This window comes from Nicotiana attenuata, unplaced genomic scaffold (assembly GCF_001879085.1).
Source record: "Nicotiana attenuata strain UT unplaced genomic scaffold, NIATTr2, whole genome shotgun sequence".
Taxonomy (NCBI): Eukaryota; Viridiplantae; Streptophyta; class Magnoliopsida; order Solanales; family Solanaceae; genus Nicotiana; species Nicotiana attenuata.
This window is the reverse complement of record NW_017671517.1, coordinates 194691-266779: the sequence shown is the minus strand read 5'-3', so window position 1 is coordinate 266779 and position 72089 is coordinate 194691. Positions and strand designations below refer to the sequence as shown.

At 39.1% G+C, this 72089-nt stretch overlaps 2 protein-coding genes across 3 annotated transcripts; one reads left to right on the top strand and one right to left on the bottom strand.

The window, feature by feature from the left end:
• The first annotated feature begins 55114 nt into the window (after nt 1-55114).
• LOC109208740 lies at nt 55115-60122 on the top strand. 2 transcript variants are annotated; one of them, XM_019371895.1, is made up of 11 exons: nt 55115-55589; nt 56248-56317; nt 56620-56706; nt 56795-56908; nt 57202-57627; nt 57798-58201; nt 58274-58373; nt 58478-58537; nt 58613-58699; nt 59010-59138; nt 59476-60122. In XM_019371895.1, exons 3-11 carry the CDS (start codon nt 56623-56625, stop codon nt 59776-59778), a joined length of 1707 nt encoding a protein of 568 aa, XP_019227440.1. In that variant the 5' UTR covers nt 55115-55589; nt 56248-56317; nt 56620-56622; the 3' UTR covers nt 59779-60122. The 2 variants fall into 2 exon arrangements, with proteins under 2 accessions (XP_019227440.1, XP_019227439.1); XM_019371894.1 differs by lacking the exon at nt 55115-55589 and having other exon boundaries at nt 55600-56317.
• A 548-nt stretch (nt 60123-60670) lies between these two features.
• On the bottom strand, nt 60671-61558 carry LOC109208742 (STS14 protein-like). Its single transcript, XM_019371897.1, has one exon. It carries the CDS (start codon nt 61310-61312, stop codon nt 60770-60772), a length of 543 nt encoding a protein of 180 aa, XP_019227442.1. The 5' UTR covers nt 61313-61558; the 3' UTR covers nt 60671-60769.
• Nucleotides 61559-72089: the final 10531 nt, after the last annotated feature.

The window sequence follows — 72089 nt, the reverse complement described above, 5'->3', positions numbered from 1 at the left end:
CTAAGACTAGGTGCATCTAGAAGAGATGGAATGCTTCCCTAATAGTAGAATAAGGGCGTAATTGTGATACATAAGAGGATGACGCTTAGGCCTTTGATTGAGTAATGATTTAAAGGAAAGGTATTTCATGAATTGCACGGGAATAGAATACCCCCATAAGATGAATCACATTTGGATGCTATGAATTACAGTTATTGATGTATAGTCCCTAGGTGGATCAGGCAAATAACTTCAGATATTCCCTGATGAGACGTGAGCCCTAGTGACAGTATATTATGTAAGAGGTTTTAAGTTATCAGTGATAGATTGTAGATCAACATTAAGGCGAATCAACAATGGATGGATAAAATTTACAAAGTATGAGATGATATTAGGCCATCATTCTTAAGATGAACAGTAATGAAGAAGAACTAAAGGACTTAGATTAATACATATAGGATAAGCATCGAGAGCGTAACCTGGAGTTGGGTAGCAGACCTCGGTAATAATAAACCGAAGTGTTATGGTATAGTATAACCTACCTAGATGTATTAAAGCCATAAGCATAGGTAACCGAGACTATGAAACAAGCTATAGCAATGGCCGTAAGTTTGACAAAGTACCAAGAGAAGAACTTCAGTACACCTATAGATGCCCCGAGGGGTAGCTTGTCATATTTATGTATATGATCACAAAGCGAGGCCTAGAGATTGGCTAACATCTGGAGAAAAAAGGAAATAAGAGTCGCATAGGCGCACATACAAGGAAAAAGTCGTGCAGACTGCATGATAGAAGGTAGCAATAGTTACGAGATTGAAATAATTCCGACCACAAGTCGTGGTGTGAGAAAGAGGCCTAAAGGGGGGAATGTCCCGGCCTATGGATTTATTCACAGAACACTTGCCTAGATGGAAAAGACAATATTAACGTATTTTCAAGAACTATAGGTTATGAGACTAATAAGCGCATCAGTCAACATTCGAGGACGACTGTTCCAAAGGGGGGAATGATGTTACAACCCAAGTTTTCGTACTTAAGAGTACGTCGTAAGACAATTGATGTAAGCTCTTAAATGAGACCATTTTTGAAAGTACATAAAGTAAGTTAATCATGTTACCTTGGAGGTTACAAATCACTAAGATCACAAATAAAATCTACCAAGAGGGTTGGAAAGCTTAGAAGCTAAACTAAAAATAAGTTTCGTCGAAAGTCGATAAGTTTGGAATGTTATAACATGTACTTTGGGGTGAGACTAGGGTTCTTAACACGATAAGGAGTTTATGTTATGAGTTATTTTAGTAGTATGATAGTCGTATGATAGTCGTGTGTTACATTTTGAAGTTAAGCGAGTTGTGAGACAAAAGTTGGCAAAGGTCATCACAAGTTACATTCATAATGTGCTGAAAATTAGGTCAAATTTAGTAGAGCTTTTATCCTAATATACTTGGAATTATAGGATGATCCACATAAAAAATTGAATGTATGAGTCTAGTTTCTGACACATTAAATCGTTCGTTGATATGACATCTGAATAGAGAGATATTCGCATTTTCGCGAGACTTGGGAAGCAGCTCCCAATGGGATCCCCTTAGGCGGTGGTCGACCTACTTCACTTTAAAAACAATTAAGATGGCCTTTATTTCTCATTTTTCGAACCAAACTGGTACCTACACTCCTCCTAACCCTCCTAAGCAGATACAATAAGGGTTTGAAGTGAGTCCAAAGTGATTACACCATACGGCAACATCAAAAGTTAGTTCAAGTGGAGAGCAACACCTCACAGAGGTTGTGTTGTCATTGAGGATAATTCTGGGCTATGTTTAGATGAAGTTTCAAGTTGTTTCTATTGGCTAAGGTGAGTATAACACCTACTAATTGTGCTTAAGCTTTCTTGTATGTTGGTTAAGTTGTTAGGACGATAAACTATAAGGTAATACTTGGATTAGCTTGAGATGTTGTTGTTCTTGATGGATGGATTTGAAAGTTGCTCTTATGGACTTTAAGTGGCAGGAAGTTATGGAAAATAAGTAGGCTATGATTAAGTTGATTTATATGTCAATCTTGTTGAGGAAATTGGTAACTAGAAAAGGAACGGCTATAAAACACTTGGAAGTTGTCCACAATGATATTATCTTATGTTAGGCTTTTTCGGGTAACTTTGAAATTGAGTACAAGGTTGGAAATCCTTTAAAAGGTATTGGTTATTATATTGGATATATTACTAAGTTTAAGAATTAATGATAATTGGGTTGAAGGGTGCTAAATGATCCAATCCGAGCGTTCCGCTCGTCGTGATAAGTTGATGACTTGTTAATGAGATATTTTGTACCCTATTATTGATGTTGTTCTTATTGTATTGCTCTGGTTGTTGTTGTTTGTATATGGTATTGGAGGAGGCCCTTGTTATAGGAGAGGTGCTGCCCAAATTTACATAAACGAGCTACTAGTTTAAGTTGCGGATGTAGCTTTTACTCATCACTGATTTTGAATCTCCTTATACTATGGTAGGTTGACTTGAGTTGTTTAAAGAATTGCTTGGAAGGTATTAAGGACTCAACGGAGTTAAGGTATGTTAAGGCTATCCCTTCTTTCCTTTTGGCATGATCCATATGATACAAACGAAACGAGCAGACACGGAACTTTCAACCAAAAGACTATATTCTTATAAGTACTAGGGGTGCCTATGTTCTTAATTCCCCATATGTCCTATTATTATATCGTTTGTTCATGGGTCTCAGAAAATACGTATGTTGATAAAGTTTATTCCATGATATTAACCGAAGGCATATTGATCTTATGACATCCCGAGAGATCTTATTAACTTACTTTTTATGCAATTTATTCATTTATACATTTACATTGACCCACGGCCACATGGCATTATATACGCGTATATTATATGCATATGGGGGTATGGGGAGAGGTTCTGGCGTTATATACGCACCACCACATGATCAGCTGGTATACGTTGATGACTACGCCCATAGAGGCCGAGATGATATGATGGGATACCCTTAGAGGCTTGATGATGTTATCATATACCTATGCATGATATGACATTTATACGCATATGCATGATGATATAAATAATTCATGTTCATAGAGTTATTCAGACTTACAGGTTGAGTTCTTTACTCCATGTTTCTTTCATGTCTTTTATATACTGCTTTCATGCCTTACATATTCGATATTTGATTTGTAATGACGTCCCTTTTTCCTAGGGACAATGCATTTTATACCCGCCGGTCCTAATAGACAGGTTGACAGTCCTCCTAGTAGGCTATTGATGAGTTGTGATTTTACCATTTATTTTAGTCTCTTTTCTTTAGTTTTTGTATCCATTAATTATAATATGAAGTTTTTTATGGTGTATATTGCTAGATTTTTAGGTAAATGATGTCATGAAGAGAGTTGAAGTTAATTGAAGTGGAATTGAGCAAAAGCGAGTTAAAGAAATACAAAATCCTTTAGTGATTTCACATTTGCGAAACACTGTTCGCTTCTGCGAGCTCGCCTCTACAAGTAGAGGGCCGCATCTGTGGAAAATAGCAATCGTCCACTCGGATCGCATTTGCAGTCGATAATCCGCATTCGCATCTATGAACGAAAGTCCACTTTTGCGGAGTCGCACCTGCGATGATTTATTCTGCAGGTGCAGCCTACGGGCATCAGACCTGGGCAACTTGGGCATTTCGCATTTTCTCCATTCCAAACCCACAAATACACGACCTAGCTCATTTGTAAAAAAAATTGGAAAATCTCTGGACATTTTTGACATATCTTGAGAAGAGAACACAAGTTTTGGAGCTAGGGTTCTTGCACGCACACTTGGGTCTTGAAGATTTGAAGCTTTTGGTTGAGAATTTCTTACCCATTTATGTTCATTTTTTCATTTCCTCGCTTTGGATTGAATATCTAAGTGAGTAGTATTTTTTCCATCACTTGAATCTTGTTTATGGAAATATTAATATTTAACGTGTGGATTAAATATCTTGTTGTGCTTATGTGTGGAACGATTTTTATTTATATTGAAGTGAGTTATTGTTTCTTTGATTATTCTTGTTCTTTAATATTTCCAAAGGGATTAGATAACCCTAGGACTCGCCCATTTACTTCAAATTAATTTTGGGAAAGATAATTTGGGGTTGGAAAAGATTAATTAACAAGAACTTGAGATGTTAACCCTCACTTTATAGATTCTACCTAGGGATAGGATTGAACTACTTGAAGACAAATTTGGGTGTGCTTAATCTATTAATGTTCCAGGGATAATTCAATTATGAAGTCTTGTTAGTCTTCGGAAGAAGCTAACATAGAATTATTATCCGAGGCTAATTAACATAAACTCGCTCATATTTGTAAAATCGTGAAATACATTGGATCGTTACTTGAGTGTAATTCCCATGGCATCTATGCTTGTACCCATTGATCATTTTACTTTCATACTAGGTTAGTTGATATTTCGCATTTAGACATAAATATTATCAAAAACCCTTTCTAAGTATTTGGTTTAACATAACAAATGATAATTCTTTTACACGCCTAATCGCCTACATATTGTTCTTTGTGGGAATAGGCCGCGACTCATAGTTGGGTATATTATGTTGCATGCGATCATGTCCATTTACTTTTTAGTACTGGATTTGGAAGTCATCGGCTATAATCTTAGCTGAAGGTATTGGGAAACTCTACTTGCTCCGAGTTGCCTATTTGGTCAGTATACTTTGGACATGTATTGATTGGTATGGCAGGGCCCTGTCCCGGCCTTTATAACATTTATGTACTCGTAGGGGCTTGTAGACATATGTTTTGAGAAATAAAACAATACAAAATTTTTGGCTATCAGCTTAGCGGAAGGTATTGTGGCACTCCACTTGCTCCGGAGTTGCCTAATTGGTCAGTATACTTTGGACATGTATTGATTGGTATGGCGGGGCCCTGTCCCGGCCTTTATGACGTTTATGTACTCGTAGGGGATTGTAGACATATGTCATATATATGGATGACTCTATGGCCTTGTCGGCCTATGTTTTAAGTGCACAAATTATCATTTCAATCCTATAGGCACGTATGTCACATGTATAAGTTTGTATATCATGTTGGGTCGTTCTATGTCGAGTATTCCCATATATTTTATTGTGGTTATCTCATGACAGTCCTTTCTGGCCCACTTACCCATGATGGTATGATAAAAAAGATATGCTAAGTTGGTACTCAGTTGAGTAAGGCACCGGGTTCCCGTCGCGGCCATGCGGTTTGGGTCGTGACAACGAAGGAATCTGTGGAAATCACTCGGGCGCGGATTCCTTAGTATTAAAGCTAATTAGGGCAGGATACTATTGGACCCAGATGGAACAAGATACTAAGACTTATGTTCATAAATGCAATAAGTGTCAATGCCACGCAATGTTGTGCATCAACCAGTAAAGTTATTGCACTCGGTTTTGTCGCCTTGGACATTTATGAAATGGGGGATGAACATAGTCGGTCCGCTGTCGTCGGCTCCCGGTAAGGTAAGATTTCTTTTAATTTTAATTGACTACTTTTCTATGTGGGTTGAAGCAGGTCCTTACCAGAAAGTCGACGAGTGCAAAGTAGTCAATTTATTATGGGAGAGCATAACTTGCATGTTCGGGATACCAAAAGAGATAGCCTGCAACAACGGGCCTCAATTTACAGGTGCAAAGGTTACAAAATTCCTTGAAGACTTGAAAATCAAAAGAATTACATCATCGCCTTAGCAACCGAGCGAAAACGGTCAAGAGGAATCAACCAATAAGGTGATTATCAAAATCTCAAAAAGAGATTGGAAGCAACCAAAGGTACATGGCCCGAAGAGTTACCAAGAGTGCTATGGGAATATCGGACGACGACCAAGTCAAGAACGGGAGAGACACATTTCTCTCTCGTGTACGGAGCATAAGCCTTGATCCTAGTGGGAGTGGGAGAACCTACCATGAGATACCTTCGAGCGGATGAAAAAACAAACAATGAAGCATTGTTGGTCAGATTGAACCTACTTGACTAACACACGGACTTGGCACATATAAGGATGGTGGCCCAATCTTTGTTATTTCAAAGTAGGAGACTTGGTTTTAAGGAAGGTAACTCAAAACACCCGGGAGCTCAACGCAGGAAAGAGGGGTCCAACATGGGAAGGCCCTTGCCGGGTTTGAGCTGTCACTGGGAAAGGATCATACGAACTGGAAAATGAAGATGGGGTAATCCCAGCAACTGGAACGTGGCTCACCTCAAAAATCTCTATTGCTGATGAGCACCGCCTATATTGAAAGTATGTGTTGTACTCTTTTTCCCTTTGTCCAGTTTTTGTCCCAATTGGGTTTTTATAGCAAGGTTTTTAACGAGGAAGCAACGAAAGGCATACTACAAAGGTAGTATCGTCAGTAGAAATAAGACCTTTACAAGGCATGGAAACAATGATCCGCTACGGGACGACTAGATAATCTTTTGCTCGGTAGCAAAGTTCCTACTGAGAAATAAAGTTTGATATCGGGCCAAAGGTTACCCAACCATTCACGAGTTCAAGCCACTGGGGTGGTTAGATAATCTTTGGCTCTATAGCAAAGTTCCTAATAGGAAGTGAAGCTTGCTATCGAACTAAAGATTACCCAGCCATTCACTTGTGGAATCTTTAAAGGATCAAGACTTCCAGTGTTCAAACTCGCATTCGAACACTTGGGGGGGGGGGGGGAATTATATGAGGATACAACAACATTACTGCCACATAAACCGGGACTACGAAATCCAGGAAAAAAGTTGCATCATCAGGATAGGAGACTATGCGGCCAGCCCCGCAAAAACAGGTTGTGCAAATTAGCCACAAGTAATGGCAATTTCTTTTTAGAACAACGAATGCTTATGTACTTTTGAAAATGGAAGGAATATAGTGAAGTTTTTTTTTTATTTTTATCTTGCTTCTTGTCCGAAGAAATAAGTACTTCAAATGCTAGTTCCAAAAAGGACAGGAGACGTCCTCTTCTAGAGCACCGTAAACATAAGAGGACCCTCTCTTATGAAACCCTCACAATAAAGGGTGGGTTCTAGAAGAACTCATGAATGGGATCCAAATAATATCGGGGAAGAAACACACCCGAAGCTTGCATAACTCTAGGCGAAGAGAAAACTTTGTGCAATACTTAAACGAAAAAATCACTTTTATATATCAAACGTGCCAAGCATCACAAGTAAAAAAGTATGAAGTGAAAAACAAAAAGGAAAGAAAGCAAAAGGCTAAACTTCTGGATCCCCAGAACCCGGGGGAAGAGAAGCATCTAAACCCCAAAGAAAAGTAGGTGGATCTGTTGCTGGCTCGAGATCTTGACCTTCCTCATCATCCCCTTCGAGTTCTTCCTCAGTTCCCGAGAACTTGGAACCGGAACCAGAAGAGTCAGTCGCATCAGGTTGGACCGGGAGACCCCTTCGGGCAGTTGACTCCATCTCACGGGCCTTGGTCATCTCAGCATCAATGTCAGTGACGCCACTTTGGCCTCTTCCAAGGTTTTTCTTCTCATGTTATTCATCGAATATGCTTTTTCAACAATGAAGGAAGTCGCTTGGAGCTGAAGCTCCTCTTTTAGCTGGTTAACCTCGGATGAAAGGTTATTCCACTAGGATCTAGCAGCCTGGAGGCTGACGTCAAGGTCATGGATAGTGGAGTTATAAACTTTATTGTGCTCCATGACCTTCTTATACTTCTCTTCCATCCGGGCATGCTTCTCTTTAGCAGCAGCAGCCTCTTCATCTTTGGAGTTCAACACTGCCCCCAAATTACTTAGTCTTTCAGTAGAGGCAGCCTCGCGCTCGGTAGTAGCAAGAACAACATTTTGGACCTCGAACAATTAGACTTGGCCTCTTGAAATTGTACCCTTAACAGCGCGGCTTCTTGGCTAAGAGTCACCACCTCTTATTCGCTCTGCTTCATTCGAGCCTCCAACTCAACAACTTTAGCAACCTGTGTTTCTAATGCCGAGAGGCGACCAGCAATTTGCTCCCGCTCGGCCAATAGTTGATCCCGTTCAGATGTGAGTTTCTCTTTATCCAGGATCAACCTCTGAAGGCTCTTGGAAGCAAGGAAGTTAGCCTGCAAAGCAAAAGTTCAAATACAAAATCCTGTCATAGCGAAGCTAGAAAAAACAATAAAGGGAATAAAGATCGTACTGCTGCTGCATTGTGCATGGCATTGTTTACCATACACTCCCCTGAGAGAGAATGCATTGTATTCCTATATTTCTCTAAAGTCAGAGGCTTTAGGTAATTGCCATGTTCCACCAGCCGGCACAATAGATGGTACTTTGAGGGGGGGCGGGGGCGAATAGTTATACCCAAAATTCCCATAGACTGGGGACTGGGGAGGAGGGACATCATCCTCTCGGGTGTCTGCGGCTGGTGGAGATGATGTATAGATATAGGAGTTGCTGGTAGCAAAGGCATGGTTGGCGAAGAAGGAGATGAAGCTGATGTCATTGTGGGTTGAGAAGCAGACACGGCAAAAACAATGCTAGTTATTGGTTGCTCATCAACCGAAGATAGAAAAGGCCCGATACTCACCCTCACAGTATCAGGATCAGTGAATAGAACTAGGAAGCGAGAGGTTGTATCTTCCACTATATCATACACCCCCTAGAGCGCTCGGACATCGTCTACGGTTAATTTAACTAGCTCAATTGATTGAGCATTTTGTTGAGCTGACGAAGGTCATCGTCTTCTATGTAAAGAAGCCCCTTCATCACTGGCTCCCCCATCATTATCGATCACCACAGTGTCTGCGGCTGGCTTGGGCGTGGTGCTCTTCACCTTTTGATTCTTACACTCGACCGTAGAGGAACGTCGCCTTTTTGTTGCTTGTTCTTCTGCCGGGGAGTCCAAGAAGAAGCACTTGCACCGGAAGAATGTTCAATGACACCCGTTCGGGTGGAGGCCTCCTGTCGCAACCTCACTATGTCTGTGGGATCAGCCAAAACGTCCTCCTCGAGGATGGTAACAGAACCCTGCGGAAGACATGAATTGAACAAAAAGAGAAGTTATCTAGTTTTCTTATATGCAAAGTAAAAAACAAGATTTTTTGAGAATCAAATTACCATAATTTTTGGCCTTCCATCTGTACTTAAGGGTCAGTTCTTTCGACCAGTAGGTCTCAAGCGTAGTAACATCCAAAATCTTCTGGACCTACTGGTCTAAGCCTTCAACCCTTGGTGGTGTCCATCAAGTTGCTAAAGTAGTGAAAAGAGGAGAATCAGTAACAACATGAAGCGATCCTTAATCAGAGAGAAGACAGACGTTGAACTTACGTGTACGATTCCATGATTCAGGAAAGGATGGAGTTGTAGCCGGGATGATATCCCTAGTGGCAACTACAATGAACCGCTCCATCCATCCATGGTCGTTGTCGTCATCCATGCTGGTGAGCAAAGCATGGTGACCACTTTTTCTAAAGTTTATCATTCCCCCATGGAAAATCTTGGAGGAATAAAGGTTCATCAGTCAAGCCAGGGAGAGCTCTTCCCCCATCTCCTGGCATAGCCGCCGAAGACAGGCTACCGTCCACCATACAGAAGAGCTCACATGTGCCAAGAAGACTTGATAACGGAAGAAAAACTCCAATATTACGGAGTAAAGTGCCTTGCTCAATAAGAATGGGTCCAAATTTGAAGGGATACGTGTAAACATATGTAAAACTTTTCTTGGGGAAAGTTACTCGCTCTGCCAGATCGGGAGCGATGATGTTCAAATCATGGCAGCCACAGTCTTCCTCCATAGCAGAAATGCTAGAAGGACGATTGGAAGAAGGGTACACACCAACAGCCTATGTGCAGGAGTTAGCAGAAAGAAGTTTCTCCTCAAAATCCTAGGTTGTACTGAGCTTTCTGGGGATAATGGTGCTCATCGTAGGAGGTGTGTCATCATCAGTGCTTTCTTTGTTCTTGAAGAGCTGTTGTTTTGGAAGAGGAGGCCATAGTTAGCAGAAGGAAGTAAGGGTTTTACTAAAGAAGAATGTTAAAGAAAGTTGAAAACAAGATAGAGTTGAGAAAGAAAAGTTGAGAGAGATCAAAAAATTAAAAGAAGAAGATTGAAGCGTATAAGTAAAGGAATATGCAGCTAAAATCGTGACCATAATTACCTCGAGCATCGGTGAAAGTACTGTTAAATCATGGAGTGATGCGTGTTCGAGGCATTAAATATGGAGGCACGGGCGTCTAATCAAGCGTCAGAAACTTTTCAGAGGAGATCAGAAAATTTCCCGCCAAGAAAGGTATCTTCACCAAATTCCCGATGACACAAGGATGTGCCACCAGAAAGCAGGGGGACTATCTGTATAGGGCAAAATTGATTCACATTAAAAACTCGCATAATAGAGCGACACGTGGAACCAGAGATAGACGGAAAGTGAGACAGGTGGGAACCAAGACCAGGGGCAGCAGCTTCGGTTGGCACCGGAGACCCCCAATGGAATATTGCTAATGAAGGAAAACGATTATTGCCACTCGGTAGCATTCAATGAAGAATATTTTACCATATTAAATACGCAGTCCGTTATAGAGAAGTATAGCATTCATATCCTGTCGTTACATATTCTTTAACGGCCCCCATTATTGTCATTTAAGAGAGGCTTGATCCTAGGACCTTGTTCCCTAGGTGCAACTATAAATAGTGATTTTAACAACCATTGTAGGGATACGAACTTTCTGACAAACTTATGCTATATACTATTCAAAAGCTGAATAACATTTTATTTCATGCTTATTAATATTGCCATACTGCCTTCGGAAGCTCTGGTCCCAGAACCAAGCTATCTGCTGTCTTATCTCGACTTTGATGCTAAGTCTTGAATTTTATTTAATTTATTTATCATTTTGGGATCAAATCGATTTATTCGTCTATAAACCACGTATTGATTCAACTGTACCGTTTTATAAGTAAACTCTAACATGTTAGGAAAGTACATTTTTTGTTACTTTTTTGCTTCTCGAGATTGAAACTATGTGAATTTTAGTCAATATTTTAAATATTATAAGTCATCATATTTATATAAGAAAAAGAGCAATTGATAATACTTTTCATATAGTTTTTTAATATATGGATTTTAATTTTAAAAATTAAGTTGATCTAACCCAATTTAGCTTCCTAAATTAGTCAAATTAAATCTTAAAATGCAAAAAGGGATACTTATTTTGGGATAAAAGAAGTGTCGCCTATTTTTGTGATTCCGCGCCTCATACACTTCCACCCAAAATGTCACGATCCAAAACCAACTATAGGTCGTGATGGCACCCAACGACGCTGTTAGGCAAGCCAATGATGAACCATTTACATAACTATTCATTTTATTACTTTTGAAATCATAAATACTGTTACATATAGAATCTAATGTATTTAAAATCACGGATATATGCAATTTTTGTAAGATATAAAATAAAAAGGTGACAACATTAATTCAAAACCATTATCATCTAGTAGAATATCTCAAAATCCGGCGTTACAAGTACATGAGCATCTACTAGGAAGTACAGTAATAATACAACATCTGTTTGGAATACAAAATGGACAGGATAACATAAATGAACATGATGGAGTCTTCGTGTGCTGCAGATCATATCATGAAATGCAGCTCACCTTAACGTCCCCTCAATGTATGCTCTCTTGCGCATAAATGAACATCAGAGATATACCTGCACAATAAGTCCAGAAGTGTAGCATGAATATGTAACTCAATGCGTACTAGTAAGTATCTAGCCTAACCCCGAAGAAGTAGTAACGAGGGCTTGACATTGACACTTACTAGTGGTCCAATAAATTAAATATAGTAAAGTAGGCAAGTATGCTGCATGGTAAGTAAATAGGCAAATAATACGGTCTATGACTGAATAAGGAACATAAAGTCCTCAAATACCGGATACCTCCTCAAATGGAATACGTAATGGTCATCACCAAATCAACGGTCACATCTCAAGTCAGGAAAATTCATGAGTACACGGACTCCTTATCAAGTATTTTGCACGATTCTGCCGAGGCGAGCGGCCCGATCCATAAGAGTAAAGGCATGAATTCTTGCCATGGTTTATGGCCCGATCACATAATTTTAGCACTGAGTCATTCAGCTCGATCCCATAATCGTGTACATTGCCAAGGGTCGACCGGAACGAACCATAGATGCATCTCATAATACTGCCGAGGTGAACACCCCTATCCCATAATGATAGTACTGAGGCGATCATCCCAATCCCATAGAAATAGTTAAGGCTTGACGGGTCACTGTCCTCACTCACGAACATACGTGTGAGTTGTGAAATTCAAGAAAATCTCCGGACTAATACATACAACACGGGAGAAATCCGTAATAGGAAGTGAAATCTCTACTGCTAATCAATTAGATCTCCATACATCACGAATCGTAAGACTGATACTTTATGCAAGTCTAGTCTCAAGCAAAATGTATATTAAAACAATTAAACATGCAAGAATAACTCAAAAATTATAATTAAAGCATGGCATTAGTCAAAGTCTACCTGAACCAAATCATGAATTCTAGCATACACATGGACGGACGTCACCTCGTACGTGCGTAGCCCCCAAAACATGTAGCACACAACAAATATAATAACTACGGGGTAAATTCCCCCTCATATGGTTAGATAGGAGACTTACCTCATTTCGAAGTCCCATAACTGCCTCAACGCCTCGCTAACATCTCAAGTCGATGCACATCGATTAGAAACTAGTCAAACAACGTGCAAACCAATAAAAATATACTCCAATACTCATAATTAATCAATTTATAACAATTCCCAACTCCGCTCTAAAAGTCAACAAAGTCAACCCCGGGTTCACGTGCCCCTATTTCAAAAAGTTTTGATGATAACATTACCTAAAGCACCACGAACTGAAATATATAATTTATTTCTAATTCCACATCCAATTTCGTGGTCAAAATCCAAAAATATCATTTCGAGGTTTTCTTCCAATAATTCCACAATTTCTATCAAATTCCATGTTAAAACCTATATATTATCCATGTATTTGACTCAAAGCAAGTAGAAATAACTTACCTTATGATATATTGCAAAAATGGTCTTCAAGAATCACCCAAGTCGCCTCTCATGTGCTCCAAGAACTTAAAAGTGATGAAATGAGCTCAATATCCAAAAATTAGATATTTAATACACTTTTCAGGCCTACTTCTTCGTGATCGCGGTCATTAGCCATGCGATCGCGATTAATAAATTCTCTAGCATCGTTATCTTCATTGCGATTGCAGCCAAAATCCTGCGATCGCGATTTACAAATTGTGTTTTCTTCTCCACAGACATCCTTCGGTATAATAGTCAAAATATTTCGTACAAAACTCCGAATGACAAATGGTTTGTTTTTATGAACTAGATACAATGCGATATAACTTTCATTTTTGGATCATCTCCAAATTTCTTTATAGATTGCATGATATAAGCTCATGAAGTCAGACAACTGACATCAAAAATTCCTTCGTGATCGCGACATTCCTTCAGCTATCACAATTCATAAGTCCTGGAATAAACTTTGCTCTTTGGGATCGCGGCCCAGACCTTTGTGATTGCAATTCACACCCCTGGCATCAGATATCAGCAGTTCAAAAGGGCCTAAAAATGGTCCAAAACCACCCAAAAACTCACCCGAGGTTCGAGAAACCCCGTCCAATCATTCTACCAAGTTTATATACAACGTGTTCAAAGGATCGGAGCACGAATTACAACATCAAAACCAAGAATTAAAGATAAAACTCAATTTCTTAAACTCTCTTAACTTTCAAGCCTTCATGCTTCGCTGAACGCATCTGAATCCCACTTAGACATTCCAGAATGATGCCAAATTTTACGTACAAGTCACAAATCACAATACGAACCTATTAGAAGGCTCGGAATCCCAAACGGACATCGATAACACCAAAGTCCACTTCAAATCAAACTTAGGAAATTGTAAAACCTTCAAAATGCCGACTTTCGTCATTAGGCGCCGAAACGCTCCCAGACCATCCAATATTCAACCCGAATATACGCCCAAGTCCAGAATCATCATATGAACCTATTGGAACCTTCAAATCATGATTCCAAAGTCATTTGCTCAAATGTCAAACCTTGGTCAACTCTTCCAACTAAAAGCTTTGGAATTAAGAATTATCCTTCGAAATCAACTCCGAACTTCCCAAAAATCAAAACCAACCACACGTACAAGTCATAATACATGAAGTGAAGCTACTCATGGCCTCAAACCGCTGAACGCCATACCAGAGCTCAAAATGAGCGATCGGGTCGTTACATTCTCCCCCACTTAAACATATGTTCGTCCACGAACGTGCGAACAACCATTTTGGAGTTGCCCCATAATCACTGTTTGACACTACGCGTACCTGCTCATGCCACCACAACCCATATGAGCACATCGGCTCAAGCCAGACTGAAGATCCTTCCTACTACCTTAGCCCTTAAGCCTTAGAACAAAATTCCAACATTCGAAACTCTTTACCAGGTCTGATTCTAACATACGTACACCGTATCAACCTCAACTTGTTTTACCAAAACATGTTCATGCACCCATGCCGAAATCACACAATGCACCACACAATTCATAGGTTCATAAAAACATCCTCCAACTACAATAGCTGCAAATTCATGAACTAGATACCCGTAGTATACCTCATAACATATATAAACCCAATATTAACCCTCACAATACTGCAATGCTGAAAGAGATTTGCAGGAACTCATAACCACCCGTCAAATCAATAGATCATGGAGTCTCTCCACATTACAAGAACCATTGCCTCACTTTGGGTTGATTAGTGACATTTTCTCTCTAAAACACATTATAATAATCCGACCGCACTGATTGTAGGTCCAACAATCTCGTCTCACCCAGCACAAGCTTCTTGGGCAATAAACCATCTCAAAGACCGTAAAAAATCTCATACAAGGCCATCAACGTGCCAACAAGCCACAACTCAAATATGACCAATAAGGAAAAACAAACTCAGGTAAACAACTACCCAGCCTCCATAACATTCAAATCAACCAGACATACTTATAAACCTATCTAAAGGGTAAGAAATAAAACACACGAAATAAGTATGAGGAACCGTATGCAACATCTCATTGTTGCGGCATGCAACCCAATCTACACATCATACCCATAGCGGCATGCCACCCGATCCACACATAATAATCAATAAGGAAATACCCATAGAGCCAAAATTCTCATGTCCACAAAATGCCCAAATATCGACCACAAACTCCCAAGTGCATAAACCCAACCCTGGGAAGACAGATAGCGCCATGTGCTACAAAATGCTAAGCATGACTAAGGTGCAATAAATGACCTACATCTTGAGAACCATCTCACTCATATAACACCACAAGCTTCATAGGACTACAACACATGTGTGAATAATCAAGTCGTCTCACAAGCCACGTGGCATAAAAGAGTAGCACCTAAAATAAACTAAGGCAGGAATATAATACACAATGCCCAAAGACTCATCTATAAGCAATGCTATGCTGAATAAGCATATATGATCTGGTATAAAATATATATTCACATAAGGCCTACCCACAGACCTCAAAGTCGATTCCAATGATCCCCAAAATAGGTCAATAACCTACCAAATATCCACAATGACCTTATCCATGACACATACGATCAATTGTCAAATCAGGAACAACTCCCACAGTCCCCAACCAAAGGAACAGAGTGTCTCTCTAACATAAATCCTCCAATCAGTGACAGCACCACAATCTTCATACCTGATTTTAATCTCTACCATTTAAATGACTAATACGTCACACTTACGCAGTCGTCCCGTGGGAGATACTCCCACAAATCTTCCGCACCAGGAAGCAAAATCTACACATCCGTGGATACCAACCATACTATTATTGTGATGCAAATCAAGAATCTGTAAATCAATAAACAATGCCTCTTCCATAGAACACCATTCTCAAGTGACACAAAAATAGCGCCAGCATACTATAAAAATCTGAAATCTCTCCCCAGCTCTTCCGAGCTCGTGACATTCCTGTCAAAACTGAATCGTAACCTTGGTCCTCAAATTCTAATCCCATATTTCTCACAACACTTATCATGCTGCTATGCGAGAGTACAAGAGTATCATCATAACTTCGAACCACTAGTAGAATAAACACTTCATCGGCTAGAACATTTCACTTAACTCATCTCAGAAGAAGAATTGCAACATGCAAAAAACTCCTCATAACCGCAAAAGACACATAACTCAAGCCATGGTCTAGACCGCCATAGCTCTTTCGGGTCCCATTTACACATAAAAAACCATCTGAATCAAATACCTCCAAATCAATGAAATCATGGAGGTTATCAAGCCCGTATGTATAACTACGAATCACCTATATAGCCTTACCATACGAAGGAACCGACCTTTTCCTTAACCATGCTGATTCAAACCACAACTAACTAACTTAACTTCTTCCAATTTACTCTTGACTTGCCTTCGAAACAACACTTCTACTAAAACATACAACGGACCTCAAACAACACTCATCTCGAGTGACCCAAATCACGGGACCTCATTGTCTCTATACCCATAAACCATTTTAATTATACTTCCCTCATGCACACAATAACATCTCCAACTGATACACCCGCTCTAAAAGATCTTTTGCGAATCCGAAGAGTTTTCCTCCATCTCTCTAACATCGCACCGCAGACCCGGTGACAATCATAGAAATACTCCAAGTCTCTTTCACACTTCACTGCAAACCTAATACCTTAGCCATACGACGAACTTGAAAATCCTTAGGCATCACACTTTACTTCTTGAACCCACCAGAACTATTGTTGAGAGTCACCCACTCTGACATGGTCCCAAATATATAGCTAGAAACCAGTTCTCTGGTAGCACACGAATACCCTAGAAGAAGCAATCAAATGACTCTCTTTCCTTGCACATTACATTCATGAAGAAGTATCGAATCCGGGTCATTTCACAAACCTCCCGCACCAAATATGGTGAAATTGTAGCACACAACCATCAAATCCCTTGCTCGACTTACCCTTGCTATTTTCTTTCTTCTGTTATAGTTAATCCACCAACGTACCTAACCCGATACTTCTATGGAATATAACCACACGACCCAATCACAGACAGTAGGCTCCCCCACTTAGCTTTATGCAACAATCACATAAATCCATAAATCATAATGACTCCTCCTCGGTTTGCACCGTCACTCCACAAAATTCCTTGCAACCTCTTGTTAAACTTTGCATAACATAACTTGAATTATCATCTATAACGCACACTCAACCTCCTGACTGCTACACCATCTTCTTCAAGCGATCCAACTCACATTGTGGTACATACTTCACGTTGGATAGAAAATAAAGTTCTTCATAGGACTTTTACTAGAAATCACGCAACTCCTAATACCTCATATGAGATAGCCCACCTGTGTAACCCAATATTGAAATCTTCTAATGATATTTCCTTGATTACGGCCACCACAAAATTAGTTAATCCTATTGAGCCCACACTCGCCCACCAGTCGAAGTGCCCGCTCGTTCCCATCAACATCAATGAAGGTCCAGCGATGCTTCCAAAACTCGAAGTCATATTACATCCCAAGCAAACTCTTTTTGTCATATTCAAACTTCCGAAGCACCACCATCTCAAATGAAACACACAAACTTAGTCCCTTGTTCACCGTGACCATAATCGCACCAAGCTTTCTGGAAGCATATGGCTATCCTACCACTAAATCGATATGATATACTAACATTCTCACACTGAGTTAACCATCTTCTGAAGCGAACTACTCGACCTCTAGAAATTCAACCTCCGCGAGACACCTCCCACCATGTTCTTCCTCATTATTCACTGCACAAATACTGTCTCAAATCATAATCCATCTTTGTAGCACCCAAACTAATAAATTGCTACCAATTCAAAGCCTCATTGAAGATCATCTTTCTCGAGCCATCAATATTAGAAACACTGATTTGACTCTGAAATCGCTACACACCGCCATCTCTGATAACCACTTCTTAGGCACCATTTCACATTATCCTGCCCCGAAGGGAAATCAAAGAATACCATAACAACGACGAGCCTTAATACGTTCAAACTAGGACGAAGAAACCATATCACAAATGAGAATTTCCACCAAATTTGAAAATATCCGATCTCGCTACTCCGTCGACCAAAGACTGAACATCTATAGTCCAATTGCCTCTCCTCGTGTCGAATCTCTAAACCGTGAACTAAATACTCTTCTTCTCAAGCCATTCATTTTCGAGACACATAATTAAGCATCCTACCATTTACACCAGCACTGCATGGTAACAACGCATGAACATCACACTACCTTGTGCATAGCCTCAAAACCTTAGGCAACGATGACACTAGGTTGAAATGATAGAACACCCACAGCAAGGAGACAATAATAGTCCGCCAAAATGTACAGGGAAAATCATCCTACACCACATCCACAGCACCACTACAACTCCTTGATGCCCAATTGATGACAAGCCCATAGGAATAGTGAAGACTTGACGGGTCACTGGCCCCACTCACGAATATACGTGTGAGTTGTGAAATTCAAGAAAACCTCTGGACAAAACATACAACATGGGAGAAATCCATAATAGGAAGTGAAATATCTACTACTAATCAATTAGCTCTCCATACATCACGAATCGTAAGTATGATACATTACACAATTCTAATCTCAACCAAATTTTATATTAAAGCATTTAAACAGACAAAAATAACTCAAATAAGAATGGATTAAGTCTAAGTCTACTCGAACCTAGTCATGAATTCTAGCATACGCATGGAAACTTGTCACCTCGTACGTGCGTAGCCCCCACAAGGTTAGACTGGAGACTTATCTCGCTCCAAAGTCCCATAAACGGCTCCAACGCCTCTCTAACATATCAAGTCGATGCCCATCGATCCGAAACTAGTCAAACAATGTGTAAAGCAATAAAAATATACTCCAATACTCATAATTAATCAATTTATAGCGATTCCCAATTCCGCTCGTAAAGTAAACAAAGTCAACCCCGAGGTTACGTACCCCGATTTCAAAATTTTTTGAAGATAAATATTACCATAGCACCACGAACCGAAATATACAATTTATTCCTAATTACATATCCAATTTTATGGTCAAAATCCAAAAATACTATTTTAATGTTTACTTCCAAAAATTCCATAATTTCTATCCAATTCCATGTTAAAATCTATATATAATTAATGTATTTAACTCAAAACAAGTAGAAGTAACTTACCTTATGATATATGGAGAAAATGGTCTTCAAGAATCACCCCAAATTGCCCCACATGTGCTCCAAGAACATAAAGGTGAAGAATGAGCTCAAAATTCCGAAATTAGATATTTAATACATCTGACAGGCCTCGTTCTCCACGATTGCGGTCATTAGCCATGTGATCGCGGTTAAAAAATGTTCCAGCATCATTATCTTCATTGTGATCACTGCCAAAATCCTGCGATCGCGATGTACGAATTGTGTTTTCTTCTTCACAGACACCATTCGGTATAATGGGGTAGAATGAGTTACCTACTCCAAGCAGGGTTTATGTTATTTATACATTCCCCTTAACTTTGGGCCCTTTCACCTTGGGAGCGGGTGAAGGAATTGACCCACTAATCTTAGAGTTTTTCCACCGGTATCAAGTCTGCTTATACGGCGTGCGGTTGCATGCCTCAGCCAATTGTGCTCTGTAACCGAGGAAACCCTAAATCTCGCATATATCATGAATCATTGCTCCCCAAAGATTTTTGGTGGGGTGTGCTAAACCTTAGCAATTGTGGTCATCATGCCCTCCTTAACAGCGTTGACGAAGACAACGACCGTGGATGGATGAAACGGTTCGTTGTCATTGCTACCAGGGACATCATCCCGACCACATCACCAGCTTTTCCCGAATCATGGAATCTTTTCTATAAGTCTTCGGGTATCTATTTCATTTCTATGTAAAATGAAAACTCATTTCTTTGCTGACTTTTTATTTCCTTCATTCCAACTACTCACTGGGAACCACCACGGATTCAAGGTCTGCCCAATGGGAGATTCTGGATATTACTACTCCGGAATCCCGTTAGTGGAAAGAGATGACTCTCAACTATGGATAGAAAGCCAAGAACCACGGTAAGAAATAATTCTTCTTTCTTTCAACCTTAACCATACTAAACAACTTAGGAACAATCTGTTAATAGCCTTCTGCTCCACACAGGACTTTCGAAGGGTTCCGTTATATGCCCCAACATCGAGACCCTCGATGACCTAGAGGAAGCCGAACGGGTGCTACAAGATGCACTCAACCGAAGGCAAGCTTGCGCACCTGCTTTCTCTTCTGGTGAGGGAGCCTCCTCCAGGAGTCCCCAGCCCAAAAACAAGAAAATAAATAGGAAACATACGTCTTTGGCTGGGCTCAAGAGAAAAAGTCAAAAAGAAAATCAACCGGACCGGCCATAGTGGTCCTCGATGACGAAGAAATGTTTTCCCATTAGAGGAAAAATAGATCTTCATCAGCTCAACCGGGTGATTAGTCGAGAGAGCTTCAAACTCCACCCCAAAAAAAGTACAGGGACTCTTGGAGGAAATGGATTTGGTTAAATATGTTGATTCTCGCTTTTCAATCCCATCGACACCTCCGCTTAAAGGACTTCGGTCCTTGACCTTCCTCTACCACCAACTGTTAAGTAACAACTACCACTCCTTCTAAACCAGATGTTTCTTCTCCATCTGCACCAGCTACTCTTTCTCCACCGGCACCAGCCGAACAAGTAGGAAATGACCCTTCTCTACGGTCTCCCGACCACAAAAACTTGGAAAATACATATTCGACACCTTCTCAATACCCTCATAGAAAGCGAAGTGACATTGTTTCGATTTCGATGGAGTGCCATATACTTTTGAAGCTGGTAGAGCTTGCTAATTATCTGAAGCCGCTGGCCTCAGAGAAAGATTGGAGTATGATGGATTCTCTTTCTGCAGAGTGTCTGATCAACAATAGCATGCAGTGCTCGGTAAAGGTAACAATATAGCTTCCTTCTATCACCCTTAATTTTGTGTTTCATAATAGTAACATTACCATTTACCTTTCTTAGATCAACCTTCTTGCTTTCAAAGGCCTGCAAAGGTTTATTCTAGACAAGCAAGAGCTTACTTCAGAACGAAATCAACTTTTGGCTGAAAGGAATCATCTTGCCGAACACCTCCCAATTTTGGAGTCAATAATTGCTCAAATAGATGACCTCGAGGCCCGGTTGCAGCAGTCCAAACAAGATAGGAAGGCCCATAGCAAAAAAGTTTCCCAGCTACATGAAAGCCTTAAGGAAGCAAAGGCAAAGTGGGCTGAACTGCATGACACCGTGATTGCTGCTGGCAAGCGTTTTTTGATGGAGCAAGTTAATAATTTGGAAGCTAACTTACGCTCCAAAACTGAGGAGGCTAATGCTGCCGGGTCAAAGAGAAAGGATGAAGGAAATGCTCAAAATAGTCATGGAGCAGAATCAGATTCATGCCGGTCAAAGAGAAAGGATGAAGGAAATGCTTAAAATAGTCATGGAGCAGAATCAGATTCATGCCGCGACAAATATTGAGCTTGATTCTTGAATCAACATTGTCAAAGTTGAAAATGAAAAGCTTTAAGTGAAGAATAAGAAACTCCATGCCAAACTCCAAGATCAGGAAGATTCCATCGTCTTTGAGAAAACTTATGCCATATATCATACGAAGAGGATGACTTTGGAAGAGGCCAAAGAGGGAATTGCAAACATCGACGAATGCATTACCAGAGCCCAGGAGTTAGAGACAAACGCTCATTAGAACCTTCTTGCCCGACCCGTTACTTCTAACTCTTCAAATACTAACTCTGAGTATTTGGGAACCAAAGGAGAAACTGAAGAAGATGAAGGCCTTGGACTGAAGCGGAACAACTTTCCCCACTAGAGAAAAGAAAGACTTTTCTCTCCTTTCGGGTTCTAGCAGCAAGAATAGATATATATATTTTTTCTTTACCTTTTGTAATTATGCCAAAATGTTTTACTAATTTTGCCATTTTAATTAATAAAAGAACCTTTTTGCTTAAGTATTGTGCAAAATATATTCTTTTCATTTAACTGACAAAGCTTCAGGAATATTTTTGCATCCGATAGCTTTTGATTCCATGCATAAACACTTCCGGAATCTACCCTTTACTATGATGGTTTCATAAGAGATGGCCCTTATATTTGCGATGCTCCTGAAGAGGACGTCTGTTGTTCATTCTGGCACAAGCATTAGAGGTTTTTGTTAACTTTCAAACGATAAAATAAATTAACTTATCATCGGACAAAAAATAAGATAAAAATAAAAGGACTTTGATTTATCCACCTTATGTTTATAAATAAATTTACATAAACATTCATTTGCTTAAGTAAATAAAGCTGCCAATACATGTGGCTAACTTGTATAAATTATTTCTACAAGGCTGATCATGCAATCTCAGTTCCTGATAAGACATTGATCCCGGTTCTAACAGTCCCCGGTCTTCATAACTTTTAGTGTCGTATCATATATTATCCTCCCCCCCCCCAAGTGTTCGAATTCAAAGTATGAGAATACGAACACTGGAGTCTTGTATATACCGATGGCCTTTCATTCGTGGTATACTTTACATTACTGCCTCATCAGTGGAAATAACTTGTGAATGATTAAATAATCTATTTTCAGAAATTAATGGAAACAATGAGAGTTTTGGGAGACGAGATTAGCTATCAATCCAAAGCTTATTTAATCATCCACAAGTTGTTTGCCACACGAGTTTATGGTCGTGATCCATTAGTGAAGGACTTTAGTGCCTTGACATTGGAAGTCTTGTATCTGCCAATGATCTTCCCTTCGTAGTATGATTTATATTGCTACCTCACTAAAATCCTTGCAAGAAAAACCTAATTGGGACAAAAACTGGTCGAATGGAAAAAGAGTGCAGCACATACTTTCAGTATAATCAAGGATCTTCAACAATAATACCTTTTAGGTGGTTCAAGTTCTAGTTATTTGGCAATTTAGCTCCATCTTGAATTCTCAATTCGTATGATCCTTTACCAGTTATAGATGAAACCCAATAAGGTCCTTCCGATGTTGGTCCCAGCTTCCCGGCGTTAACTTCCCAAGTGCTTTGAGTAACCTTCCTCAGGACCAAATCTCAAACTTTGAAATATCGGAGGTTTGCCCTGTGATTGTAATATCTTTCCCTCCGTTCCTTTTCTGCCACCATCCTTACATATGCCAAATCCTCGTGCTCTTCAATCAAATATAGCTTGACCAGCAATGCTTCATTGTTTGTTTCTTCATTTGCTCGGGAAAACCTTAAGTTTGGTTCCCCCATCTCCACCGGTAACAAAGCCTCCAAACCGTATACAAGTGATAAGGGGTGTTTCAACCATGCTAGACTACGTCATGGTTCGATATTGCCATAGCACACCCAGTAGATCTTCTGGCCTTAGCGTCCTCTAACTTCTTTTAAAGGTTTTGAATAATTACCTTGTTGGTAGACTCCGCTTGTCCAATAGCGCTCGGGTGGTATGGTAAAGATGTAATTTGTTTGATCTTCAATCCTTCCAAAAACTTTATGACTTTGGATCCTATGAATTGTGGTCCTTTGTCGCAAGAAATTTCTTTAGGTATTGCAAATTGGAAAATGATGTGGTCCCAAATAAAATCGATCACCTGTCATTCTCCAATCTTTTGGTAAGCACCTACTTCAACCCATTTAGTAAAATAATCAGTTAAAAACCTAAAGAAATTTTACCTTCTTGGGCTCTTGTGGTAAGGGACCGACTATGTCCATCCCCCATTCATGAATAGCCATGGCGACACCACTGAATACAAAAGTACCGTCGATTTATGCACTAACTGTACATGGCACTAACATTTATCACACATTTTTACAAATGCCTTCGCGTCTTGCTCCATCTGGGGCCAATAATAGCCAGCCCTACCTAACATGAGAACCAATGAGTCTACACCGGAATGATTCCCGCATACTCCTTCATTAACTTCCCTCATCACGTAGTCACTCTCCGAGGCCCCAGACACCGATCCAATGGTCCTTGGAACGACCTCTTGTATAAATGACCATCAACAAAACAGTAACAAGTCTCCTTGGTCTGTAGTGCCCGGGATGATTTAGGGTCCTCAGGGAATTTGCCATGTCTTAGATATTCAATGAACTCGTTCCTTCAGTCCTAGATTATGTTGGTTGAATTAACTTCACAGTATCCATCCACATCTAAAATCGAATGCAGCAATTGATCGACCGCACCGGAATCAGATCCTTTCATCTTTGTGGATGAACCCAAATTAGCCAATGCGCCTGTCTCCACAATTTCCTCCCGCAGAATATGGATGATTTACCACTCTCTGAACCGTCCAAGTAATGCTTGAACCTTGTTCAGGTACTGCTACATGTGCTCTTCCTTGGTATCGAAAATTCCATACACTTAGTTTACCACCACCTAAGAGCATATTTTATCTCGATGACCTCGGAACCTAGTCCCCGAGCTAGTTCAAGTCCTGGAACCAAAGCCTCGTACTCGGCTTCATTGTTAGATAATGGTAAAGTTCTAATGGCCTGCCTTAGGTTTTCTCTCGAAGGAGTGATTAAAACTACCCCGAGACCGGACCTTTTTATGTTAGAGGCTCTATCCGTAAACAAGGTCCAGACTTGTGATAGCGTTCCCGATACCAGCATTGATTCTTTAGCAACTAAAGGCATTAATCCCGGACTGAAATCGGCAAAAACTTGTGACTTAATTGTGGTCCTAGGCTTGTATTCAATGTCGAATTCGTTAACTTCGACTACCCATATAGCCAAACAACCTGACAACTTAGGCTTATGAAGAACATTCCTTAAAGGAAAGGTTGTCACAACGGCTATTGAGTGACACTGAAAATAAGGACTAAGCTTTCGAGAGGCAACTACGAGAGCCAAGGGTAGCTTTTCAAGGTGCGGATAGCGTGTCTCCGCGCATAATAAATAGAAAGTTATGTAGGTTCCTCTTTTCGAACCAAAACGCCACTTATCGCTACTTCCGAGACCACCAGATAAATCAACAACCGCTCACCATCTCCCGATTTCGACAACACTGCTAGGCTTGACAAGTATCTTTTTACTTCTTGCAGTGGCTGTTGGAATTCCGGAGTCCTTACAAAATCGTTCTTCTTTTTCAAAAGCGAAAAGAAGTGATGGAACTTCTTGAAGGTGATATCATCTTCTGAGACTTTCGGGATCCTCTTTCCATTAGTCACCGATGTCTTCGTTTGTAAAAAGAAAAAATTCTACCCAATTGACTTCATCTCCTCTGTTGATCATGTAGATTGTCATTCAAGGTGAACCTACTGCTGGTTTTGACGGTTATGCATTATCCCGATTTCTCCCATATTGTTCTTGGCGCGGTCACTTAAAAACTCTCTAAGGTGACCATTCTTCAACAGTGTTGCCACCACTTCACGAAGATGCCGATAGTCCCAAGTCCTATGGCTGTGAGTTCCATGGAATTCACACCATAGATTAGGTTCCCTTTGGATAGGATTCGACCAGATTAGATTCAGGAACCTAGCTTCTTTAATATTCCTCATTGTCGACACTAATTCTACCAGGCGAATATTAAAATTATAATCGGATAACCTGGGATATATGAGATCTTGAGACCTTGACGCCTTTTTTTATTGCAATGATCTGCTACTCTGACCATGGTCTTCCCTTCTATCGAAAGTGAACCTACACGATGATTGAAAACCTTTATTACTATGCCCATCAGCCCTCTTGTAAGGCTAAAAACAACTTCTCGAGGTCCTTCTGTAACGACCCGACTGGTCGTTTTAAGCTCTAGCACGTCGTTCAATGGTTTGAAGCCTTGAGTAACTTTACTTAAGGTATTATGATTTGTACGCGTGGTCGGAATTGAATTCCGGGAAGTTCGGAGTTGATTTGGAGAGAGAATTCTCATTTCGAAAGCTTTAAGTTGAAAGAATCGACTAAGATTGGATTTTTGAACGACCTGGGAATCGGGATTCGAAGGTTCCAGCAGGTTCCTATGATGATTTTGGACTTGGGCGTATGTCCAGATCGGGTTTTGGAAGACCCGGGAACGTTTTGGCACCTATTGTGGAAGTTAGCATTTTTGGAAGAATTTCATACGTTTGGGTTGAAGTTCATCTCAGTGTTACCAATGTTCGTTTGGGATTCCGAGTCTGGGAATAGCTCTGTACGGTGATTCTGGTGTTGGGAGCACGATCAAAAGTGAATTCGGAGGTCCGTGGGTCATTTTGGAGGCATTTGGCTAAAGTTAGAAATTTGAAGGTTTTTGAGAAGTTTGACCGGAAGTGGACTTTTTGATATCGGGGTCGGATTCCGATTCCGGAAGTTATGGTAGGTCCGTAATGTTGAATGTGACTTGTGTGCAAAATTTGAGGTCAATCGGACGTGATTTGATAGGTGTCGGCATCGAATGTAGAGGTTTGGAATTTCTAAGTTCATTAAGCTTGAATCGAGTTGCGATTCGTGATTTTGACATTATTTGATGTGATTTCAAGGCTCGACTAAGTTTGAATGAGGTATTAGGACTAGTTGGTAGGTTTGGTTGAGGTCCCGGGGGCCTCGGGTGTGTTTCGGATGTCCAACGGGCATTTTTAGCCATGTGGGTGATTGCTGGTTTTCTGGTGTTAGTGCAGCGGATTTTTACTCTATGCGATCTAATGGGTTGGTTTTCAGTATTTTATGTTTTGATGATCGAACAAACTTGTCATGAAGAACCAGATAGAGCACCTGGCGCACAGGACATACAGTTCATGTAAACTATTCAAAGGCTACCTCAGGCAGGACCACATTAAGGAACACAACAGGGACCTGTTGACATGGTCCCTTAGGGTTCTCCAACAAAAGCACAAGTCAGTGACTGTACACATTCAAGATAAAGAGAAACACAACAGGGACCTGCTCCCTTGGGGTTCTCTGACAAAAGTACAGGTCAAAGTGCACAGCTGGAACGTAGCAGAAGAAAGTCCATCAAGCAACTGTTACAGAAGAGGAACACAACTAGGACCTGGTCCATTGACATGTCCTAAACCTAGTTCATTTGTATGTCCTGGCAGAAGCACAAAATCCAGTTGGAACGCACCTGCCCAGAAGTGGCTGTGCAGACAGTGCAGCAGTCACTTCCCACTAACAAGAAGTACACCAAGAGTTGACACCACTATCTAATTGTGATATCTTTTGTGATAAAACAACCCGGTGCAAGACACACCAGTTCTCATGCATTCAGTGATATTCTCTCAAGCAAAAAGAAGTATTGATCTGGTAGTGAAGTCACTGGTGCGTTAAGAACAAGAAGACAACTCCATTTAGGATCAGTTTCTAGCAAAGTTGATTGTTTGTCCATATTTAGTTGTAATCTTGTTATTTGCTTTACATTGTAATTCCTATTTTGCTTTCTTAGAAGCACTATTTTAGGAGCAAACCAAATCCGTAAACTTTTGAGTTTGTGTTGTGACTAGGAATAGTCCTAAGTTGAATCCTCTGTAACTAGGAGAGTTAGAGAGTGGCTTGTGGTGGTGCATCACAAGTTAGTTTGAAGTCTTTGCAAGGGAGTTTGCAAAGTGGCTTGTAATAGGTAGATTACAAGTTACTTGAGTTTAAAGCCTACTGGTGTAGGTCGTGGTTTTTTTATTCCCTTGTGTGGGATTTTTCCACATAGAAAAACCTCTGGCCTCCTTTACATTCAGTCTTTACTGCTTTCAACGTATCGATCTCATAGAGGACCAGGTAATCTATAGGTTGGCGGACTCATACAGGCCTAACAATTGGTATCAGAGCAGGTTTCTCCTATCAGGCTAACACCTAGGAAAAATCCTCAGTGGCCGCCCCACCAAGCTTTGAAGAAGGACAATCAACCTATTGGCCTCCTAGATTTAATGGTCAATACTATGGCTGGTGGAAAACCAGGATGCATGATTTCACTATGGCAGAAGATTCAGAGTTATAGGACATCATATGTTATGGTCCACATGTTCCCATGAAAAAGATTGAAGAGACAGAGAAACTGGTGCCAAAAGGAAGAAGAGAGTACAATGACATTGACAGAAAAGCTGTAGAAAAGAACTACTGTGCCAAGAAGATCTTGATGTGTGGCATAGGACCTGATGAGTACAACAGAGTCTCAGCTTGTGAAACTGCCAAAGAAATATGGGAGGCATTGCAAACCGCTCATGAAAGAACCACCCAGGTCAAGCAATCCAAAATCGACATGCTCACCATAGAATATGAGCTGTTCAGGATGAAGGATAATGAATCCATACAAGACATGCATACCAGATTCACCTCCATCATAAATGAGCTTGATTCGCTTGGAGATGTCATTCCTAGAAACAAGCTTGTCAGAAAAATTCTCAGTGTTCTACCTAGGTCTTGGGAAAGTAAGGTGAATGCCATTACGGAAGCTAAAGATCTGCAGACTCTGACCATGGATGAGTTGATTGATAATCTGAAAACATACGAGATGAAGAGAAAAAAGGACAATGAAAGAAGAGAGCCTAAGAAGGAGAAGAACCTGGTGCTTAAAGCTGAAAGGAGTGATTCAAGTGATGAAGATAGTGACATGGCCTATCTCACTAAAAGATTCCAAAAAATGGTTTGAAGAAACGATGGTATACCAAAGTGGGGCAGTTCAAGCAAAACAAGGAACAACGATCTCTATCACGGATATGGAAAGCCAGGGCATTTCGTCAAAGACTGTCCACTCGCGAAACAGGAGGAGTACAAGCACAACCCTGACAAAGCAGGAAAAAGGAACCTGGTTCCAGAGAAAAGATTCAATCAAAAAAGTGCTGCAGACAATATCGTTAAGCAGGCTCTTGCCGCTTGGGGAGATTCCTCAAGTGAATCCGAAAGGGATTCAGATGCAGAAAACAGTTCCATGATGGCACTGGAAACTGAAGCAACAAAGTACAATTCACTATTCATGCTGATGGCTCAGTCAGATGATGATGATGAAGAAGATGAAGACGATGAGGTAAACTTCAGGGATGTTCAGAGAAATCTGAAATCCTACTCCTCTAAAAAACTAAGGCCTTTATCAAATGTCTTAATTGATGCTTAGTACAGTCTTGTAAATGACAAGGAGATCCTGACCATAGAGCTTGGAGAGGCCGAGCAATCTAGAGATGATCTGGTGGTGTGTGTAGTGGACTTAAATGAGACCATAGCCAATCTTGAACTAGAGAGGAGGCCCTGAATGAAAAAATAACCAGAGTGGAGAATGAGAGAGACGATCTGATGGTAGTAGTTGTCGATCTGAAGGAAACAATAGAAGATCTTAGCAGTAAGAAACACACTTTAGAAGAAAAGATCGCCTCTATTGAAGAGGAAAGGGATGACCTTCTTGTGATATGTGCTAATCTAGAGGAAACCAGTGAGGGACCTAATAGAGAACATAGGAGTGTAAATCTTGAGAAAGGGAAGGGAGTAGCCAGTGAGTTGCACATCTTGATGGAAAAGGAGTTGAATGTCGTAAAAACTAGTCTTTGCCAAGAACTCGAGAGGAATCGCCAACTCCAAATTGAGTTGGAGAAAGTAAGAACTGATCTTGAGAAATCCTTAAAGTGGACCTGGTCCTCAGATGTTATTACTGCCATGTATCTCAACAATAGTGGGAACAAGCAGGGCATCGGGTTCCAAAGGGAGAAAACTCCCTATAACCCACTCAGCAAGTATGTCACTGTACCTGACAACTGGCTATGTACCCATTGTGGAAACAATGAGCATTTTAAAGAAAATTGCCAGGCCAGGTTTAAGTCTGCTCAGAAGAACAAAGCGTACATGAATAGAGTGACTACTAGCACAGAACCAGGTACCACTCACAAAAAGCGGGTGCTGCCTGCATGGACCAGAAAACCCCTCATTCGCCCTTTTTATAGTAACAAGGGACCCAAACTAGTTTGGGTTCCTAAATCTAACCGTTGATGTGTATGTGCAGGGAGCAGTGAGAAGAAGCAGAACATGATGGACTATGGACAGTAAAATGCCTAAAAGCATGCAGTCGAAAACTTCATGAAATGCTTCTCACTGAAAGCCCTGCAGGAAGGGAATGTATCCTTGAGAAGAAAGTAAAGGGTACATTCTCAGAAAATGAAAAAGCATAAATGTTCCCTTGGAACTTGAACAAAATAAAAAGGGTGGAGATTGTGGAGTTCAGTGCTCATCATCAGGTGTTGAAAGAAATGAACACTGCTTTCTACTGAAGAACAGATGTTGAACCAGGTCCTTCCTCAAAGCGAAACTCGCCAGGACCCACCAATTGGAGGAAAGTGCCTTTCTCCAGAAAACAGGAAGGATCAGCTTGGGAAGCACAATGCAAACAGATGAGAGAAGGAATACTCCTAAGAACCAACCCACAAAACAAGGGCACTCTCTCTCTCTCTCTCTCTCTCTCTCTCTCTGTCAAGAAAGAAACCGTGAAGATTAATGTGATGGACCAATCATGTCTCTAGGAAATGCCTAAGGCTTCAAAATCAGGAAGATGACAAAGTGAGCAAGGTGTAGAAGACTGGCGAGAGGCAACACACCATCATAAAGAATCAGGTACATTATTGGTCACCGCTGAAGCTAAAAGAAGAAGAAATGCAGCTCATGGTACTACTTAAGCAGCAGAACACAAAGACTTGGGAAATCAAATTAACCCTCATGTTTCCCTCTTCAACCAACGTCTGTCTCAAATCGATAAACCAAAATGCACCTGGGAAGCTTCATGGACTCATCAACAACTTGAGAAAAATGGCTAACACACTGAGGGGCGAAATTCTCTTCTGAGGGTAAACATGAAAAAGGGATTACCCTTGGGAAAGCCTTGCAAAACAAGTGATCAAAACTCTAGATATCTGCATCAACGTCTCAAAGTTGAGAATATCTCTGATGAATGAAGACGAAAACAAAGGCCACGAGAATCTAATGAAGAACCTGATCCCCCTTCTGGCAGCTCCGCAAGAACATCTTCAGGTAAAGATAGCTAAAGTTTTTCTGACTAAGCTCGACTCACATCAATACCGTTGTAGGTAAACACGTATGATGATCATAGAAGATAAAGCTAAAAGTATGTTATAAGCTGCAAAAAGGGGGAGCTGTTGACATCCTGTTCAAAAAAAAATTGCTCCGACATCAAGTTCTTGTATCTCAGGTTAGTAGTAATGAGGTTAATTTTTGCATGCCCTCTCTAAACAAAAAGTGTGTAATAATTGTCCTGTAATTCAGCTGCCACATCAGCAAACTTTTCAAGGTCTGTGCGTCATGTCTTGTCCGTCAAATTCTTTCACCTCCTCTGTACGGCACCACTTCCCCACAAACCTACCGCCGTCTCTAGGATTATTCAGAACCTTTTTCTTTCTTCACTCATCATTAGCCCCTCTTCCAATAAATATTTTCTTCCCTCCTACGACAAGTCATGAACCTTCTCTTTCGCTGTTCAGCTAGGACTCACTCTTCATCTTTCACTCTCTTTAAGCTACCTGTTTGGAAAGTATTCATCTAATGGCTATCGAACAATCATCTCAGTCTACCACTTCTAGCACCGTCTCTATTTTATCGCCTTCTTTAAAATCAAGCTCAGAACATCACTGTCTCATGCATTCTACCACTCTATAAACTTCTGGTCTCTTCTCCACTCCTACTGCCTTTCCATTTCTGCTAAATCCTGCTTACAACCATTTTGAGAATCCCATGTCCAGTCAATCCTATGACTTCTCCAAAGAACATACAGAAGGTTTCACTTCTCAGGTTTCAGAAGCTTATGAGGATGATCCTGACCAGTACATAAACTCTTCCATGTTGGAAATAGTGACTCTCAAGGAGTCACTTGAAAAAGAAGCAGCTCACAACACCATGGCCATAGATGCTGAAAGTTTGACGAATGAAGAAGTTTATCTCCCTTCTGAGTATCAGAGGGAAGAGATCTCTCGTCTAGAAAATGCAAGAACTGCAGAACTCCTAGAGTCTCTGACTCGTGAGATGTTCCCAGAAAAGCCTTCTGATGAACCCATTCCCCATCCATGCAAACCCATTCTGTACCTCCCATTCCCTTTAAAATCTTAGGGTCTTCCTCAAAATCCATCACTATCAGGTCACTAAAGCAAGATAGTTCTGAATCTTCATTTCAGAAAAGTAAAAGGAGTGTCAAGCCAAGAAAAAGGAGGACAATGAATCCAAAGGATTTCATCAAGAGTGGGAGAGTAAACCAAGTAGGTAAAGATGCTTTCAAAGAACCCGGTTCTTCATTATAGCAATCTATGACAACTCAACAGTCCATGAAAAAGGGAGTCGCTGAAACTGTTGAGAAATAGAAAGGGTCATCTGTGAAGTATAGGAGCAGGTCGAAACGAAGTAAGACTGAGCCAGCTGTGTCTGAAGACAATACTGTGGGGATAACTAGCTGGAAAGGAAAGATTGATGAAGGTTGTAGCAAAAGAAAAAAGGAAACTGTGAAGGAACCTGGTGCATTAAGGTCCATGGCCAATGACGGTGGTCTCTGGCAACAGAGACTAAGAACTCAAAAGGTGTTGTGGGACGCACTTTTGATCCAGCTATTTCAGAAATGACAGGGATGTGTCAAATTCTGGAGATTGTGGAGTTTCAATAATGGGAACACTTGTTTGAAGAAAGAATGCCTCTAGTGTACGAAGACGTAGTACAAGCCTTCTATGCGTCTCTTTTCACTATTGAGGGGGACCACATCTGTGCTCTCGTAAATGGAATTGACATTGTGCTAGATGCTTCAACATTGGGAAAGGTTCTCAGAATCCCATGTGAAGGTATGAACTCAGTTAAGGGTGTCTATGGAGTAAATTTTTGAAGAGCCATCATGAAAGAGCAAGCTATTCAACAGGGGGAACAGGTCCATAAGAAGGTATTGCTTCCTGAGTACCAGCTTCTGTTTGAACTGGTCAATAAAGTGCTCCTACCCCGCTCTGAGAGGCGCTCCATTGCTACAAAATCAGATTTGGTCCTGATGGAGGCGCTTGATGAGTTTGTGCCAATCAATTTGCCAGCAATCATGATAGATCATATGTAGAAGGTGGCAAATTTTAAGGGTAGAAATCATGGGTTACCGTATGGATTTCTTCTCACTCAAGTGTTCAGATTCTACAAGGTTCCCCTGGGAAATCCTAAAGTGGGCACACACAAGTAAACATTCTCTAAGACCACTCTAGAGGAATGTGAATGTATAGAAAGAGTTGGTGGGAGCCTCTCGACCATATCTCAGCTGATAAACGCTCAAAATGTAGCTTCTGAGGAATTGAGAAGGTTGAGGGCTCAATTGCCATATTGGAAACTCAGCTCAGCCTAGCAGCTAAGGGACCTGATTCTGTACATGAGGAAGTCACCCGACTGAGAAAGGAAGATGAGAACCTACGGGCTCAATTACTTGAAGAACAACTGGCTGCAAATGCTAGACTAGACCTGGTTCTCAAAACCATTGTTGCCTCTTCTTCCAAGCCTTCTTCCTTTAGTACCCCCTAGGATCTTTCTTGTGTCAAGCTACTTTTGCTCTAATCTCCTGTGGCTGCTCTTTTACTTTTGTTTGCATGTTTTTTTTGTGATGGCATGTTGTACTTAACGATTACTACTCCTGAATTACTCAGTCCAATGTAAACACTAATGAAACAGCTTCCCTTTCGTTGCTTGTACAATACTATGTTCATTTGGCTTCTCTTTTCTATCATTTTGTGTGCACATATGTGGCATGAGCTTGCAGTGTCAGACTTCTTATGCTTCATTACCTGCTTGTGCTCTTTTTTCCCTTTTTAATGATGCCAAAAGGGGGAAGAAAGGAAAGCTTACATTAAGGGGGAACTTACGTGGGAACTTAAGTGTGATTGAGCTTATATTAAGGGGGAACTTAAGTGTGATGGAATGGAGCTCTTAGACTAAGGGGGAACATCTCATCTGGTTAATTTTGCTCTAAACAAATAGTGTCCATGCCTAAGTTTGTCATCATCAAAAAGGGGAAAATTGATGGGTTGGTTTTCAGTATTTTATGTTTTGATGATCTAACAAACTTGTCATGAAGAACCAGATAGAGCACCTGGCGCACAGGACATACAGTTCATGTAAACTGTTCAAAGGCTACCTCAGGCAGGACCACATTAAGGAACACAACAGGGACCTATTGACATGGTCCCTTAGGGTTCTCCAACAAAAGCACAAGTCAGTGACTGTACACATTCAAGATAAAGAGAAACACAACAGGGACCTGCTCCCTTGGGGTTCTCTGACAAAAGTACAGGTCAAAGTGCATAGCTGGAACGTAGCAGAAGAAAGTCCATCAAGCAACTGTTATAGAAGAGGAACACAACTAGGACCTGGTCCATTGACATGTCCTAAACCTGGTTCATTTGTATGTCCTAACAGAAGCACAAAATCCAGCTGGAACGCACCTGCCCAGAAGTGGCTGTGCAGACAGTGCAGCAGTCACTTCCCACTAACAAGAAGTACACCAAGAGTTGACACCACTATCTAATTGTGATATATTTTGTGATAAAACAACATGGTGCAAGACACACCAGTTCTCATGCATTCAGTGATATTCTCTCAAGCAAAAAGAAGTATTGATCTGGTAATGAAGTCACTGGTGCGTCAAGAACAAGAAGACAACTCCACTTAGGATCAGTTTCTAGCAAAGTTGATTGTTTGTCCATAGTTGAGTTGTAATCTTGTTATTTGCTTTACGTTGTAATTCCTATTTCTCTTTCCTAGAAGCACTATTTTAGGAACAAACCAAATTCGTAAACTTTTGAGTTTGCGTTGTGACTAGGAATAGTCATAAGTTGAATCCTCTACAACTAGGAGAGTTAGAGAGTGGCTTGTGGTGGTGCATCACAAGTTAGTTTGAAGTCTTTGCAAGGGAGTTTGCAAAGTGGCTTGTAATAGGTAGATTACAAGTTAGTTGAGTTTAAAGCCTACTGGTGTAGGTCGTGGTTTTTTGATCCCCTTGTGTGGGATTTTTCCATGTAAAAAAACCACTGGCGTCCTTTACATTCAGTCTTTACTGCTTTCAATGTATCAGTCTCATAGAGGACCAGGTACTCTATAGGTTGGCGGACTCATACAGGCCTAACACGATCGCATGGAGAGGAGTGCGATCGCATAGTGCAAAATTTGGAGGCTGCTGTTTTGGCTTATGCGAATACATGGGGAGAAGTGCGATCGCATAGTGCATTTTAGGGGCTGCTGGATTTTTGGCTTATGCGATCGTGGGGACGAGTGTGCGATCGCATAGTGCGTTTTGGAGGCCGCTGGGATTTGGCTTATGCGATCGCGGTCGGAGGAATGCGATCGCATAGAAGGGTCGCCTGGGCAGTGAAGTGTTTTAAAACGGGTTTTGGCTCATTTTTATCTCAAATCTTTCATAATGGTCGATTTTTGGAGCGCTTCAAGTGGAGATTTTCGTCATCTATGTCAAGGTAAGTTGTTCCTACTCATTACAAGATAAATACAAGGTTTGTATGTGGATTTGGTCAAGGACATTAGTAGAAATTTGGGATTTTTGAAGAAAGACCTAGAATGTGTATTTTGGATTTTAACCACGAATTTGGGCATGAAATTGAAAGAGAATTATATATTTGAATTCTTAAAGTTATGGGTAACCTTTATCTTCGAAAAATTTGGAATCCGGGCACGTGGGCCTGAGGGTAATTTTGTCAACTTTTCGATCGGGGTTAGGAATTGTTATAAATTGGGTTATTATGAGTAATTGAACATGTATTAATGGATTTGCATAATTATTTGCTAGTTTTGGAGCGTTGTGCATTAATTTGAGTCTTCGGAAAGGCGTGGAAGGCCGGTTATGGAACTTCGGAGCGAGGTGAGTCTCCTTTCTAACCTTGTAAGAGGGAATTGTCCCCATAGGTGAATTAATTGAATATGTGCTGCTGATTGTGGGGGCTACGTACGCATGAGGTGACGAGAGTCCGTGCGTAGCTACTATTATGCGTATGTCTGGGTAGTCTAGGACCCAAAAGCATGCTTATTTGTAATAAATGCAACCTTATTGATAGTTTAAATTGCTTAAATCATATCGAAGTGGCAAATGATTTTCTAAAAGAGTAAAACTCATTTTCATGGCTTGAAAATAAAGGAAAATTTACACCTCCTTGAATAATTGTCTCCTCGATGAAGGTCTTGAATGACTGTATGAGTATGTGTTTCTATGTGTAGTTGCGTCGCATGTATGATTCGCGAGCAGGGTGATTGTTTATTTATGTTTGACCGCGTCCCATGTATGATTCGCGAGCTGGGTAATTCAATCAGTAATTCGCGTCCCATGTATGATTCGCGTCCCTTGTATTGCTTGCCTTGAAATTTATTGAAGTGATATTGTTTCTTCCCGGTTTGAGAATAAATGCATAAATGATGAAAAGGGATTTGGGAATTTCCTATAAAAGGAAGAATTGCTTACTTGCTTAACTTTATTGAATTACAATCATACTTATATAAATCCTCAATTTGTTACATTTGTCGATTTATCTTTATTGTACCACTAGTAAGTGTCGAAGTCGACCTCTCGTCTCTACTTCTTCGAGATTAGGCGGGATACTTACTGAGTACACGTTGTTTTCGTACTCATGCTACACTTGTTGTGCATTTTGTTGCACAGGTACAGGTATTTCTAGCGGCCTACTGGGTGTAGCAGCATGGATGATACGGAGACTAGGTGAGCTACATTTCTCGAGGCGACCCGCAGCCAGTATAGTCTCTTTCAGCGTATTGTATTTACTTCTGTCAAATTTGTATTCCGGACAGTGATTGTACTTTATTCGACCCTTTTAGTAATTGCTCATGCACTTGTGACACCGGATTCTGGGATGTCTATGGGATTATTCGGTATTTGAAATTGTTAAAGATATTTTTATTTATTTAGTGGAACTTATTCCTTATTGTTTAAATATATAAAAGAAGTAAATTCAGAGTTATCTAAAACAAGAAGTTACTAATTAATTAGTGTTGGCTTGCCTGACAATGGTGTCCGGCGCTATCACGACCCTTAGTGGATTTGGGGTCGTGACAATATGGTATCAGAGCACTAGGTTCTCGTAGGTCTCACGAGTCACGAGCAAGTCTAGAAGAGTCTCGCGGATCGATACGGAGACGTCTGTGCTTATCTTCGAGAGGCTACAGGGTTGTTAGGAGCACTTCCCTTCTTGATTTTCTCGTCGTGCGATTTGATTTCCTTTGAGGCTTATGCCTTTGTTTCCTTCCCAATCTATCTTATGCAACGCAAACGCTTATTGTAAATCAGGAATTAAGAAATTTTAAAGGTACTACAGATGTTTCTCCCTGCATAGTTGATTTGACTATTGTCGTTGCCTTGCGGAAGGATATACTGTCGTTTCAGATCAGTAGCCGTACTTCTGAGAGCTCTGAGGCTAGGCACAAGTTGCTATGATGCTTATGAATGGTTGTCGTGCAGTATTGATGTGATGGTAGGATGCTTGCCTATGCGTTGGGGTAGTGGATGACTTGAAGGGAGGGTTACTCAGTGCATGATTCAGGGAGTCGGTATTTCATTTTCGGCGGAGGAAAGCAATTGGCCTATGAATGTCCAGATTTGGATCGATGGAGTAACGAGACTTGGTGTTTTCAAGTGTGGTGGAATTTTTATCGACGCGGTGTCATCGTCCTCGATGGAATATGTTAAGTTCGCCGGTGTTATAGTTTACTTCAATTCGCCTTTGGGGCGGGATATTGTGAGATAGTATTGAAGAAGCGGCAGTCAAAGATCGCGGGGTGCGATACATCAGGATTGAATCTACGTTCTAATATCGACGGTTCGAGAAGGATGATCTTCGTAAAGGTTTAAAGTTAGCAGCGGTCTATTGGTTCTTCTAAGGCATCAGCTGAGCAGTAAAGGAGGAGGAAGAACATGTGGAAGGTGTTGTGCGGTGGTTAAACTTCTAGAAGGATAGGTGTAAGAAGTGGATCGAGTAGTTTTTTAAAGAAGTAACTCTGCCCAAAGTGGGAGAGTGGCAGAGTATTATGTGGATTCAGTGGCAGGATAGCTACATCCTTGAGGAAATTTTGGAGTGATTTGGGAGTTTCAGTGGATAGTGGCTAAGTCTACGGACTTAATTTGAAGTATCGGCCATTATTCGGCGGGAGATTTGATATGACGGAAAGGAGTTGCTTGATATGAAGGAGGATACAACATAACTTTGAATTGGGAGATATTGTCGCACATTTAGTTTATGTCCACGAGGAGTGAATGGACTTATGCAGCTGGTGAATGAGCACGGGCTCAGGTGGGTTATCTCCTGTTAGCAGATCAGCGGTCGCGTGGTTGGCAAAGCTTCTGCGAAGAATCCTACTGGCTATCTGGTAAAGAGGTCGGACATGTGAATATGGTTAATGATTCAGAGTATTCATAAATGGTTGTACAGAAAGATTTCGAGGAAGTCGGCGGGTTGGTTGTGCTAGATCATGTCAGCAATGAAGAAAGAACCTTGTTGGGTTCCATAGTTGTGTAATGGTAGCTTCAAGCTAAGTGGGAGAGTCCCACTGCCTACGGTTGGATTGCATGGTCGTCTATTTATGAGATTTCCGGTTATTAGCATATTGACGGGTTATTTCAGCTAAGGGAAAAGAACATAAGAGGTAATTTGAGCAAAGAAATTGTTAAGGGTGTGCTAGGGCTGGCCTTATTGGCTCATGTTCAGATTTGGGGAAGAATTCAGGATTTATGCCTTGTATAGATGCGGGTTTCAAGGAAAGTGGTTCGGCCGGGTGCTTCGTCGAGAGGGTGTGCAGGTGCTAGAAGGTTCATGGATTTGATTATATTCGGGACCAAGTCAGAGTGGGTGGCTCTCAACAACGGTCCTAGTGGATTCAAAGGATAAAATTGCGGTGCCTAAGGATTCAAGCCCGCGGTATATTTAAGGATCGAGCTTGTGAAGCAGCTTATGATAAGAGGCAGAATGTTCTATGATGTTTTGACTTGCAGTGTAGCATAGGAAGGAAAGGGAGAGAAGGACTTCGGATTCGTAAAGGAAGTACCAGAATGGATGTACCAGTCGAGATGTGAATATGCGCACAAGGAAGGTATGAGTTGGTTCATGGGATTTGAGACAGCATGGTCTCGTGTTACAAGGCCACTCGGGTTGAGTGCTTTACGTGTTGAATGAAGTTATTATTATTCTAAGGCAATTAAGGATAAATTGGAAGAGGTTGGATTGGTTAGCTAATGGTTGAATTGGCATACCGGTGGTAGGGATCAGTTCCTTCAGCGTGATTAAGTTATGTGGGTGATTTGTGGCTATACGTGTGAGGCTTGTCGACCGCCGTAATTGATTTTATTCGGAAGTATCCTAGTGGTATGGCCTGTTATGCTTAGGTGGATCCCGAAAGGGCTGTGATGGCTTAGACCACTACTCGAAGATTTGCATATTCTACGGTTATAAGAATTCACTTGTGTGTTGCTATGGTTCTCCTGAAATGAGTTAAGTGAAAAGTTTCTATATGATGAAGTATTAGTCTATTAATGGTTCCGGAGTTATGATAAAAATCGTGTTCTATCGCATGGCTTGTTAGGTGCAGTGACCGGTAAGAAATTTGAAGGTGAGGATCAAGGTTACGGTTCGGTGTTTGACAAGGATGTCACGAGCTCGGATGAGCAGGAAGGGGATTTGGATATTTGGAGTAAGTTGGTATTGTCTACAGCGTCGCCTGAGATCGGTGATTTGTGAAAAGGCTTCGCAATGCCTGGTTAAGGATTCTTGATCGCTTTTGTAAGCGTTATTGGCGGCCGGTGGTATAGATGTACAGACGCTTATCTGTTACGGAAGGTCGTGGGAGCCTGCCCGCGGGGAGGTTGTATAAGTGTGGCATATAGTCACTTGATGATTGAAGAATTAAACCAAGTATGAAGATGGTGGTGATATCGTTAATTTTGAGAATTGATGCGCTGGAGGGCACTCGATTTATTGGGTGGTGGACTGTGGAGAATTACTTCGGTATGATGGTTATTCTTGTGGGTTATGGGAAAAAGGGGTTATTATGGACCAGAAAGATTATTGGCTAGTTCGGTATGATCAGAATCGGCTTGAGGTCTGTGGATGGATTTAAATATGAATATGGGCTCTATATTAGGCCGAATTGTGTTCATTTCAGCATAGCTCTCCTTATGGAGGAGTATTCGGGCGTTGGATGTTATTTCGTCGTCGGCTATTTCATGTAATGCTATATTGTTGCCGTGTGAGTTGCAAAAACGGCTTGCTAAATTTCTTATGTGTTGAGGTTCCGCGTAGCGATATTGTTATGTGAACAGGATGGCTCTTTAGTTTCAAAACATTTATCGCACCCCAATTGTGCTTGAGTTTTGTTAGCTTGTGGCGCTATATGTCCCTCAGGGATGGTATTATGCACTTAGCGTGCTTGTGGCTGATATTCGGTATTGTGTTGTAATGAGCAATTTAGCTCGATATGTATCTCCTTATGTGAATTTCATGTGTGATCGGCTGGCACGCCGCCATGGGTATGTTGTTTGGATCGGGTTGCATGCCGCAACATTGTGATGATGATTACGACCCTTTAGTCTATTCTGTGTGTTTTGTTTCCATTTTCTGAGGAAAGTTCATATTAGCTGCGTGAGTGGAGTAGTCCCTTCCAGAGTTCGTCTTTCTTATGTATCACGTTCGAGTTGGTACCTATTAGACATTGTGGCATCATATGAGGCTTTTGGTCATGTCTGGGGTGGCTTGTTGCTTGAGCAGTTTGTACTGGGTGAGACAAGGTTATTGGATCTAGGATCAGTGCAATCGGATTGTTTGAAGTATATTAAAGAGCAAAGATCATTATATTTGGTTCAGAATGAGGTAATGTTCTTGTCAAGAGTGTAGCCTCAATGATTTGTTGACTTTCCAGTTGGTTATGGATTTTCTACACGTCTCTTCTGTCGTGGCGGTGTTGCAAGAGTTCGAACAAGACTTATATATATCACCGAGTGCGTTGTTGAGCATCAGATTCGGGGAATGTTGGTTATTATGGTCCTGTGAATGATGTGGTGCACGGTGAGAATTTAGAAAGGTATGCAGTCATGTTCTGGAATCTCGTGTAGTGATTGCTACACTGTTGATATGTTGGAAGCAGGCCTGGCGAGAATTCCGGATGTTGGAATTGGGTTCTAAGCTTATTTGTTTTGAATAAAAGAGAATATCTTCAAATTTGATCGAGTTAATGTGCTCAACTGAGCCGTGGTAGCACGGGTAGGTGCTCAAGGTGTTAAATAGTGATTTCGGACAACTCCGGTGCAGTTCCCAGCACGTTCGAGGATGAACGTATGTTTAAGTAGGAGAGAATGTAACGACCCGACCGGTTGAACTCTAGCGCGTCGTTCAGTGTTTGAAGCCCTGAGTAGCTTCACTTCAAGTATTATGATTTGTATGCGTGGTCGGAATTGAATTCCGGGAAGTTCGGAGTTGATTTGGAGAGAGAATTCTCATTTCGGAAAGCTTTAAGTTGAAAGAATTGACTAAGATTGGATTTTTGAGTAAACGACCTCGGAATTGGGATTCGAAGGTTCCAGCAGGTTCCTATGATGATTTCGGACTTGGGCGTATGTCTGGATCGGGTTTTGGAAGACCGGGAATGTTTGGCTCCTATTGTGAGTTAGCATTTTTTGGAAAATTTCATAAGTTTGGGTTGAAAGTGCATCTCAGTGTTACCAATGTCCGTTTGGGATTTTGAGTCTGGGAATAGCTCCGTACGGTGATTTGGGTGTTGAGACGCGATCGGCAAGTGAATTCGGAGGTCCGTGGGTCATTTTGGAGTCATTTGGCTAAAGTTAGAAATTTGAAGGTTTTTGAGAAGTTTGACCGGAAGTGGACTTTTTGATATCGGGGTCGGATTCTGATTCCGGAAGTTGTGGTAGGTCTGTAATGTTGAATGTGACTTGTGTGCAAAATTTGAGGTCAATCGGACGTAATTTGATAGGTTTTGGCATCGAATGTAGAAGTTTGGAATTTCTGAGTTCATTAAGCTTGAATCGAGTTGCGATTCGTGATTTTGATGTTATTTGATGTGATTTCAAGGCTCGATTAAGTTTGAATGAGGTATTAGGACTGGTTGGTAGGTTTGGTTGAGGTCCCGGGGGCCTCGGGTGTGTTTCGGAAGCCCAACGGGCATTTCTAGCCTTGTGGCTGATTGCTGGTTTTCTGGTGTTAGTGCAGCAGATTTTTACTCTATGCGATCGCATGGAGAGGAGTGCGATCGCATAGTGCAAAATTTGGAGGCTGCTGTTTTAGCTTATGCGATCGCATGGAGAGAAGTGCGATCGCATAGTGCATTTTAGGGGCTGCTGGATTTTTGGCTTATGTGATCGCGGGGACGAGTGTGCGATCGCATAGTGCGTTTTGGAGGCCGCTGGGATTTGGCTTATGCGATCGCGGTCAAAGGAATGCGATCGCATAGAAGGGTCGCCTGGGCAGTGAAGTGTTTTAAAACGGGTTTTGGCTCATTTTTATCTCAAATCTTTCATGGGGGTCGAGTTTTGGAGCGCTTCAAGTGGGGATTTTCGTCATCTATGTCAAGGTAAGTTGTTCCTACTCATTACAAGATAAATACAAGGTTTGTATGTGGATTTGGTCAAGGACATTAGTAGAAATTTGGGATTTTTGAAGAAAGACCTAGAATGTGTATTTTGGATTTTAACCACGAATTTGGGCATGAAATTGAAAGAGAATTATATATTTGAATTCTTAAAGTTATGGGTAACCTTTATCTTCGAAAAATTTGGAATCCGGGCACGTGGGCCGGAGGGTAATTTTGTCAACTTTTCGATCGGGGTTAGGAATTGTTATAAATTGGGTTATTATGAGTAATTGAACATGTATTAATGGATTTGCATAATTATTTGCTAGTTTTGGAGCGTTGTGCATCAATTTGAGTCTTCGGAAAGGCGTGGAAGGCCGGTTATGGAACTTCGGAGCGAGGTGAGTCTCCTTTCTAACCTTGTAAGAGGGAATTGTCCCCATAGGTGAATTAACTGAATATGTGCTGCTGATTGTGGGGGCTACGTACGCACGAGGTGACGAGAGTCCGTGCGTAACTACTATTATGCTTATGTCCGGGTAGTCTAGGACCCAAAAGCATGCTTATTTGTAATAAATGCAACCTTATTGATAGTTTAAATTGCTTAAATCATATCGAAGTGGCAAATAATTTTCTAAAAGAGTAAAACTTCATTTTCATGGCTTGAAAAAAAAGGAAAATTTACACCTCCTTGAATAATTGTCTCCTCGATGAAGGTCTTGAATGACTGTTTGACCGCGTCGCATATATGATTCGCGAGCGGGGTAATAGATGCATCTATGGTTCGCGTCATTCGACCCTCTAACAGTGCACAGTTTAAATATTATTGTATCGGGCCGTACGTCCTCGGCATGATTTGCGCACGCTTGTATTGCTTGCCTTGAAATTTATTGAGGTGATATTGTTTCTTCCCGGTTTGAGAATAAATGCATAAATGATGAAAAGGGATTTGGGAATTTCCTATAAAAGGAAGAATTGCTTACTTGCTTCACTTTATTGAATTACAATCATGCTTATATAAATCCTCAATTTGTTACATTATCGATTTATCATTATTGGACCATTAGTAAGTGTCAAAGTTGACCTCTCGTCTCTACTTCTTCGAGATTAGGCGGGATACTTACTAAGTACACGTTGTTTTTTTACTTACTCATGCTACACTTGCTGTGCATTTTGTTGCACAGGTACAGGTATTTCTAGCGGCCTACTGGGCATAGCAGCATGGATGATACGGAGACTCGGTGAGCTGCATTTCTCGAGGCGACCCGCAGCCAGTATAGTCTCTTTCAGCGTATTGTATTTACTTCTATCAAATTTGTATTCCGGACAGTGATTGTACTTTATTCGACCCTCTTAGTAATTGCTCATGCACTTGTGACACCGGGTTCTGGGATGTCTATGGGATTATTTGGTATTTGAAATTGTTAAAGATATTTTTATTTATTCAGTGGAACTTATTCCTTATTGTTTAAATATATAAAAGAAGTAAATTCAGAGTTATCTAAAACAAGAAGTTACTAATTAATTAGTGTTGGCTTGCCTGACAATGGTGTCTGGCGCCATCACAACCCTTAGTGGATTTTGGGTCGTGACACCTTCGATCTACCTCAAAATTATTTTCAAATCTATCTTGATTTCAGTCACGATTCCGTCCTTTGAAAGACACCAAAGAACCAAGTTGGTCGTCTTCTATTCTGATCTTCGACTCGTAGCGATTGTGAATGTCTGCCCATGTGGTTGCCTGAATTTCAAGCAAGCTTTCCTATAATTTTCGGGAGGCATCGGAACTCAGCGCATTGAGAGCCTTTGTAAATGCCTCTGTTGCCCACTCGTCCTGAACCGCCGGTAACATCATCCTTTCTTTTGTGGAACCCGATCACAAACTCTCGCAACAGCTCAGATTCTCTTTGTGAAGTTTTGAATATATCCGTCTTTCTGTCCTGGACCTTTTGTGCTCCAGCATGAACTTTGATGAACGAATCTATAAGCATTTTAAAAGAATCAATTGAATACTCACATAAGAGGGAATACCAAGTTAAGGTATGACTCGTGAGTGTTTCTCCATGCCTCTTCAATAAAACTAATTCGATCTCATGCTGGGCTAGGCCGTTTCCCTTTACTGTCGTAGTATAGGTCGTGATGTGGTCCTGTGGATCAGAAGAGTCATCATACTTTGGTATGTCTAGCATCTTAAACCTCTTCGGGATCCATTCCGATGCCACACTTAGTTTAAATGGCAACTGCATATACTTTTTTTAATCTGGACCCTTTAACACCGGCGGTGCGCCCGAGATCTAATCCATTCGAGCATGAAACTCTTTTGCATTCTGATTCATTCATTCATTATCTCCCTCATGAATCTCATAAACTGAGTTTTGAAAGGGTCATTAAGTTGTTGTTCTCGGATCCACTACCGGTACCTCCGGCATCGTCGAAATCGACCTCCTCCCTTGGAGTGTCGTTCTTGGTTCTTTGAGCCGTTCTATTTACGAGAACGCTGGAAGGAACTAAGGGCCTTCCATTAGCATTATTGAAAGCACCCGATGACGCCTGCTTTAATCCCGTCATCAACCGATCTTGCCTTGAGAAGTGATCCATAATCGCCTTTTGCTGTTCTCTTAAGATTTTGTCTGTTCAACAACGTGATCATCCTCCGCATCATCAGGAGTTGGGCCCCGCACATGCCGAGGATACTGACCTTCGCGAACTAGGGTTGTTTCATCCCCTTCGTTACAGGTCTCGCTGATTGAATCATCAGGCTAGAACACTTCTTCTCCTTTATCATGTGCTCCACCATTGTAAACATTGCTGACACATCATTAGATGACATACCTTATCTTTCTTTTGCTAAGGAAGGAATCAAAGTTTGTTAGTAACAGATGAATGGATCAAAGCAATTACACAATTGTCTAGGCCCCAAGGTGGGCGCCAAACTATTTACCCGTTAAAATGGTGCAGTTAAATTTTTATGACATGATTTATAGACAAGTGAATTGATTTGACCCAAAAAATATTAAGTAAATAAGAACAAAAAGATTATGAAATAAAATTAAAGAAAATACAAGCATGATTATGAGCTTAATCTTTCCTGTAGCAGAAATACAAGCAATAATAAGAGCAGACGTCTATAAATAACTTTATAACTTTGAGAGCAAAATAAAACTTTTTGTGTACAGAGTATTTCGTGTCTACAAATGATGCTAATTCTCCTATTTACAGCCTTATTTAGGGAGACAAGATCCCCAAATCAAGCTCCTCTTGAATGAGAATAAAACCATTATTGATTGTTGCATAATGGCCGGCTATAAATGTTGATATTTTTTGTAACGGCTACTCATTGAATGTTATCCGATATCAAATCTTTGAATCTTTATTATCGGCTTCTCTTCCTTCGGGATTCATCCAGCACTGGTCACATATATGCATCCGGTGCCAGTTATTTGCTGACTTACGTCTCACTTGTCTTCAGTTCTACGTGTCATCCCTTGAGTTGTCCAATTATTGCTATACAATTTTACGGTATACAAGCATCATTTCAAATTAATTGAGGTAAGTAAATTTCAATGATTAAAAACGACAATAGAAGTGTTTGTGTTTGTTGACCAGAACTAAAAAAGCATCAGCAACAATGAAGGAAAAAGAAGAAAGCAGACTGATTCATTTTCGTTTTTTCACGATTTAGGCACTGCAAACGAACCATCACCGTCTCTCTTTTACTTTTCGAAAGCGAAGAAGTGTACTCTTCTCTGCAATCATGAATCATGATGTGAACCTTTTTATTTTTTTCACGTACATTGCTTTATAGTATACAGTCGGTTTTTCTTTTTTTGGTTTCCCAACCTTGTATCCGATATTTATATTGGAGCCCGACTAAATTTTGATTCGCACAGAAAAATTCCATACCGGGGATAAAACACTCTCTAACAAAGGCGATTCCATAGTAATGGACTCGAATCCGAAATTTCTGATTAAGAAGGAAAAAGTATTCACCACTCCATCACAACCTTGTTGGTTACCATCAGTCTTTCCGCATTGAATCTTAAAAAAGAGCCCTACTGAAAACTGAAGAACCTTTAACTAGCAAAACTTTTCATGTACTAATTGCCACTTAGTATATGATAGATACAGATGCTTACAATTTAGAGATCTGCAAAGAACCGTCACTATCCCTCTCTTATTTTTCGAGAATGGAGCATACTTTTCTCTGCATATTGTTATGTAACTCCATTACGTACTTCTTAATAAAGTAATTTTAAATCTAATGCATTTACGGTCCGATCCAATAAAAAATGATAGCCCGATGCACAAAGTATCGGGTGTTCATGCGGGAACCCGGAAAGGGCTACATCCTAACGAGATGTGGTGACAGTTTACCCTAATGCAAGCATCAACAGCTGATTCCGCGGCTTGAACCTCTGATTTATAAGTCAACTTTGTTGTTGCTTCAAGATTCCCCTCCTTAGCGTCCAATCCACTGTTTATTACTAATTGACACCACGTAAGGAAATTGAAGGCACGATTTCCATTTGGAATTGAAGTAAATTAGGTAGTAACTAGTTTTGGATCAAGTTACCTTACTATTGACATTACTTCTAATTTGTCTGATTCCACCATTTAGGTTGAATTTCGCGATTGATGTCTCGAAACTTTTAAATTGCAGCAACTGTCTCTAGACCTCCTAGGAAATGTAGCACTCGAACATTTTTGAAGAGTTACAACACTAGAACCACGTCAGATTGCCTTTTATTTAATCTCTGTTTGACCATTTTAGTACTGATAGTTTCTTGAAAGACGAAGCTGCTTGATTAATAATCATGCTTTGAAATTAAAATTAGAAAGACATATGGGTGTCTTATCTAATATGGTGCAAACAAAAAATTAAATTTCAGAAGATCTCAGTATATATCTTGGATTTTTGCGCATATAATAAGTAAAAAATCAAAAGCAATATACTAGGCATGTTGTTTTTTTTGGTATCCACACTTCAAAGAATATCGCTAAGACAGCTCACTTATTCATGGAACCACAGCATGTTTGTCAGATTCAATTGAAAATTGATGATGCTTCACTTACTCCAACAAATTAATATTTCTTTATTGGCAAACACATTTTTAACTATGATTTACGTACCACATTGGAAGATGCCCATCCAAATCACTTCATATAAGAATGGATAGTAAGATAAAATAGAAGTTTCAGTTTTTATTTTACATTTTTTCTTTTAACATATAGCTAGGACTACTGTTTCCCATTTTCTGTTTCTGGCCTTACACTATTATACAATTATGGTAGACACTACGTCAATATCAATCTTTGTACGTTCTCCCTTCACTTATCCACAATGAATTTTATGCTTTCCTTAAGAATAATAATGAATTATATATTTATATTAATACCTATAATAATGATTGCGTTTGAAAAGATCTTAAAATTAATTTGGGGAGTGCGAAGTAAAATAGAAAAAAATTATCTTTCTCTTGATTTACGAAAATAAACAAATAAAAGTAAACATATATTTTTAGTCCTCTGAACAAGTAAAATTGAACGAAGGAAATATTAATCATCTCGAGAGATCAAGTCTCAAAGTGCCCCATAACCATATTTGTTTTCGGGGATTTTGGGAAAGAGATTAAGCTAGTGTTTGGCCGTAGATTCCCAAATTTGTTTTAAAAAATCTGGTTTGGACGAAGTTTGGTTTGAAGGTGAAAATATGTTTGGACATAATTTTTTCAAAACATATTTCACTTTTTAAAAAAAAAATGAAATGTAACTTTGGACCATAAGTTTTAAAAACTATGAAAAATACCAACAAACAACAACAACAACAACATCCCAGTGTATTCTCACAAATGGGGTCTGGGGAGGTTAGGATGTACGCAGCCTTACCCCTACCCTAAAAGGGCAGAAAGACTGTTTCCGGAAGACCTTCGGCTAAAGAAAAGATGGAAGAAGCACATATAGCAAGTAATAACAATACATAATATTTGGAAAACTAAATCCAAAATAACAAAGAAAAGGACGAAAGAAGCACTTATCACACGTAATAACAGTGCTTCATAAACAAGTAAACACCATAAAATTTTGAATTTGAATCCCATTGCCTCAATATTATATACAAGCAAAGCATGTAATTCATGGCTGCAAACCATCAAATTGTCAGGTGCCAAAGCATTACAACTTAAAGGCTTCAAATATAAAGGAAAATACATAATGATAATGGAGAAATTTGAAGTAAAACAATTGATTAGCATGGGTATAACTCACAAGTGTAGATGATCACGCCCAACTATGCCTTCTAAAAAGGACTAAGCGGTCGCTGCAAATATAATCCGGTTTACAAGTCCGGAGTCGAATCCCACAGAGAACTAAAGTTTAGTTATAGCTGTTCACTATCACCAAGAAGACAAGCTTGAACAATTCCTAACTTATAGATATTAAGATTCTTGTGTTTAACTAATTAACTAACAAATTAAAATAGTAAATTAACAACTAACGATACTGAGGGTTAGAGAAAAGATTAAGGAGGTCTAGAGTTATGATTTCCCCTATTGTCGGAATCCTTCCCGCTATGTCTTCTAAGGAGGCATTCACAGACCACCATGTGTTATCGGTACGACTTCAATAAAGACCCGCCCAAGGTCGAAGCAGTTCCAGAAGCAATAAAGGTTGCGGTCGAAAAGTCAGCAAGGATCAAGGTCGAGAAGTCGACTTGGACCAAGGTCGAGAAGTCGACGTGGACCAAGGTCGATGTCGATCATCCTAGACAAGGTTATAACAGCTAGTTTTAGGATAGGGCACAAAGGAGAATATTCCAGTAGATATTCTATGTACATGTACTATTAGGCTTTTTACGAATATATTCCCTATAAGTTGAAAGAGATACAATGATAGGGGACATGAAATATTCATTTGTAAGAGTACACATTGATTTTATTGGGAGAATCTGACCCTATTTCTAACATTCGAAAAATACCTTTATTAAGATTCTAGCCTAATTTTTCTACTTGATCCAAGAACAACCCAAATGTTCCAAGGCTCATCAATCATTCATCATTGTCAGAAGGAATATCAACAAATTACACCCCTTTTCGGGTGACTCGTATGTTCTTATTTACAATAATTACCATCTATCATTATTTATTATTATTTAATGCTATCTTCCGTCTTTTTGGATCATTGAATACTGTCCTTATTTCTTATATTCATTACCATTCGGACAGACATACATATTATATGCCATAAAACCGATAACCTTATCTTTTTTTATATTATCATTAGCTAAGATTGACTCTATTTTACTTAATCTAATTGATTGAATGCAGATCTAAATTTTTAGGTCAAACACTGTAATCTCTTTTGATGTGAGGCACTGCTTTCTTTACTACTGCTTTGCATAGTTCAGCACCTTCTTATAGTGTAAAGGGAAGAAAAAGTATAGTGTATTTGGGACTTCAAGAAAAAGCAGTGACAAAGTGGAAAAGATTCATTTCACAAGACCAGTAAAAAGAATTAAACTAATTTTCAAATGAGGATTTCATTTTTTCGTTGATTTTCGGTTATGCATAAGCATGATTTTTGGTTAAATGAGTGAAGCACAGAAAACCGTGAGTAAGCAACTAAAAACTTCACTATTGTTGAAGCTTGACAAGATGTCATTCCTTATGTTATTCGTACTACTTAATTGGTAAGTAATGGTTATATGGCAGGAATCATACAGTAATAATGGAATATACACACGCAATATATACTACTATAGTTTTATGGGGTGGTTGGATCCACTGGACATTTGTTTAAGTGTGTCAGAAGACCTCCAATTTTTCAAGCATACAACTTTCTGTTTGTCTCTGAAAATATAACCAAACGCTCAATTTTCCGTCAAAAGGCTAGGCCGCAAATAGGTTAAAAAGATGTATGCTTTTTACTTCTCACCTCATCTGTCATTTCAGCTAAACCAATTTGGTCTAAAGTTTTTGTCACCTTTTAAATTTCACCTGAATAATGTTAAAAAAGGCATATACTCATTTATTACTCATTTGAGAAAGAGAAAAAGATAATTTAGGGTCTGTTTGGATAGTCACCCATAATTGAAATTGGTGTAATTACGAGGATAATAGTCTAGTAATTACACAATATAGTAATTATAATGACCTGTTTGTTTGTCATAACGTAATTACAGTGTACAGTCAAACCTCTCTATAACAACCTCGTTTGTTCCGAATATTTTTGGATGTTATAGCGAAGTGCTGTTATAGAGAACATATATTATAACATAACATGAAAATTAGTTCCGAAAAAGCTTGATTTTTATAGTGAAGTATTGTTATATAGGGATGTTGTTATAGAGAGGTCTGACTGTAATTACAAGCGTATTGTTTGGTTGCACAAGCGTAATTACACAGTTAGATTAAATTTTTAATGAGTAATTATCAAAACTTCAAAGTTAATATAATAAATGTTACGGTCCAATTTTATTATAGGCCATGATGGCGCCCAACACCGTTGTTAGACAAGCCAACATTGATCAAACTAGTGGTTTCCCGTTTTAAATAGATTACTAAGTGAATAACATTTCCTCATTTTGTTAAAAATTTTTAGAAATTTGCAGATGTAAAATAATTAAACGGAAGCAAATGAGTGAAAATCGTAATCATGAAAATAAATCCAAAATCATAAGTCTACTAATGTGTGTGCCAAGACCTGGTGTCACAAGTATATAGGCATTCTAGTAGAATATACAAAAGAATACTAGTCTACTGTCTGAAAGGAAATAGACACAAAAATATAACATAAGGAAGACTCCAGTTGCTGCAGAACGGCTCGGAAGGTAGCTCACCATGAAGTCTCGAGGTGTAAGTCAAGTATGCGCGCCAAATTGATAGCTAGATGCACCTGCCTCAGATCCTGCACATTCAAGTGCAGAAGTATAGCGTGAGTACATAAATAATATGTACCCAGTAAGTATCTAGTCTAACCTCGAAAAAGTAGTGACGAGGGGTCGACTCTGACACTTACTAAGGCCATCAATATGATAATATGAAATTTTAATTAAACATGATATATAGAGATAACAATAAAACTCATAATAAGAATTAACTGAACAATCCTTTCACCATATTTAAGAACCAAATCGTTTCCTTCATTTAAAAACAATAACCTCTCAATTCAGGTGAATTAATACCAAATATAAAAGGGACTTCCAGTTCTATTATCACACACGAAGTTTGCTGAGGACGTACGGCCTGATTCAACATAAATATAAACTGTGCACCGTCGAGGGTCGAACGACACGAACCATCGATGCATCTATTAACCTGTCGAGGCGAACGGCCCGCTCCCATGAGAGTAGTGGAAAAAGTCACCCCGCTCGCGGAATATACTTGCGACGCGGTTGAATATAAATAAAACATAACCTTTCTCAATTCATTTCAAAATAAAGAAATTCAACTTGAAGCCTTCGAAAAATCCTCAATTTAGTTTCATTCGAAACAATTAACAGATATAATCAGGTAACGGTGCCCACAAAGTATGGTGTAAACCTAAAACTACCTGGATATAAATAGGAATAGTAGCTACGTAAGGATTCTCGTCACTTCGTGCGTATGTAGCCCCCACAAATAACAACACATATTAATTAAGTTCACCTATGGGGTAAATTCCCTCTTACAAGGTTAGAAAAGAGACTTACACCATCTCAAAGCCTACTTCCCGGTTCAAGAATGTGCTCAAACCTCCAAATTTGGTGCCAAACGACTCGAAACTAGTCAAATATTATATAAATTAATCAATTTATGCTCAAAAAGTTCATATCCCCATTATCAAAGTGATTACCCAACCCTAAATGCAAGATTCCTAAAATTCATCCCCGGGCCCACGTGCCCGAATTTCAGAAATTTTTGAAGAAAGTTGTTACCCATAATCGTAGGAACATAAATATATGATTTTCACTAAGTTCCATAATAATTTCGTGGTAAAATCACATTTTTATCAAAACCTAGGTTTTTCATCTAAACCCATAATTTCCACATATTTTCATATTAAAATCTACCCGAAATCTATGTATTAAACTCACATTAGGTAGAAATTACTTACCTTCAAAAGCTAGGTCGAAAGCCCCTCCTTAAAAGCTCTCAAATCGCCCAAGAGTGAAGAAAATGTGTTAGAAATGGCATAAGTCCCGTATTAAATGAACCTTTCTGCCCAGCCATTTTTCGTATTTGCGGTTCCGCACCTAAGGCAAATTCCTCGCAGGTGCGCCTTTTCCTTACCTGATCAGGATCCGCATCTACAGAAAAAAGGGGCCGCTTCTGCGATTCCATCCACTCTTACGAGCAAGTCCCTCGCACCTGCGGTCACGCAGGTGCGCCCAATCTTCCGCATCTGAGGTTGCTCGGCTGCCCTCAAAATCTCGCTTCTGCGGCTCGTGGCTCGTGGCTCATGGCTCGCACCTGCGAGCCTGCACCTATGGCTGGCCAAGCGCAGGTGCGATTATGATAGAAACCTGATGCTTCAGCTGTTGCTTCCCAAGTCCAAACTTGGTCCGAGCCTCGTCCGATTGACACTCAGGGCCCCGCCCGTATATACCAACAAGTTTGGAATCATAAAACGGACTCCCTCGAACTCTCGGAATGCCCGAAACAACATTAAAACTAGGAATCACACCCCAAAACCAATTGAATCAAACTTAGAACTTCAAGTTCTTCAATTTACTTCCAATGCGCCGAAACGTCCTTAAACTACTCGAAATGACACCAAATTTTGCGTGCAAGTCTTAAATAACATTACGAAATTATTTCCGGTCTCGGAATTCCTTTTGGAGCTCGATATCACCAAAACTCGCTCCAAACCAAATTTAAAGAACTTCTAAAACATTCAAAGAACCAACTTTCACTATTAGGCACCAAAACGTCTCCGAGTCATCCAAAACCTGATTCGAACATACGCCCAAGTCCGAAATCATCATACGAACCTATTGGAACCGTCAACTTCCGATTCCGAGGTCGTTTACTCAAAATGTTGACCTAAGTCAAACTTGACCTTTTTAGCCAACCTTAAGGAACCAAGTGTTCCGATTTCAACCCGACCCCTTCCAAATTCCGAACTAACTATCCCCGCAAGTCATAAAACAGTAAAAACACGTACGGAAAGTCTTATTTAGGGGAACGGGGTTCTAGAAAGCAAAACGACCGGTCCGGTCGTTACAATAAATATGCCTTTGATTGATTTTCTACAAGTATAAATGATATTAAATTTGGTATTTAAGATGCATATTTTTTTCTTAGTAACCATATATTTATAACTAATATTATAAAAATAATTCCAATTTAATAATATTTATTTTAATGAATTATAAAAACTAAAAACATACGTTTTGTAAGAACATCATGGAATTCATGTTTGATAAAATGTTTAATATTTATAAATATAATTTCATAACATTATTCAAATATTTAACAAAACTAATCTATCAATTTTAACAAAAAAATGAATAACATGCAATGTGAAATATAACACAATTTTAGACTCCAAAAAAAAAAATAGTCTAACATATGTCAAATTCCAACATAGTAAAAATAATTTTCAATATAACTTAAGATTAGGAACCATAATAAGTTTATAACCTCATTCAACAACGAAATTCTACTTTAAGGACATCACTCATTATATGCCAAGTTTGTTAATGACTCATTACTTCTAATATTAGGAGGTGTAATTTCAAAAACTAGAATAATAACACAGTTACACAAAAAGAAAATAAAACAAATTAAGAAATAAAATATACGAGGGAATCACACAAAGTAAAGATAGAGAAATAAAGATAAATAATGTACAAAGAACAATATATTTTAAGATTAAAAAATAAATTAAAAGGTAAAAATAAAATAAAATAAAAAATAAAATAAAAAGAAACAAAAATAATGGAAATAAAATGTTAAAGAATATAAATTAAAATAAAAAAAGGAAAGGAATTAAAAAATAACTTGTAATTACACAGTATAATTACCACTAATTCTCACCTCCTCCTTGAGAATTGAAGAGTTTAATTACACATCTCTAATTACACTCAATTTCATGCTGACCAAGTAATTATTTGGCCACACAAATATGTCAAACTATGTAATTACACCTAATTACACTAAAATCCAATTTCTAGGTCGCTTTCCGAACATAATCTTAATCAAATATATTCCTTATGATTAATGTTGTCAAATAATTTCTTCAATAAGAATGCCCAAACGTCTTCAAAAGACATAGTAACAACAACAACAGGAAATAAAGGAAGTGATTGGTAGTGAAGTTTTCTTATTCAGCGACCATCACTGGTAAATAAGTTATCATTAAAGGTAAAATATCAAGTTTAGTAGTAGTAAATATCACTCTTTTTAAAACAAATTAAAATAAAAGTATGTCACATTTACTAGACGGAGGGAATAGATAAAAGGGGCCCGCCTGACAATCACTAAAAATCCCTTTAATTGGGATTCATTCTGCCACCAGCCCACCACCACTTTAAAGAGCTTTCCTTCTGTTCGAGTTAAGATCTTTACTTTCGGACACCCTTTGACATTTAGAGCTGTAGTCGTAGTAATAGATTTTAATGTGCTATTTGTAAAATAAATAAAAAAAGAAAAAAAAAAGAAAGAAAAAAGATAAAGCGACGCCCACCTTCCCCTTTACTGCCCAAAAAGCTATACTGGGACTCTGCATGTAACAGATTTTAGCAGAAGAGTATATATGCAGTAGTTACTTTTAACTGACCGTCAAAAAGGCTGCCTTTTCATGGCTCTTAATTTATTAGCAAGCTCTGTAATGTTCAAACTTCAACATCTGTTCATGGCATAAGCGTTAAAGTGATCGTCAATTAATTCTTCGTAAGGAGCGGAGAAAAAGGCGTTAGTCACTTGGAGCTATATTGCAATGCAAGTAATCAATTCTAAGTACACAAGCGTTCCAAGAGGTAACCATTGGATTTGTACTTCTTCTTATTGTATATTTGCAATTCTCTCTTTCTTTGTGTTTTTGGCCCAAAAATTTTGTGGTTTCTCTAAGTTGAAAGAACTTTTAATTTGATGTGTTGCCTGTAGTAGATAATGGAGCACACTTGTAAAAATAACAGTCCCAAAATCAAATGTTTGTTACTATGTATTTGCTTTGCAAGCTGACATTGTTGTTATTTTCTTGGTTCCATTTCATTGGATTTGGCCATATAACAAAATTTGAAAGGTTTTGTAACGAGTATGGAAAAGGAAAGTAGACGGGCTTATGGGAATATGGATATGGACTAACCATTTTCTTATCTTCTTGATTTCCTGCTGCGTAATATGTTGACCAGGAGGTCACGGGTTCAAGCCATGGAAACAGGCTCTTTTGAAAAAATGCAGGATAAGGCTGCGAACAATAGACCTTGTTGTCCGGCCCTTCCCCAGACCTCGCACATAGCGGGAGCTTAGTGCACCGGGCTGCCGTTTTTTTTTTAATTTCGTGCTGCTTTAGTTCTTTGAAGGAAGTTTGTTTACTGCAGAAGCCATTGTGCGCTCTGGAAAATTTATGTAGTGTAATCTTCCATACTATGATTTCTGGGTGATGTCTATAGTATTTGATTTACACGACTGCAGCTTCCCGTATAGACAAGGATTTGATGACAATGTGGATCATTCAGTAGAGGCATCTAATCAATTGAAGTTGGTAAGGAAGCTTCCATGTGTCCTTCCTCTTCTGATATTTTAGCTTTCATACCAGAATGTGACTACAAAGTTACAAGTTATCTTCCTTCTTGGCTTTCAAGTTTGTTTTTACATCATCTTAAACTGCTCAGTTACTTTTCTGATGTTTTCTGATATATCAAACAATTGTCACAACTTGAAAAGTCCCCCCCCACCCCCACCCCACCCCCACCCCCACAAGAAAGGAAGGAAGAAAGAACAGGGGACGTGTTAGAAATACCACCAATTTTGGACGTCTGAGGATATATTGCTTCTTTTCTCTAGGATATGATGGATCACATGGAAGACTGTATTGGGAGCAAGAAGAAACAATCATCTAAGACTGAAGTCCAGAGTTCTTTGAGGCAAGAGGTAAGGAACCAGAGATTATACAACTGTTAATTCTAGTTGGATCAACAGATAATTAATGTCTAAGTTAATTAAAAATGCGTCTCTACAGATAATGCAGCTCGAGAGAAGTGTACATCAAGGCGCAGTTTCATGTGCTCTAGAGAAAGCATTGGAATGTAAATCTTTCTCGCAAAACATCACTCATCTCACCTCAATGTCTATGGTACCTCCTTCTGCTCCTTCCAATCCTATGACATAATATAAAATGATGCATAATTACTTCCATTTTGAAGGAAAATGTAAATTGAGCGTTCGACACCTCTTACTTCTCTTTGTGAAGTAACATAGCTAAGTGTAAGGCTCATATACTCTATTGTCAATTTGCCATAGCTATTTTTATTACTGTTGCACTAATGGTTATTCTGGTCAAAGTTGAACTTTTCTTTAATTTTGTGCTGTTTTTAATACCCTCTATATCGGTCATATGCTGAGAGTACTCTATTCAATTGAATCCAGCCAACGACAGAACTGATTAGAGAAATTGCAGTACTAGAGTTGGAAGTAGTGCATTTGGAACAGTATCTTCTCTCATTATACCGTAAAGCATTTGATCAACAAATCTCATCCGTGTCTCCTCCCGTAAACGATGATAAACTAAGATCACCCCAAAGTACCCAAATAAGGAGGTGCCTTGAATTTTCTAAATCTGATGTGATGTTGAGAAGGGAAAATTCTTGTGCTCAACTTGATAGGCAATCATTATCAAATCCATGGAATGAAACCAATAGCAAGACAGAAGACAAAGTTAAAGAACCTGGAGTTCATCGAAGCCATTCCTCATTAACTCAACATTCAGCTCCGTCAAATAGAGCTCCCCTATCAGAGGAAATACCAGGGAAAGCTTTGCGTGCTTGTCAGTCTCAACCTTTTTCTATGATGGAGGTAAGTTGCTAAAGAGATAAATTTTCATTACAGTTACTCCTTTTTTAGGGAAGGAGGCATTAATTATTATTTATCATCTACGTATATATCATGTTAGTGTGCGATGATTTTCCCTGTATAGAACAATAATAATTGGAGAACTGAGTTTCTATGTGATGATTTCTTTGCAGTATGCACAGAGTTCTTGTTCAAATTTAATCAGTTTGGCAGAGCATCTTGGCACGTGCATCTCTGATCATGTTCCAGAGGCACCAAATAAGCTGTCCGAGGACATGGTAAGGTGCATGTGCACCATATATTGCAAAATTGCTGATCCTTCACGGATAAATCCGTATCTCTCGTCACCAACCTCATCCTTGTCGTCACTAAGTGCCTTTTCTCCAAAGGATCAATGTGACATATGGAGTCCAGTATTAAGGAACGATTCATCTTTTAATGTTCGGTTGGACAATCCTTTTCATGTTGAAGGGTTGAAGGAGTTCAGTGGACCTTATAGCACAATGGTTGAAGTACAATGTATATATAAAGATAAACACAAACTAGGTGATATTGAACCGTTGTTGCAAAATTTCAGGTGAGGACATCTGTCGTGACGTACTTTAACAATTTCGTGTTTTAAAATGCTCATTGAGGAATTACATTGCAGGTCTATTGTTACTCGCCTAGAAGTAATAGATCCGCGAAGGTTGAGTCATGCGGAGAAGCTAGCGTTCTGGATTAACATACATAACGCATTAGTGATGCATGTAATGATCCTTCTTGATTAAAACGTCAGCACTATAGTTTCAGAAATCTGTCAAATTCCACATCCACTTTGAGCTGACAATATTCTTTAACCTTTCTTATATAGGCATTTTTGTCCTACGGGGTTCCAAAAAAACACGGAAAGAGAGTTTTTCTACTCTTGAAGGTTAATGCGAAAAACTTATTTTTTTGGTCAAGAGTTGTTTGGTAAGATTTTGTCTTACCTTTTTGCTTAATCCAGGCTGCCTATAATGTTGGCGGTCATGTAGTCAGCGCCAATGTGATACAGAACTCTATCCTAGGATGTCGAATGTCTAGACCAGGACAGGTATACCTCATAAGCTGGTTTCTTGTTACATTATGCATTTTAGCTTAACTTGCATATTCAGCAACTATGCTCTCTACTACACAAAACCTCTAGAAGTAATCGTGTTGGTTCACAAACCAACTTTTTTCAAGACTCTCCTAAAAGCATCTAAGGATCTTTTTGTTTTTTATTGTCAAAATCGTGTCCCTACTCTATTGATATTAAGTGACTGATACTCATGCATAGTATTTTCTGATCCTCGAGTATGTCTCCAAAGTGGATTTCTCCAAGTTGGTACTTGTATTGCTGATAAAGCTTACTCTGGATGCAGTGGCTTCGCTTGTTACTTTCTTCTAGAGGAAAGCTTAAGGTAGGCGATGAAAGGCAAGCCTATGCGATCGAACATCCAGAACCCCTTCTGCACTTTGCACTCTGCTCAGGCAATCATTCAGATCCTGCGGTATTGTCCATAACCTTCCTTTCTAATTAATGTTTGTGATGATCATTATTTCTTATATCCAATAATAACTGAATTTACGTGGCATTTTACAGACTGTAGTTTCTTTTTGAAAGGCTAGAAATTTACATCAGCTTCTATCCAATAACCGTTTAGAATGTGCTGACATTCATCTATCTTCTGTTCATGAAAAATCGATCCTGTTGTCATGCAAATGCCTCCGTCATAGTAATGGTTTTCACTAATTGATAGCTCTCAAATCCTTGGAGGCTTAGACTAAGGTTTATGTAAAAATAATAATTATGTACTTGTATCACGGAGCAAATGTTTCCATTGTCAGGTACGAGTCTATACACCTAAGAGAGTATTTCAGGAGCTTGAAGCAGCAAAAGAAGAATATATTAGAGCAACATTTGGGGTGAAGAAGGATCATAAAGTTGTTTTGCCAAAAGTTGTGGAGTCCTTTGCTAAGGATTCTGGTCTATGTACTGCTGGTGTGATGGAGATGATCCAGCAATGTTTACCTGAATCTCTTAGAAGAAGCATTAAGAAGATTCAGCAGGAAAAGTCTCGCAAGAACATTGAGTGGATTCCTCATAATTTTGCTTTCCGATATCTGATTATGAAGGAGCTGGTGAAGTGACTACTTTTATTGTGTGTTTAAGCTTGATAACTCTGTGATTATAGAGATTTGATTAGTAGTAAGCCTCTTTGACATCCAAGCAGTAGATTCGACTCTCACTACGGGTAAGTGAAAATCACTCTTTATCCCATATGGAATCAGTGTTGGAAGAGGGGGGAAAAGTTTGTTCTATAAGGGCTCTCTTTTTATTTCTTTTTTCCTTTATTAATAGGAGTTCTTTGAGAGGGGACTCATTTCCTTTTTCTCTCTTCTGTATAAATGCACACAAATTTAGGAGTTGAGACTGGAGAAAACATGCGCTCTCTGTTTTACATATTACCTCCATTTAACATTTGTTGCTGGCTATGTTGGATCAATCAGCTGCATCTTGATCTCGAGGTCGTGTTTACATAAGATCATGAGATTATCTATTGTCTCCAGTCCTATAGGCCAGTCACCTTTTCCCTAAAAAAGAGAAAAGAACTGGAATGGGAGAGGATGGTCATTGAGAATGATGCCTTAATAGGTTGGTCATCTGTCAGAACGAGAGTTTGAGTTCTTATTATGCTGCCCCTGCCCCTCATACTCTTCTTTCCGTGTTTGAGTCGCTCTTCTTATCTGCCGTACCCCTAATCCTCCATATCGGTCACCAGAAGCGAATGGAGTATATAATCAATAAGTTCAACTCATCCTATTTCCATTATTTATTACACTGAGCATAAATCCATCAAGTTTCAATTTCAACGAATTAAGACTAGGTCGCGAACCTATAATTTCGAAAGTTGGTTTAAGTCCATCAAATTTAAAATTTGGATTCATCTCTATTGATCACTCTCCTGCACCTTAATTTCAAACTAGTTAGATCGGCTATATATTTACTAGCAGTATAGAAAAAGAAAAGGAGAAAGGAAAATACCAGCAAACCAACACAATGACAACTTATTATAAATGAAAGCAACAAAACTTGAATTCCACACAAAAGTTACATTATTAAAGATCATGTAATTGCAGACTAATAAGGTTTCTCTCCTATTACATTTCCAGGGGGATTATAAAAACATATGGTAAGAGTAGAAGGTCCGTTAGAACAAGTAGCTTGAGCACAACCCAATTCCAATGATTCCTTCCAAACAACCTGAGTATAAACACCACACTTATGATCTCCTACACATGAATTATTAGCATAGTTGTAAAATTTCTTCTCAGCAACCCAATTATCTACAGCCATACGTGGGGTCACGGCCATACCACTAGCCCATAATTGATTCCCACCATATTTCCCACTGGTTAAATTTGCAAAGTTGCAATTTTGTTTGTTCCTTTGATAACGAACAAGAAGGCTAGTTTCTTTGGCTAGCATGGGACTCCATTTTAGAGGGCCAACACCCACTTCAGCTCTTGCCTTGTTATGTGCATCCAAGAATTCTTGGGCCGCGGCCGGTAGTGCAGCTGGAGTTGTGGCCGCTGTCGGTGGAGGTGGTGGTGCAATTGTCTGTCCTGAGATGTGAGTCAAGAATAAACAAGTGGTTAATAGGAGGAAGAAAAAGTTGGCCATTTTGTCTCTAACTTTCAACTCTGTTTTGTTTTCTTTCTTTTATTCAGAGGTCAACTTGGAAGAGATGGTGAGTTGAGCTATTATATCTTCCTAAGTTCATATAGGGGAATGGTGACAGCTCTATGTATCGGGGTGTGTACATGCTTGCTATTTTCAACGCAGAGTTAGGCTACAGTTGTATTGTGCACTTAGAGGACGATTCGTAATCGTTTACAATCTAATTAGGTGTGGATTATGATGTGGAAATGTGATGCTTATATGATATGCAAAATTCTTAGGTGATAAAATAATCCAGAGATAATTATGCGATAAATAATAGTACTCCGTATAGTAACATATTGTGTTATGTAAGATTGACTAGTTTAAGGGTATTGTTTTTTTGCTATAGATACTTTTATCCGCATAAATGCATGTACTTTTTTTTTAAAAAAATATTCTATTCCGTATAAAATAATATTTAGATTTACGTATAAGTTACACAGGTTAGTAATATATCATTATATTTTCAGTGTTAAACATTGTCTGGCTTATGCAAATTTAATACCAAAAATCAAATGTTATATTAATTAGACAGTGTTTATATTATTTATTTATGCATGACTTCATACCAAAAACAAAATGATGAACAACGTAGGGGCGGACCCAGGAATTTGAGGCAATGAGGGCATCGGTATTCTGCTTAATCAATGCTCCCTAAAGACTTTTAGTGTTAATGGTGCCAAGTAATTTAAATTAACCATTTTCAAGTTATGCATGTATGCATATATAAGATTTTTACTAAAGTTTACGGGGTCCAGTGATCCTCAAGGCTATATATAGGTCCGCTTGTGTGTATAAGTAACATGAAATTTTATATAAGGATTAGACTTTCTTATATGAAACCAAATGACCCCTTATTTAGAGGCGGACGGAATCTATTATTTTATGCGTTCAATTGAATCCAGTATTTTCAATACAACATAAGTATAAATATGCAACAGGTCACCAAAGTTTAATAAATTTTGAATTCATAAAATTTTAAAGCACAATGAATTTTCAATATTAAAAACTTTAAGATTTAACCCATGAAGATTGCTCATTAAAATCATAAATTGGATTCTATATGCTGTCACGATTGCTTTTGATATACTCATCTGTCTTTTTCCTCCATAATTGAAAAAAGGGCAAATCCTGTGCATGTGGGGGGAGAATACTGAATACTGAATAGAGGGGTTCCTGTTGGTTATTGGACTTACGCAAGATTAATGCACGTGAGTGACAACCCGCAGAGTGCTGACTATTTCTGGTCTGTGTGGACACTGAAGAAAAACATAGACGTGTGATATGACATGTTTTTTGTTACTACTTTGATGTGTAGCTGAAGTTATTAACTTAGCCATGTGGTTTGCTCTTATTAACGAATACTACCAAAGCTACTTCCCATTTAATGCAAAATACACTACTCCGTGAAGCGGCAGGTATTCGGCCTACCCTCTCATGATGCAGTAGAATGAAAGAAAGAAAAAATATAATGTCCAAATTTAACTTTGGAGATTTTAAATGTATTAGTTGTAAATTCTAAAATATGACGAGCTATTAGGTTGGGAAATATGATTTACACATTGTGATGATCCGATAGGTCATCTAGAGCTTTAACCCTTAATTCTGTGTTTTGATACCTCAAATAGCTCCTTTTAGCCTTTTTCGATTTGCGTGCATAGTCCGGATCTTGTTCCGGAAGGTTTTTATGTGAAAAATTGATTAAAATATGAATTCGTGCCTTAAAACTCATTTGATGTGACTTCGGTCAACGTTATGAGTAAACGGACTCAGATTCGTATTTTGACCGTCCCGATGGATCCGTATCGGATTTGGAACTTGGCGTATTCCTGAAATCGAATTTGAAGGTCCCTAGCTTGACATATTACAATCTGTTAAAAATTAGAAGTTGAAAGGTTTAAAGAAATTTTAAATTTGACCGATGTTTATTTTGTTGCTACTGGGTCCGGAGCTTGGTATAGGTTCATTACTGTGTTTATAACTTGTCTGCAAAATTTGGTGCAAAACAGAGTTGAATTGACATGATTCGGACGTTCGGTTGTTAAAATTAAAGTTCTTAAGTTTTATTGAAAAATTTCATTCGTTTTGGTGTCTGATTCATAGTTCTAGGTGTTATTTTGGTATTTTGATCGCGCGAGCGAGTTCGTATACTATTATCGTACTTGTGTACATATTTGGTTTGGAGCCCTGAGGGCTCGATTGAGTTTCGGGTAGGCTACGGATGGTTTGAACTTAGAAAATTTATGATTTTTGGAGCTTCTGTTGTCATATGGTGGTTGTGCTTTGCGATCGCGAAGGGAAAAACTGGGGCTGGGGTGGGTTTCTTCATTGCGAACGCGGAGTGTTAGCGGATTTGCCCTTCGCGAATGCGACCAGCTTCTCGCGAACGCGTAGGGGTATGGACCTGGAAGGGGGAACTGGCCGTTACTCTTCCCAAACGCGAGACAAGGATCGCGAACGCAAGGGCAGGTGGGTGTAAGCCTTCGCGAACGCGAAGGGTAACTTGCGAACACGTAGGCCATTTGGGCCGCTGTGCATCGCGAACACGAAGAAGGCCTGACGCCGGTGATTTAAAATTTTTCAATTATGGGATTTCACCCATTTTTCACCTTTCCATTTGGGCCTAGAGGTGATTTTGAAGAGAAAATTTATCACCAATTCATAGGTGAGTATACTATAACTCATTTTCTTCCATTTCTAACATCACCCATTAATTTCTAGCCTTAATCTTTATTCTTCCATGGTAGAAAATTAGAGATTTAGGAAGAATTGAGGGTTTTTACAAATTCGGGATTTAGACTTCATTTTGGGGTCAGATCTTGAAAACAATTATATAATCGGGCTTGAGGATGAATGGGTAAACGGGTTTTGGTCCAAATCTCGGGTTTTGACCAAGCGGGTCCGGGTTGACTGTTTTTGACTTTTTGGAAAAAGTGTAAAAATCCTAACTTTATGTATTGTAATTGATTCCCTTAGCATTATTTTATAAAGTCGATTTCGGTTAGATTCGATTGGTATGGAGGCGGATTCTAGAGGAAAGGCCCGGTAAAGCTCTGAATTGATTGCAGAGTGAGGTAAGTATCGTGGTTAACCTTGACTTGAGGCATTAGGACTTGTTTGCCTATTTGCTACGTGTTTAAATGTGTAGGTACAATGTATATGTGAGATGACGAGTACTTATGTGTTGTTGTTGGATTAAAAGTATGCGGGTGAGACTTGTTTCCTTGTGATTTATTGCTTTCTTTAATTATGACACCATGCTTAGATTAGATTATTATTTACTTGATCGTTCTTTCCGTATTTATGAATTAATTGTGATCGAGTATTTTTGGAAGTCGAGGTTTGGCATCTTGGAACCATTGTTGACGTAAGGCTTATTCTTGCATTATCTATCTCCCAAACTTTTATATTCATTACTACATGGTAAGGGAGAGTGTTAAAGTACGAAGGGTAATGCCATGCCATTTATTGATTCATTTATTGATTAATACATAGTGAGGAAGAGAGTAAAAGCACGAAGGGTGATGCCGTACCATATTTATCGTTTCATGGTAAGGTTGAGAGTAAAAGCACGAAGGGTGATGTCGTGCCATTATTATCATTTCATGGTGAGGTTGAGAGTAAAAGCATGATGGGTGATGTCGTGCCGCTTTATTCATTATGTTTATCCGTTTTCATTGGTTGATGATTTATTTGACTGTCTTATATTGCCATTCTTGTTATAGTCATTGTATCTTGTTTCCCTTTAGCATGTCCCCACCCAATCGTACATATTAAAGCTTTATTTGTTATTGTGTTGCACGTATATCTATGTTTGTACAGATTAAATTACGTGAGTGTCCTATAGTCTCGTCACTACCTCGTCGAGGTTAGGCTCGGCACTTACAGAGTACATTGGGTCGGTTGTACTCATACTACACTCTGCACTTCTTGTGCAGATTTTGGTACTGGTCCCAACTGTACGTGGGCTGCATTAGTTCGGATTATCACATTTGGAGACTCGAGGTAGATCTGCTGGCGTCCGCAGACGTTGAAGTCATCTTCCTCTTTCCCCATTTACTGTTCATTTCATTCGAAACAGTTGTATTTATTTCAGATTCTATTTGTAGAACTTCTAGTAGCTCGTGCACTTGTGACTCCAGATCTGGGGTTGTACTTAGATATTCTTGGTTATTTTACCTTTTCGCACATTATTCTAGTTTTACTTCAGTGTAAATGGGTTTTAATTACTTGACTTGTTTAAAATAGTATACAATTTACTCTAACGTTGGCTTACCTAGCGAGTGAAATGTTAGGCGCCATCACCGTTCTAAAGGTGAAAATTTCGGTTCGTGACACACATAGTAAGTGAATCTTTTAACATAAACTCGTTAGCTGACAGGGTAGTGGATTAGTTGAGTCATGGAAAGTGCCAAAGTGATTTATACCACACTCGAGTTTTGGCTAAGTAGTGACTTTGGAGCAATAATAAACTAGAAGACTCTACTCTTTCCTCTTATCTCAAGAAAGCTTAAGGTCCTAAACTGATGGAGCAAAGATCCCCCGAACCTATAGTCGTTGCTTCATACTTCAGAAAAAGGGGAAGTGCACGGTTAGCCACTAATAACACATGTATTTACTTTTAAGCCATTGTTTAAAATATTTTTAGTCTTTAGCCACTCTTTAATAAATTTTAACTGCCCGGACGAAAATACCCTTCTTCTCATGTCCTTAACTTTTGAACTTAACTTCAGGACTTTAGGACTACATTTCCTTAACTTTTGAACTTAACTTCAGGACTTTAGGACTACATGTCCTTAACTTTTGAACTTGGAACTCTAAGTTCAGGACTTCAGGACTACATGTCCTTAACTTTTGAACGTAACTTGAGGACTTCAGGACTACATGTCCTTAACTTTTGAACTTGTAACTGTAAGTTCAAGACCAAATGTCCTTAACTTTTGAGCTTGTTAGTCTAAGTTCAAGACCTATTGTCCTTAACTTTTGGGTTTCTTAGCCTAAGTTCAGGACCTATTGTCTTTAACTTTTGAGCTTGTTAGTCTAAGTTCAGGACTTCAGGACCTATTGTTCTTAACTTTTAAACTTGTAACTGTAAGTTCAGGACCTATTGTCCTTAACTTTTGGGCTTCTTAGCCTAAGTTCAGGACCTATTGTACTTAACTTTTGAGCTTGTTAGTCTAAGTTCAGGACTTCAGGACCTATTGTCCTTAACTTTTGAACTTGTAATTGTAAGTTGAGGACCTATTGTCCTTAACTTTTGAGCTTGTTAGTCTAAGTTCAGGACCAAATGTCCTTAAGTTTTGAACTTGGAACTCGAAGTTCAGGACCAAGTATCCTTAACTTTTGAGCAGTAGTACCTAGAGATTTTATCTTTTAAAAGCAAAAGAAAAAAGACAACCCCATCCAAAAACTTTTGTTTTTCTAGTACCCATATAAAAACTAATCTTCTCATCAAGGACTTGACAGAATGTGCCTTGTTAATTAAAACTCGACACCAATACAATTATGTGTATGCGCACACAAGCTCTGAATTTTGCTTATATAAACAATAGCTTGAAGATAATCAATACAGTGAAGTTTGAGTTCAAGAGCACAACTAATTATCAACAACAAAAAAAAAGCGAAAAGTGCTTTTTCTTGTCTTGAGAATTGAGAATTTCAACTTTGAGAAAAGCTTTCGAATTTTGTTGCCGACGACGAAGCCATCTCAACCGGAATTCCGAGTTCAGAGAGAAGCGAGGGTTTGAGAAGAAAAGTAATGGAAGAAAGGGTAAAAATATCTTTTCATATTAATTTTAATGGAATAGTGGCTATTTTTACTCAACATTAGAATTGCTGGATAAAAAATAAATACCACCTTCAATAGTGGCTACCACACGCCATTTTTACTCAGAAAAAATGTAATTAAAGGAGTTAAAGCCCAAATATGCTTCAGATTCTCTATACTTCACCAATCCCATTTCAGATCACCATTCCCGGGCCTTTTTGTTACATTGGACGGTTCAATCATGAAGCCCAATTTGTCCCCCGTTTATTTTTTTATGAATTTTTACCTCCTATAGCAAAAGTTAACACCTTATTTATTTTAAATATACCATTTAAAAGAATTATATTCTATAGACAACTTTTAAGGTTTATAGCAAAATATTTAATTTTGGTTACCTCCTAGCCCTAAGCCACTAAATACGCTAATCAGTTACACTATTTTCTTTCTCTCTCTACTTTGATACATCCCATTGTAAAACATAACCCTTTATCTTAATACCCTCCAGAATTCTGCGGATCAGTTCTGCCATTCAAACCCCATTGCTCCAAATATTCTGTCCCTCCATTCTGTTCCAGTATCTTTTTAAGTGTCTCTTCTTGAATTTTTAAGTCATTCAATTTCTTTGATGCATTTCTTATTTCGATAGTTAAATGAGTTTTTTTAACATTATTTTTTATATGCCTTTTAAATGTTTTGATTTTTTTAATGGTAGAATAGCCTAGTAGGCCCTTATACTTGTTCCGATTTGTCTGATCCTTATATTCCACATAATTTCATCTAGATACTTATAGTTATTAAAACACACTATTTTAAGCCCTTCCGACCATGCATGTTGCTCAATCACGCTGAGATTGATATCCACATCAGATAAATTATGCCACATCATTTTTATTATTACAAATACTTTATTTTTTTTTTGATAAAAAAAATCTCTAAAAAAATCTGAAATTCACTCAATTTTCTTTATCCTTCTCCCTCTTCATCGTTTTTATTTCTTTTCCTTCTACCCAATTCCCTTCGACGCCACCCTCCACCAATGACTCCTCTTTCAAGAATTGGTGAGTTTAGCTTGAAGATTACCAAAGTTAACGCAATTTAAAATTTAGACACAAGAGAATCATTTGGATAAAATTATAGAAGAAGCATTGCAACTTGCAAGTGCACTTGGCTTTCAGATTTTGAAGACAAGTTAATGTTTAAGGCTCACAGCAATTGATGTTTAAGACTCCTTTTTTACTCAAAGGAGCTGGGTGAAACTAAGTGTTTGCAACAAATTTTTGTGATATGGAAAATTAACTGCAATCACAATATAAATATGAAGAAACATATTTTATTGATAAACAATGGAGGTATAATTCTATTTGTTCCCTTTATTCTTCTCTCTTGATTATCTCAGTGATTCGAGGGTTTGACCAGCGTATTTCTCGAACGTAGGATGAAGCGGAATTCTTTGGATGTATATGATATCCATGGAAGTCGCTCATTATGTGGATGTTCTTCTTGAAGTATTTGATTATCAAGAAGAACATCTATTGATCACGATATTATTTTATGCCTTGATCCCTTTGTGAATATCCCGGGAATTTATGAGATTTTCTAATGACCTCAATTTGTGAGCCCTTTTCAAAGGGAATATGTAACTCTTTTTGTAGGAATAACCTAAGGTTAGGGTAGAGTAGCCTCCAAGTTAGGGTTTTTGTAGAGTATCTTCCAAGCAACCCTAATAGACTCCTAGAATTGCAAGATCCTCTTGTAGTATCTTGAATTTAGGATTTAGCTTGATCTGTTAAAATTTTAATGCCTACAAATATCCCTTACTTCAAGACTTGTCGGGGTGTAGGTTTTTAAAACGACTTCAAAGACAATACTTGAAGTATGCAGGAAAGGACTTCTTTTTTTTTTTTTTTGAGAAAATAATTTGATTCCCGCAAACTTCGACTGAACTTCGAATGATATGTTTTCTTTTTCTTTTAAAAGAACTTCCCGAAAAAAATTTCTAGACCAAGAAATTTATTAAGGTCTTGCCACAGTAATTGTCAGAAAAATAGTCGATAATATTGAACAAGAATGATAAAAGAATATAAATAACTTATTGTCGTGCCCCCTTTTTCCTTTTCATCGGGAATCGGGTTCATGACATTCGGGTATGGGACAACTCATTCCTTTTGGGAACGGGGGTTGCGTTTTTTTGAATAGTCGCCACCTAACGATTTAGGTGCGTTAGGGCACCCATAAGGTTCATCTACAACTAAGTTTGATAATCAGAGATAGGGTAAGGGCTTGAAATTATCCTAAGGGGAAGGTGTTAGGCACCCCTCAATCCACTAGTGTGGTTCCCGACCAGACAGTTTTTTTGTGAATTTGTGCAATTTAGCAAATAGACAAGTATAGGCTCAAATAGTAGGGGATTTAAGTTTAAACACATAAAAGTTTGAAATACAGCGAGACTTTTGAAAAGGATTACAATCTAAGCATATTTGTGAATGTAAAGAGGGGTGTCCTAGGTTTGTTTGTAATATGGATCACATCAGTACAATGCCCGGTAATCACTCCTTAGAAAAGGGGCTATGCGTGGCATTAGCGCACCGGTCATCATATCCTTATCTACCCTTTCCCGTCCCGTGAAGGTAATTAAAGCGAAGGTTGATCTCGACCCTTATCGCATGCTGTTATCCGTCCCTTCCTATCAGTCCCGGAGGAATTTAGGACTCCTATCCTATAAGAAGGAGGTTCTAGGCAGACTCTCAGGTTTAAAGGCAAAATACCAAGGTGATATACAATAACAAGTAGGATTTCAATTAAGGGGAGCATGAAAGACAAACGAAAGGCTCAAATATACCTCCACAGGTAATACACATAGACAGCATGACTCATACACAATTAAAGTCTAAATTTAAATCCTATGCATGGTGTGAGCACGTGATTTTTGCCCTATATTAATTACTCCCAAAAATTCAAACAAAATGATTTCTTTCATTATTCTGCAATTTTGTGAATTTTTGTGTTATTTTCTGCTAATTGTTTGCATTTTATTTGTGCATTTTAATTCATACGAAAAATATAAAAAATACATTTGGCATGTGCATTTAGGGTTTAATTTCACATTTTAGGATTAATTAGAAAATTAATGGTTTCATAAAAGGAAAAATCAAAAGTATAGGGTAGTTTGCACTTTTAATTTTAATTTTTGATTTTTGAGTAATTTTGTGTTAATTTATTGTGCTAATTGTCATTTGTGGGTTTAATTAGTTTCTCTTTAATTTTAGGAATTAATTTAGATTTTTTTTAGTTCCAAATTAAAAGAAATTGCAATAAAAAGAGGAAAAGAAAAGAAAATGGGTTTAATTTGTTTTGTAAATAAAATGAAAGAAGGAAAACAATTAAAAAGAAAAGTGGGCTGTCTTAATGAAAGACCGAAATTGGGCCATTTTAACCGATTACCCCTTTCCAAACCCGTCCAAACCGGCCCAAATACACCCCCACCCGATCCAGTTCATCCCATAATCAAAACGACCCCGTTTAGTCAACATCTGATCCAAGCCGTCGAGGTTAATGGATCGGACGGCTCAGAACTGGGGTAGATCTAATATAAAATGGTCGGATTGCCCATACCCCCCCCCCCCCCCCGGTTTCGTCTCTCTCAGAAGCCCCTGTGTAACGCCGCCCTTCTCCGCCTTATACCGCCGCCGAAAATCGCCTCACGGGGGCGTCCAGTCTCCAAACACAACAAAAATCACACCCCTTACTCCTCTCCTCCTCCTCGTTACAAATCCACGATCAGTTTCCCTTCGAATCCTACCCAAACTCGTCGAATCTTCAACCAAAGATTCCGGCCAAAACCCAAAGTTACCCAATCCTGTTCAAGTTAGCACCCTAGAACCGCCCCGTTCTCCTCTTTCTAACCATTCAAACCCCGTCCCTCGAATCCTCGTGGAACTGTTCGAATCTTGGATCGAAACCCCGGTCAAAAACCCTAAATCCCCAAAATCCTGTTAAATTCACATCATGTGATCCCCTCGCCTCCCTCGTGTTGAATTCATCATCACTAGCACTCAATTTTCACTAGATTTGGTCGAATTTTGAATCTGAAGAGCAGTGTGACTTAGGCAGTTATACAGATGAGTTCTCCTCCCTTTTGTGTTTGATTTATGTGCTGTTAAGATTAGGTTAGTTTATAATTAGTGTGTTAGATTTTAGATTAGGTTTTTGATTACTAATTCTGAAATTGGATAATTATTTTGTTTAAATTCTCCCCATGTTATTTGTATGGTTTAATTCTCCTCACCTGATTAGTGCTTCCATGTCAAATGTTTTGTTTTGTTTTAATCCTTACTCTGGTTTAATTTTGTTTTGTGATCTCCATTTTTGATTGACTGCCAGTTCGATCCTGTGTTTGTTTTGATTAGGGAATGCATGTTTATGACCTAGTTTAATTTCGTTTGAGTCACTTGACGTGTTCAGTCGAATTAGTGTAGTTTGAATTGATAGTTCAGTGAGTCTTGAGTTCCATTCTCCTGTTCAATTATCTGAGTTAATTAGTTTAATTGTAGGATCTGTTTAGTCTTAGTTGAATTGAGTGACTAACCATGGTTACTAATTGAGTTGAAGGGGTTGGGGTTTGATTAGTATCAGCTTAGTAATTTCATGGGTAATACAGGGACAATAAGGGTAGTTCGCTTGAGGAATCTGATAGTAACTGAATTTAGAATTCCCTAGGACTTTCTAGAAGGGGTTTTAAGTTGAAATTCACAAAAATAGGTGTAGTGACTTGAGTAGCAAGTCAATAAATAAGGGACTAAAGGGTCAAATTGACAATCTGAGGGTTGCCCCTCATTGTTGCCTATAAAAGGCAATGCCTTCTGCCTTAAGAACAAGTTTTTGAAACCCCTGAAAAATTTCCAAAGTTTGGAGCCTGAAAAATTCCCCCCCCCCCCCAAAAATCTCTTCAAGCTTCACAGATCTGAAATTCAA

Excerpts from the sequence above, each read along its gene's own strand:
- LOC109208740 (XM_019371894.1), top strand. The coding sequence starts at position 56,216 with ATGTCTATAGTATTTGATTTACACGACTGCAGCTTCCCGTATAGACAA. Across the intron at positions 56,909-57,201 it reads ATCTCACCTCAATGTCTATG|CCAACGACAGAACTGATTAG; the intron begins GTACCTCCTTCT and ends AATTGAATCCAG. Across the intron at positions 58,202-58,273 it reads CCGTTGTTGCAAAATTTCAG|GTCTATTGTTACTCGCCTAG; the intron begins GTGAGGACATCT and ends ATTACATTGCAG.
- LOC109208742 (XM_019371897.1), bottom strand. The coding sequence starts at position 61,312 with ATGGCCAACTTTTTCTTCCTCCTATTAACCACTTGTTTATTCTTGACT.